The 65,368-nt window shown below is 53.2% G+C and overlaps 9 protein-coding genes and 1 long non-coding RNA gene across 13 annotated transcripts in view; 4 read left to right on the top strand and 6 right to left on the bottom strand.

Annotated features, from left to right (window-relative positions):
• The window catches only part of LOC134054245 (uncharacterized), a 2,170-nt gene extending 1,117 nt beyond the window's left edge, over positions 1-1,053 (top strand). Inside the window, exon 2 of the long non-coding RNA XR_009934020.1 lies at positions 385-1,053. This is a non-coding gene — a long non-coding RNA (uncharacterized LOC134054245). The remainder of the gene's footprint in view (positions 1-384) is intronic.
• The window catches only part of LOC134054244 (excitatory amino acid transporter 5-like), a 17,520-nt gene extending 5,717 nt beyond the window's left edge, over positions 1-11,803 (bottom strand). The window contains exons 1-7 of the mRNA XM_062509848.1: positions 11,627-11,803; positions 9,379-9,458; positions 6,558-6,770; positions 5,836-5,878; positions 4,879-5,101; positions 1,881-1,980; positions 1,453-1,686 (exon numbers count right to left, since the gene is read on the bottom strand). Of these exons, the coding sequence (XP_062365832.1) occupies positions 1,453-1,686; positions 1,881-1,980; positions 4,879-5,101; positions 5,836-5,878; positions 6,558-6,770; positions 9,379-9,458; positions 11,627-11,803 (1,070 nt within the window). The remainder of the gene's footprint in view (positions 1-1,452; positions 1,687-1,880; positions 1,981-4,878; positions 5,102-5,835; positions 5,879-6,557; positions 6,771-9,378; positions 9,459-11,626) is intronic.
• A 292-nt stretch (positions 11,804-12,095) lies between these two features.
• Positions 12,096-20,506, bottom strand: PRAM1 (PML-RARA regulated adaptor molecule 1). Of its 4 annotated transcripts, none has more exons than XM_062510002.1 (10): positions 20,395-20,506; positions 18,099-18,783; positions 16,596-16,668; positions 16,063-16,175; positions 15,702-15,756; positions 15,331-15,433; positions 14,885-15,047; positions 14,323-14,356; positions 13,717-13,751; positions 12,096-13,261 (listed from the first exon to the last, which is right to left on the bottom strand). In XM_062510002.1, exons 1-10 carry the CDS (start codon positions 20,395-20,397, stop codon positions 13,257-13,259), a joined length of 1,269 nt encoding a protein of 422 aa, XP_062365986.1. In that variant the 5' UTR covers positions 20,398-20,506; the 3' UTR covers positions 12,096-13,256. The 4 variants fall into 4 exon arrangements, with proteins under 4 accessions (XP_062365986.1, XP_062365988.1, XP_062365987.1 ...); XM_062510004.1 differs by having other exon boundaries at positions 15,702-15,814; positions 18,555-18,783; XM_062510003.1 differs by having other exon boundaries at positions 18,555-18,783.
• Positions 20,507-21,731: 1,225 nt separating this feature from the next.
• On the top strand, positions 21,732-23,870 carry POLE4 (DNA polymerase epsilon 4, accessory subunit). The gene is made up of 4 exons (XM_062510427.1): positions 21,732-22,103; positions 22,939-23,023; positions 23,315-23,356; positions 23,681-23,870. The coding sequence occupies exons 1-4, from the start codon at positions 21,732-21,734 to the stop codon at positions 23,692-23,694; spliced, it is 513 nt and encodes a 170-aa protein (XP_062366411.1). The 3' UTR covers positions 23,695-23,870.
• A 15,223-nt stretch (positions 23,871-39,093) lies between these two features.
• Positions 39,094-41,439, top strand: LOC134054427 (bone morphogenetic protein 2-like). Its single transcript, XM_062510187.1, has 5 exons — positions 39,094-39,355; positions 39,467-39,603; positions 39,926-40,048; positions 40,473-40,671; positions 41,033-41,439. Exons 1-5 carry the CDS (start codon positions 39,094-39,096, stop codon positions 41,437-41,439), a joined length of 1,128 nt encoding a protein of 375 aa, XP_062366171.1.
• A 2,690-nt stretch (positions 41,440-44,129) lies between these two features.
• On the bottom strand, positions 44,130-47,026 carry LOC134054429 (potassium voltage-gated channel subfamily V member 2-like). Its single transcript, XM_062510189.1, has 2 exons — positions 45,776-47,026; positions 44,130-44,396 (listed from the first exon to the last, which is right to left on the bottom strand). The coding sequence occupies exons 1-2, from the start codon at positions 47,024-47,026 to the stop codon at positions 44,130-44,132; spliced, it is 1,518 nt and encodes a 505-aa protein (XP_062366173.1).
• A 4,467-nt stretch (positions 47,027-51,493) lies between these two features.
• CD320 (CD320 molecule) lies at positions 51,494-53,450 on the bottom strand. Its single transcript, XM_062510240.1, has 4 exons — positions 53,360-53,450; positions 52,967-53,176; positions 51,987-52,064; positions 51,494-51,639 (listed from the first exon to the last, which is right to left on the bottom strand). The coding sequence occupies exons 1-4, from the start codon at positions 53,448-53,450 to the stop codon at positions 51,494-51,496; spliced, it is 525 nt and encodes a 174-aa protein (XP_062366224.1).
• Positions 53,451-54,109: 659 nt separating this feature from the next.
• On the bottom strand, positions 54,110-55,604 carry NDUFA7 (NADH:ubiquinone oxidoreductase subunit A7). The gene is made up of 4 exons (XM_062509952.1): positions 55,523-55,604; positions 55,352-55,401; positions 55,116-55,268; positions 54,110-54,355 (listed from the first exon to the last, which is right to left on the bottom strand). Exons 1-4 carry the CDS (start codon positions 55,571-55,573, stop codon positions 54,259-54,261), a joined length of 351 nt encoding a protein of 116 aa, XP_062365936.1. The 5' UTR covers positions 55,574-55,604; the 3' UTR covers positions 54,110-54,258.
• Positions 55,605-55,628: 24 nt separating this feature from the next.
• RPS28 (ribosomal protein S28) lies at positions 55,629-56,197 on the top strand. The gene is made up of 3 exons (XM_062509953.1): positions 55,629-55,743; positions 55,820-55,867; positions 55,942-56,197. The coding sequence occupies exons 1-3, from the start codon at positions 55,705-55,707 to the stop codon at positions 56,062-56,064; spliced, it is 210 nt and encodes a 69-aa protein (XP_062365937.1). The 5' UTR covers positions 55,629-55,704; the 3' UTR covers positions 56,065-56,197.
• Positions 56,198-57,792: 1,595 nt separating this feature from the next.
• Positions 57,793-64,491, bottom strand: LOC134054299 (KN motif and ankyrin repeat domain-containing protein 1-like). The gene is made up of 9 exons (XM_062509950.1): positions 64,455-64,491; positions 62,443-64,176; positions 61,819-61,918; positions 61,479-61,679; positions 60,928-61,015; positions 60,386-60,605; positions 59,907-60,049; positions 59,455-59,655; positions 57,793-59,370 (listed from the first exon to the last, which is right to left on the bottom strand). The coding sequence occupies exons 1-9, from the start codon at positions 64,489-64,491 to the stop codon at positions 59,140-59,142; spliced, it is 2,955 nt and encodes a 984-aa protein (XP_062365934.1). The 3' UTR covers positions 57,793-59,139.
• Between the last annotated feature and the right edge of the window lie 877 nt (positions 64,492-65,368).

The raw sequence follows: 65,368 nt of genomic DNA, 5'->3' as shown, positions 1-65,368 counted from the left end.
TGGGACAGAAATACCAGCCCTCCTGAGGGTGGATGCCGCAGTGTTGCACAAATTGCCGTCACAATCAAAGTCTCTTCAGATCTTACCACCTGGGGTATAGACATCAGCAGCAAAGTGAGCTGCAGGCTGAGAGAGCATGTGAGAATGCCATTTCAGTGGCTGAAGACACCACTTTAACCACCTCTGTGCTATGGCTGCAGCTCTGTTGAACATCCCTGGTGCCCACGATATCCCTGCAGCACCTCCTGGAGTGTGAGACAGCATTTGCCAGCACTGGCTGTGTTGGGGTCCAGCCAGATCCCCATTGTCCTCACCTGTCTACTCCATGAGGGATGCCTGCCTCAGCTTCTGTACCCCTCACCTGTCTCTCTTGCTTCTGTCTAGCATGAAGACAACAACTGTCCCACAGGAACTGGGATGAGGAATGGAGGAAGAAGAACAGATTGAAGAAAGGAAACCACAGAAGTCAATTGGATTGTGACAGACTCTGGGAGATGGGGACTGCGTTTGGGAAAGGCTCTGGATGCAGAGTGGTGGCCCCAGCCCTGGGTACAGACCATGGGGCTGGGACAAGGAGCAGGGTATTCTTTCTGTGACAGTTCTCCCTCCCTTAGCTGACTGCAGAGCAGAGGGAAGAGAAGCCTGATGGAGACAGAGCTGGAAATCCAGATTCAGGAGGAGACCAGGTCATTAAGAATTGCAGAAGCAGTGGTTGCAGCGGTGGACACTGGGGAAGGGAGGCACAGATGGCAGGTGGAAGGCAGGTGGTTTTAGTTGGATTATGTGGAGAAGCAACAGAGAGGCCAGGAAAACCCTTTGCCTGGTCAAATATGCTCCAGGAAAATACATGAATCTGTGTGTCTTCAGAAAAGGATGGTGGTTTATAGTGTGAACTTTTTTTCATTGTTATAAGGAATGTATTTCAATGAAAATAGAATAGATAAATATAATCTAAAATGATTAAAATCTTTTCAAGGTAGGTAAGATTTTTCTGTGGATGAACTTGGGATACACTGTAGTTGATTTTAGATTGTCAATAAAGTGTTCAGAAGAGCTTTTGATGTTCTCAATTAAACTCCAGGAGCATGACCCCATGCAGTTTATAAAGCACCTGCAACAGTCCTAGTTTGAATTCATGGAAAGAAGACTGCAGCAATGGAATGAAGTGTGCACACATACACAAAAACATTGCTGGTTTGCTCTGGGAAAACCCTGAGAGAGGGTGAGTGGAAGAGCACCACAAGCTGCTCAGGTCTGCCGACCAGGGCAGGGCCAAGTGTCTGCTTCCTCCTAAAATCAGGAGCATTCTAATTTCAAGTAGTGCTGGAGCATAGTTTTCCTTTGAGTGACACCCGTCGTCCCAGAGTTCACCTGGCGGGATACAGCCACATCTCCTTGCTAAACCAGATCCCTGATCTGCAGTATCTGCAGGTTCCAGCCATGTTTTCCTACCTGGAGGATGTAGCTAAGGCGATCAGCAAGGCTTGCAGTATCCCCTGAATGAAAGCAAAGGGGTTTTTCTTGGTGATGAGCACAAAAAGCAGAGGTAAAAGGACGATTCCATGCAAGGCAAGTCCTGACACTACTGTAATGACATACAGTCCCAGTTTCTGTCCTATAACTGATGGATCTTCCATCTCCAAGATCTTTCCAGCTATGAGAAATACAATGCCAAAGGGGAAGTACCTGCAAAGAATAAGAATAAAAAATTATGAGGATGCAGCAATCACTTTAGCAGTGCAGGATAGACGTGGCGGTGTTTGGTACTGTGTAGTATACTCATATGAAAACAAATTCAGTGCTCACAACAGACTTGCAGTGTGAGCAGCATCGCCATTAGACAGCAGGAAAGCAAATCAATCAATCAAAAGCAGATTTACCAAACAGCCATTGAGACAATTTTCATAACTGCTTCGTTCAGGCACTGGCACACGTTAACCAGCGGAGCTCCTCGCTCACCCATTTTTCCCAGGAGAAGTCCTGCAACCAAGCACAGCAGGTTATGTTACTTGGGAGCACCACAGGAGCAGCACCTGACAGGCCAAGTGTCTTGAGGGTCTGGTGGCCACAGAATGGGGTCACCAGGCAAAACCTGATTTAATGCTGGTTGCCATGTGCTCCTCCGAATCACGGCCACTCTCTGTTCCAAGCAAATACAATCATCTGGCCTTTTCTCACAAAGCCCCACCAGCCCCAAATCCAGGATTTGGACTCTTCCTTGCACAAAAAACAGATAAACTTCACTGCTGTTCAATGCTGGAAGAGTAATTTCCTGGGGTGGATAAACTGTGGATTAAGTGGATATCTGGATTGCTCTTTGGTAATACATGAATAATGAACTCTTGAAATAAAAATTGATGTTTTTAAGGCTAAGGTGTGGTAGGGCTCTCTGTAGCTGAGGATGTGAGGCTGTGCTGCATCCCTGCCCTGCTGTGGAATGAAAGGGGCCCTGGCTGCCACAGTGACTGAGCAATGCTCAGGACCCCAGTCCCTCACCCGGTTCCCCTGTGAGCTGGGCTGTTCAGTGTTGGCTCATGGGCTGTGCTGTGGTGGTGACAACACACGTGGCTGTACAGTGATATGTCAGGAAGGATGTGAGTGAGTTGCTTAGATACAGGCAATAAGCCTTCTCTCCTAAATCTGTTTTTTTTTTTTTTTCCTTTGATTTTGCATTAACCTAATCCAGCCTAATTTTCTGTTGAAAGAATGCTAGAGCAGAAATACAAGTTACGGCTTGAATGGTTGGGAGGTTTTCCAGAAACCCATCAAGGAAAGGGAAAAGGAACCTTTGAGTATTTGCCCATCTTGTTTCCAGCTTGTTGCAAGTCCTTCTTCCTGTGTTGGCTAAAATTAATTTTGAAGCACTGTGCAAGTGTCTGTTTTATCTTGGAAAAGAAGAATATAGACAGGATCTTGTCCTGCTGATCCCTCTTCAGTCTTCAGGGTTGAGGACTTCAAGAGGCCCTTGGTTTATGATTGGATCTCTTGCCATGCCCAAAAGAGAGGTGAGGTGGGTTCACACTTGCCAGAAATTTCTCTTTCAGAAATGAGACAAGGCTTGGCATGTTTAAATCTCAGCTCTCTGGATATTCATCCAGTGTTTGGTGGCCACAACAGCTGCTTTGGAAGAAAGTAACTTCTTTTCAGGTCCTGCAGAGCTGATTTGGGAGACATGGCCCAAGTAAACAGATTCCTGCAAGGATCTCTGCCCTCTCGTGGGTTTCAAAAGCAACAGCAAGGCCCTCAGTGCCAGTGAAGAACTGTCAGAGCTGGGGTAGCTGTGTGGGGTCAGCCCTCCTAGCAAAGTCACTCTGGGTTACCCAGTGGGTGCTGCATGGACACCTTGGTCTCAGCTCCAAAACCCGCTGAGTTTTGGTGTTTGAACACAAATACACTTTGCTGAGAGCTCAACCACCTTCTACCTGCCCCACCCCCCCACCTGGCTGCACAGAGGAGGTGATCCCTATTTCCCAAGGCATGGGGTTGCGGTGCCCTGCCTGTCCCTCTCCTGTTTTCTGCCAAGCAAACCCAAATCAGCCTCTCCTCATAAGGCAAGCATCCTGTGGGTGTATGAATGCCCTTTATCAAGTTGCCCGTGGTGCAGATGATGCTCTGTCAGTCTGTGGCTTTGTGGAGCTGGGCAAAAAACATGGGAAGTGCAGGTGGTGGCTGGGGCTGGCTCAGGTGAGCTCCCACTGCCTCATGACTTAGGCTGATCCCACTCCCACGCTGGCAGGGTTGTGAAGTGTCATCTTAGAAGAGAAAAGCAGGTTTGGCAGGGCCGGGGGTGGGAGGAGGGGGGGGGGGGGGGGGGGCCACATGTCCTGTGGGCAGGAGCTCAGCACCTTTCCTCGGTGTCCAAGGTGTGCAGAGGGTGTTGGCTGCTGGGACAGGAGATTACCAGAGACATCTTCTGGCTGTAGGGATCTGTCAGTGAGTCTGGCTCTGCCCAGTCTGACTGTGGCCAACTTCTCTGAGGTCTCACATTTAGATCTGGGTGCTCTCCATGGCTCTGACTGCAGCCCAGCACACTCCAGTGCTGTGCTGGCTGCACTGCCTCCACACCTCAAATCCTCTAATTGGCTTTTTGGTTGCTTATACACAAAGTTCAAGCTCCTTGCCCTCACCTCTTAATCTACACATAATCCTGCCACCATGCTCATCTCACTGCCTCCTACTCTTTTTCCTTCCTGATCTCTCCCTCCTCCCTTTCCCCCTCAACCTCGCACCCGTGTCCTCTTACACTTTGAGGCAGCTTCAAGTTCCTCTTTTCAATGACTTTCTCCCCTTTAAACCTCCTGTCTTACATGTGTCTCTCCACAACCTCTGCTCCTTCTTCCTTCCCAGAATTGCTTTCAAGCACCTTTTCTACACAGGACTGCAAGCCATTCAATGCAGGATGCTGCCCTACTTCCTTCAGAGAGTCCTGTTGGGAATCCTCATATATCTGTAACAGCACCAAGTCTGACCCTGCTGTCGCATCCTGCCTGCTCAGGGGCTGAACACTCAGCATGAAGGGTTTGGGTTATAGTGGTGAGCTGTGTCTCAGGCAGCCTCTGCAAAATTACACCTCACTTCAAACTTCATTAAAAGGACTCCCCAGCTTATGTAATGGCTTGGAAACCCTCGGGACCCACATGTGAGCTGTGAAGGAAGTACAGGTTAAAACAGCCTTCCCCGTGCCTACAGCTTTAGTGAGCTCTACCATGGGTGGTGCTGACAGGAGCCTTGGCATGAGCTCTCTGCTGGGCCCAGTTCCCAGGGACTGGGACAATTAAAGCTAAAAGAACCTCGTCCCACATCTTTTGCTCTGTAAAGCGTGGTGACCACAGTAGTGGCTACCGTGGGCTGCCCCTGGGCCTGTGGAGGAGCACATACCTATGGTTGCTGAGAAGATGACAATCCCCAGGACATTCATCTCATTGCTGGTCCCAGCCAGGGTCCTGTAGGTCATTTCAGGTGATGGGGTCAGCTCAAGGAACACAGGCCGATGGATTTCAGGGTTTTTGTCGTCAGGTGCAAAGTAAATAAAATTGACAGGTTTTCCTGGGATTTTTGGGAAACCAGGAGACTTTACCACTGGGACAAGAACAGTTCGATACTGGAACAGAAGAAAAGGAGGAAGGTTAGTGAGCTGCTGGCATGAGTTCCATCCTGCTCTCAACACAGAGGCCAAACCAGCCCTAGGCTGGGCGCTCCTGGAGGTTAGAGGTTTGGTTTCCAGGCAGTAAAAGGCTGGTGGAAACAAGGAATGAGTCAGGCAAGGCGAGCTGTGGCTGTTGGCTGCAGACTGTCCTCAGCCAAGGCTGCAGAGCAGACTCGTGGTGTCAGTGACCCAGGTCCCTGCAGGATGCCAGCACAGCACTGGGGCCCCTCTGCTCCCTCCATCCCTCCTGGGAGCTTCACCACTGCTTTCCCAATGCCATGAGTTTGCTTGTTTTCCCTGTCCCTCCACCCTTCCTCACCACTCAGTCTGTCCTCTTTGTACACTCTTACCTTCCCTTCCCTCAAGCATCCCTTCTTTGTGTCCCTTTCCCTGCCTGCTGCCTGCCCTCCCCAGGGATTGAAAAGCTGCCGCACAGGAGCTGGACCTGAGGGCAGGGGTGTGTGCTGCTTCCAAACAGGAGCCTGAAGGCAGAGGGCAGGCACGGGAGTCTCTGTGAGCCTGTGTCCCCCCAGCACCCTCCTGCCTTCAGGTGCCCACCCTGGGTGAGTCTGGGGGGATGCAGAGGAAGGGGAAGGGGTTCCTGTCCTGGCTGTGGGTGGGCAAAGAGGCAGCCTCGTGTGGAGCTGAGCTCCATCCTGGCTGCATGCAGAGGGGTCAGGTGAACTCACCTGCTGGAACGAAGCTTCAACCAGGTTAGAAGGAAACATGTTTCTGTAAGAGACCAATGACACAGAGTTAAAGTGTGTTGTGAGAGCGTACGGAGCATCCTGGGAAGCACCTCTGGTGGGCACAATGTCCGGAAGAGGACATGAAAGCCAACAACAACTTACGACAGCTGTGCAAGCTGAGAGCAAAGGAAGGTTGGAAGTGAACGCAAAGCAGGACCAAGAACCATGTGTAAATGGGATTGGTGGAAAGCCTGAGCCTGGGATGGACATCTGCCATCTGCAGCCCCTGCTCAGAGCCTGACCCAGTCAATCCAGTACCCCCAGAAATGGATATTCTCCCCCAGCACCTGGGTTTGTGCTGCAACACCTCCCAGGTAATCCCACCCACTGCCTTAACCCAACCCTGGGTCAGGTCTGGGTTTGGCATGTCCCAGCTGGGGCTGCAGAGGAGAATCCGAGCCTTGCAAGGAACACGACTGTCTGATCTCTGCTGCAGTGCATTTCTGTGCTGACAGCTTTGGGAGAGCAGTGGCAGTGACAGAGTGGCCAGAGGGGCATGGATGGGGGAAAATGAACCCCATGTTACTGGGCTTGGAGGTACCAGCACCTGGCCAGTGATTCTCCTGTTTCCCTTGAGATCTCAGGGTCTTCTGGGAATTCAGAACCTTCTGGGAAGATTTCATTACCACAACCTTGGCTCCTGCTGAATTCCTGTGACACACCTGATTAAATCCAGTAACGCGTCGGCGGAGCTGAGCACCACTTTCCCCACAGAGTAGTTGTTCTTCTGGGCAGCTGCACCAGGGTGGATGCTGACCACGAGGATGATCCCCACGGTCACTGCCATGAAGGTTGTCCAAAGGTAGTAGGTGATGGTGATCACCCCCATCTTCCCGCAGGCCCTGGAGTCCATGGTAGCCAACCCAGACATGAGGCTGCGGCACAGAACAGAGTAGTGGTCACTGTCTGCTCCCCAAACTGCACAAGATGCACCTGATGGGCAAAATCTCCAAGGTGGGAGGGGTTTCCATAAGTTTTTAAACCAAAGCCTAAGGGCATCGTTGAGCTCATGCACATTCCTTTGCTAGCACCTACAGGATCTCACGACCAGGGTGAGCTTGTCACGGCCCAAGCTGAGTTGTCAAGAGCAGGAGGCACCTCCAAGCCCCTTCTCAAGGTCTGGCCGTATTTTCTGTTTTCTACAAGGGTTTAAGTTTATACTCCTAGTGTATTTTTATGTTGACTAACTGATGCTGCTCCTTTTTTGTGAGATACTGTTCTCTTGTATCTCCATTGCCTCATGCCACTGCTGTGTGTCACTGTGAGGAGCAAAGGAAGGTACCAGCAAGGTTCATAAAATCCTGGGGATGGACCCCATGCACCCAGGAGAGACCTGCAGATTCACATTTCATGCACACATAAGCTTTCCTAGGAAGTAACCCATAAGCTACTTCTCAGCAAAACTGGGATAAAAATAGAGAGGGCATTACAGGCTGCCCCAGCAGGGACAGCAGTGCTGGTGGTGAGGACAAGTTGGGTGCAGGACTGGGTTTGCTGAGGACACTCATTTGGGAGGAATTGGTGACATTCTCAAGGACAGAGAGGCCCCACAGAGAGACCCTGACAAATGTGAGGACTGAGAAATCCCCAACTGTGTAATGTTTAACAGGGCAAATGTTGGATCCTGCCCTGGGATGGGGCAGCCCTGGATGCAGGGACAGGCTGGGAATGAGAGGCTGGAGAGCAGCACCGTGGGAAAGGACCTGGGGGTCCTGGTCAGTGGCAAGTTGGATCTGAGTCACCGCTGGCAGCCCTAAGGGCCACCGTGTTCTGGGGGGCACCAGGGCCAGGGAGGGATTGTCCCACTCTGCTCTGCACTGGGGCAGCCTCACCTCCAGTGCTGGGGGCACCTTGGGCACCACAAGATCAGAAGGAGCCAAAGCTGCTGGAGAGTGTCCAAAGGAGGAACACGGAGCTGGGGAAGGGTCTGAGGAGCAGCTGAGGGCACTTGGCTCGTTCAGCTGGAGCAGAGGAGACTGAGGGGAGACTCCTCGGGGGCTGCAGCTCCTCCCGAGGGGAGGCAGAGGGGCTGGGGCTGAGCTCTGCTCTGGGACAGGGACAGGAGCCCAGCAAGGGCTGGAGCTGTGTCAGGGCTTGGGCTGGAGCTCAGGGAAAGGTTCTTCTTTCCCCCGAGGGTGCTGGGCACTGCCCAGGCTCCCCAGGGAATGGTCCCGGCCCCAAGGCTGCCAGAGCTCCAGGAGCGTTTGGACACCGCTCTCAGGGATGCTCAGGGTGGGATTGTTGGGGTGTCTGGGCAGGGACAGGGGCTGCACTGATGATCCCTGTGGATCCCTTCCAACTGAGGATATTCTGGAATTCTATGAAATGTGAGTGTTTTGGGGCGGTTGTGTGCCCCACATGCATACAGACCCACACTAAACCCCTGCAGAACCCAGCCAAGCCCTGACCCTGAGGCAGGACATAACAGAAGGGCTACAAGGGTCAGTGCCAACCCTGGGGACACACAGGGTAGCTGAGGTGGTGGTCAGCCCATGGATCCCATTCAGCAGCCACACATGCAGGAGGAGAAGGGCCTTGGAAACTCAAGAGATCCACCCAGTCCCCTCTCAGATGGTGCATAGAGGGAGGACAGAAATTCACCATCATTTAGTAATTATAGAAAAATCCCTGGTTCAATCCAACATGAAAGAAAACCCCCAGGAGGCCTCTGCAGACCTTGCACCCACAGACAGGAGAGTGACCAGAGGAGACCACTCAGCAAATGAGATGCAGGGAGGGCTGAGAGTGAGGGGAACCCCTCAGGCACCTCAGGGATGGATGTGACGTACAGACCTCTCTACAAGGGCTGGTATTGAACACGTCAAGTGTGACCAGGATAGAGACTTCTCTCAAAAATGAACTAGAGGCAAATGGGACAACAAGCCAACTCTGACAAACAATAGAGAAATTACACATCCTTGAGGGAACGAGGACTTGACCATTTATGTGTGTGTAATGAGTACATGCCAACATATTGTCTGCAATATGTTAATCTATATAAGGTTTTCAAGACCTTGCTTAGACCCCTGGGCCCTGCTGGCCCTGTTCCTTATTTCTAGGGCCAATAAAATGGGTTTTTTCAAGACAGACACAGCACTGGGGAACGCTTATGTTTTTTACCTGTACTTTCTCAAATACCTCTAAGGGAATCTGCTTTGAGGTTAAACAGCCCATCACAACTGCCCACGGATGGTCCTGACATCACCAGCTGCCCAAAAGAAGGGAAAAACCCCAGCCAGTGCAGGTGTCTGACCTGGGTGAAAGTGCCTACCAAGTCCAGGTGAGGATTTGCCTGACTGTTGCTGGGAAATTGTGGGGTTTGATGGACACCAACCAGGGGATGCTGCTTGACTGCTAACTGCTTGGAGCCAGGGTTATTCTCACCCCATGCAATTTTGGGGTTATCTCCTCAACAGGGGTCACAGGGTGATCTTTTCAACGTGATGGAAAGATGGTGCTTTAGAGCAGAAGATGATATCTTACCTGGAGGTGATTAAGGGCAGGATCAGCATCTTCAGCATCCTCATGAGGAGCTCTCCAGGAAAGGAAAAATATTGCTTCTCCTGCATATAGAGCAGACCATGTGTCAGGTAAATGATTATGGGTTAAGGACTCAAAGTTGATCAATCTGCCTTTTTCACAGCCAGACCCAGCTCTGAGCTTGCAGCTGCTCCTTGAGGGACTCCGTGATGCCATTACTCTGCTGTCCCTTACTGGGGGTTGGCTCAGGGATGGGGAATACTGGCCACATGGCAAACCTGGCTGTAAACAAGGGAGGGGCACGTGGGGTTGGTCCCCTCCCAGAAACATCCTTGGTTCTGTAGCCTTCTAGATAATGGTGCACATGGCCTCACCACTGGCTTCTCCCAAAAGTCATTGCACTCATTATCAGGGAGCAGAGGCTTGGCTGCATCTTCTTTGGGGCAAAAGTACCCCAAAGCTGTTGGCAGGTGGGAATGTCACTTGGCTGCAGATGAAAAAGACAAGCTCAGGGAGAGCCCAGGTGTCTGGCCATCCATGAGATAATCTTGGTGCCATGGCATCTCTCCACCCCCTTCCCCTCACATGGACATGGGGAAGGGCTGAAGAGACAACCTTCAAAGTCTGGATCCCACAGCCATGACTAGCAGCCTGTGGGACCAGCATCCCTCCTTCCCTCCATCCTTATCTTTACCCACCATCCATCCCTCCATCCCCCATCCATCATCCATCCATCCATCCATCCATCCATCCATCCATCCATCTTCCCTCCCTCCATCCCTGATCCCCCTATTTCACTGTGCCACTGTAGAGGTGTCAGGTAGGGATCTGAGTTTGCCCCAAAACAAGAAGGTACTTTTGGTTACTCCAAAGTAGCCACCACTCTATGCTGGGGCTTTGAGGGGTGCCAAGGCAGATGTTCAGTCACTCCCCTGTGCTGTCCCTGCATTGTCCCAGTGTCTGGCCTGGACATGGCTAATGTCCCCAGGGAGCTCAGGCAGAGTGGAGCTGCGATGAGCCCAGCTGGTGCAAGGGGTAATGCCAGATCTGAACAGCATCTCTTTGCCAGTGGGTCTCTCAGTTTTGTGACACTTTCCCATTGCAGGGAGGAAAGCAGGGATCAGCATCTCTCCAGCTCTCCTCTAGATTTTGTGACAAAAGTCTCTAGTGGGGACAGTCTCTAGTAGCTGCCAGGCCCACAGCAGAGCTGTGGCAACAGGGCAGGAGGGGCCTGGAGCAGAGGATGGATAAACTTGATGCATTGCAGGAGGAGGGGCTGGAGCCCCAAGATTCTGCCAGCCTTATGCCCAGCATGGGTGCCTGCTGGGCTTTCACGGGTGTGTGCACTGGGATTCAGGGAGATTACACCCAGCTTCAATTAAGTAACGAGATTATCCCTGCTGTGTTGATGCTGAAGGGCCTAATTGAAATGACAAGACTTTGCTAAATCCTAGTGGGCAACACAGGGGTGTTCCAGCATCAGCTGAGCTCTCCTGGAGCATCATTCCCCCTCCTGGGCTCAGCAGCCTGGCGAAGGATCAGGGCTGAGCCGTGGCCCAGCTGCCCCAAGTCAGAGGATCTCAGCTTGGTGCCGTTTTGCAGCGTGATGCTCCTGGAGAGTGCTGAGCCAACCTGCCTTTTTCGTGCCTTTTCTCCAATGCATTTGTCTCCAAGGCTCCTCAAAGGAAGGTGACTCCTCAAAGCCCTCCAGGTTCCCCACCAGCCCTCTGTTTATTTGCTGGGTCCTCTCCAGAGCATGGAAATGTGCTTTGATTGCACAGAACTGGGGAAAGTAATGGGAGGACCCCTCCTCTCAAAGCCCATCCCTCAAACCCCATCTCCTAGATCCCATCTCTCCGGTCCCAACACTGCTGGTAGTGTTGGGGGGAGCCTGTTTACTGAGCATCTAGCCCCTGAGTAAACATTCCCCCCTTTCCCATTCTCATCCTACCTCAAGGCTCCTGCAGCCCCATGGGATCAAACTCAGAGCTCCCCACTCTCCCTGGAGGGAGGCAGGATTTGTCCTATAGCTTGGGCATTTGTTGGCACCTTCTTGGTGAAAAGAAAAAAGAAAAAGAAAAAGAAAGAAAAAGAGAAAAGCCATGGGCAGAAACCTGCCTTGAGGTGGTTCTCTTGGGCTGGATCCTTTGCTTTTGGGGCTGTGCCCATCTGGGACCCTTACTGGCTCCAGGACTTGCCCCCTGCCCCACTCCATCCCCCTCACTCCCATCACCATCCCAGCCAGGCTTACCAGTTCTGTCAGCTCCAGTGTCCGCAGCAGGAACCCCAGGAGGCATCCAGTGACAACCGACAGCATGGAGAGAGTCAAGAGGCCATTTTTGTACCAGAAAGCCTGCACCCACTTCCAGAGGTGCAGGAGGGCTGTGCACAGCGAGTGCAACACAGCTCTTCTGACCCACTCCCACATGGTCGTCCTCAGACACCCAGATGATGCCCCTGGGAGCAGCTCCCAGCCCCACTCATGGCCACGGGCCCCTCAGAACCAATGGACCCCTGCTCTCTGCCAGGAGCCGAGTGTGCTTGTGGCTAATCCCCAGAACCAAAAGCTTCAGGGATATTTGGGAGCCTTTCCCATAATGGAAAGTGACGTCTTCAGCTGGTTAATCTGGGCTTGGCATCCTGCTGTGAGGTGCTGAACCCTCCCAGTTTAACCCTCCAGCCCCTGGGATGGGGGCCAGTGTGCAGACTGAGAGGAGGGACTCAGCCCCAGAACTTCTTGCTGTTCCTTATCCAAAAGGATTTGGGTTCTGCCACCGCATATGGGTCCTGCACTATATCTGTGCTCCCCAGTAGATGTGAGTGCACCCCAATTCTGCCCCATGTGTGAGGGTTTCATGAAGGCAGGCTCTGTAAAAGGAAACTTTCCCAGTGAATGAGAGAATTTCCCATATCATCTACAGACATTATCCCAAGGCACCAACGGATGATGCTGAATATTTCCACACAAATATCTTCCCCAAGAGATCTGACCTTCTGCCAACTCTCCAGGGAAGCTGTCCCAAGGCCATGAGGTGCTGCTGGAGCAGCTGGTCCATAATTCATGATATTTTAAAGTATTTCTCTGTGTAGTTTGCTGTTACATTGAAGCTAGCCTAAAGCTGCGGGCCCAAACTCAACCAGCTTAGAAGTGAACAGGTCCCTAGGTGAGCTTTGATAGGATGGATTTGAATACATACAAAGGATCTCAGCCAATTAATTGAACCCTAAGTGAAGATGTAGCATTGGCCAGGGAAATGGGCAGTCTGAACTCCCAACTGTCATGAGCCAGGGAATCAAACTCCTCTATTTAAGGAGGGTTCAGAACAATAAAAAAAGCTTTTGTCACATGAATCTCAAGAGGGTCATGTCTCTGTCTCCAACCATGACCCCATTTAATGCTATAGTTTGCCTCCGGTTCAGGCCAGGAGTGTTACTGGGGCCAGAGTGTGGTGCAGAATGAAAGGGCAGATGGGTCCCAGGCTGCACATGCTCTAGGAATGGGAAAATAGTGAAACCTTTATGGGTTTGATCTTACCCCTCTCTCCCCACCAAAAAAAAAAAAAAAAAAAAAAAAAAAAAAAAAAAAAGGCCATGAAACCCTTTTTGAACCATTGCATATTTTCCACAGTCAAAACAGAGCTACAGTGAATGTGTGACTTGAGGATCTGGGGCCCCCTGCCCTGTGGGACAGGATCTGTGCAGCCCCATGTGCTGAGCAGCCATGCCACTGTTCTGGCAGGGACAAGGTGGGTTTGCAGTCTGTCTCAGAGGAAGCAGAGCTCCTTCATAAAATGAGCCTGGTGTCAGGTGCTGTTCATGTTCCAGCTCTTGGGGAGGTCTCTGTGGTGTTGTCTTGTGCCTTTGGCCTTAGCGTGGTTGGCTCAGCCTGCCAGAATTAGATAAAGTGTATGCTTGTATGCAGAGCTGAAATACAGTTGTCTCTATTCACTCCATCTTCAGAGACAACTGCGAGCCAGGGATGGAGTTAGCATGTCAGGACAGAGAAACTGCTTGGGAAAGGAAAGTCTGAGTTGCCTGGGGACACCTGGGATCACCTAAAAGGACATTGAAGGGGCCCTGGGGCTGGCAGCAAGTGGAGCGAGCAAGCTGAGAACAGGGTGCAGAGAAGTCCAAATAATTGGAAACAGAGGAACATGAAGACTTTTAGGGAACTGTGAGTCAGTAAAGGATACCTCAGGGAGAGGAAGAGGAATCACACAGAGGGAAGGGAGAGAGGGAAGGCAGCAAAACAGCGAAGGGTCAGGAGGAGGGGAATCCTGGTGCTGGTGTGGTGGTCACTGTGGCTAATGAAGGGGAATGGCAGCAGTTCCGTGCACCTACCATTAATCTCAACGTCGTCATAGATGTCAGTGTCTCTGCAAGGACAAAAATGGGGTGCTGTGGGCAGTGTGGTCTCCCATGTCCCACCACCTCCCAGCCCCAAAGCAAGGGCCAGCTCCTCCTGCTTCCGTTATCTGTCTCATCTCCTCTTGACCTGTCTGTGGACTCTGGTGTCCCCCTGCCTCCCTGATTTCCCTTCCCAGTGTCCTGTGTTCTCCCATCTGGGACCATCTGGAGTGGGGTTAAGATGACTCTGGCCCCTCTCAGGATGGTGGTCTCGTCCCAGGCTGCCAGGGGCTGCAGAACCAGCCATGCAGAGGGGCTGCACCCTCATCCAGAGGCACCAGCAGCCTCTGAGCAGTGTCTGGGCAGGTCCCACACAAAGGACCACAGCGTGGGGAGTGTTTCCAGTGCCCCAGTAACAGAATCTCTCCTTACACCAGAAACAGCAGATTCCACCCCAGGGGAACCAGCTGGTGTTAGGCTTATGGTCACAGCCTGAGTTGGGTAGTTTTGTCAGCCAGGACTGGTTTGGTACTGGCCACTCATGAAGCAGTTGTTGCAGCGCATGGAGTGGAAACGAAGGGGCTGGGAAAGGATACTCACAGAGGCAGCATCACAGCCCTGGGCACATAGCCATCTGCAACAGAGTAAAGATGTCAGGTTGTACTGGGAACCAAGGCACGAGCAGGAATCACCCCAACACCTGCCCCTGCCCAGGGTTTAGTGACACCTCATGCTCCCAGAAAGAGCTGGAACAAGGCTTCAGAGGAGCCTACTCTGGGCAGTATCAGGAAGGAGCCTGATCTGCCAAACTGAATGGCAGCTGTCAAAGAAGAGCCTGATCCCCTCCTCTCTGCCTGAGGGATCTGCAGCCCATTCCACCTGGAGGCTTTGAAGACTATAAAAGCTTTTAGCAGAAGGAAAGGATAAGCCCAGCTCACAGCAGAAATGCTGCTGCTGCTGAGTGGAAGGAAGAGCAGAACATTTGTGCAGAGAAAAGTAGGAACCTCCTTAGGGTAGCAGGGTACCTGTCAGTTCTGTCTAACAGGTGGAGGAGATTAGTCAGGAGGTGTCATGGGGTGTTTGCATGACGAAGCTTCTTCCCAAAGAAGAACTGTGCTCTGCTCCATGCTGTGGGTGAACCCCATCCCCCCTCCAGACTTACACCTCCTCTGGCTGTTCCGGCAGAGGATTTGCTCCTGGTTTGTAAACTGAATAACATCAAGGATTTCTCCCCGTCTCAGTGACAAGTTCTTCGCTCCGCCCCTCTTCTCTGTTGCTGCAGGATCAACCATCATCTGAGTGAGGATGTTGATGCTGCCTTCAAACTGAAACACAAACAACAGCACTCATGGGGAGTTGAGTCAGGCAGGTCTGACTGCTTTCCCTCCTTGAAAAAAAAAAAACCAGATTCCTCTCTGGCCAAATGGTCTGTGGGACTGGTCTGACCTGGGGGGAATGAGGCAGATGTGACCTCGGGGAGTAAGGTAGGGTGTGATCTAGGTATCACTGGTCCCTGTGGAGCACAGCTCCTTTCTGCCATTGCACTGCACCCTTCCCAGGAGGGGAGAAGGAGTTCAGAGGGAAAAGTGATCACTCAATGCTGCTCACCTTGAATTTCTTCTGAAACTTCCTGTCCATCTTCTCTTCCTTCTTGCATGCCTTGAGTGTCATGGTGTTCATCTTCTGGGAGACCTGGGAATCTCTGCAGTCACTGAAAGCCATGGGAAGGTTCAGTTGACCCCATGCTCTACTCCCTCCTGCCCCCTTCCCCCTGCTGGCTGCTCCCCATTGCATTTCCCTGCACCAGCTCTGGGGCTGTGGGTGATCTTGGGCCAGATGCACAGCCTGCAGCTTGTGCTCTTCACCACAGACCTTCCTATTGCAAGCCCAGCAGAGACCACGAAAGCAGCAGTTTTGTCAGAGCAGCAGGAAGCCCTGGCCATTTTGGGACCCTTAGAAAGAGCAAAAACCCCCATTACCTCTGTGTAGCTGCCAGTAAGGTAACCCTGTTAGAGGCTTGGCCAGCATTTCCACCTGTAAAACCAAACACCAGGAGAGGTGCTGCCATGAGGCTGCCATGAGTTGTAAACACCTGCCAAAACAGAATACAAAGAGCCGCAAGAGCTTTCTCCTCCTGGGAACAAATCCTGAGTTTGCCCCCACATGTAGGGGGATCAGGGTTTCCTGTGCCCATTTACAAGAGGAGCTCAGTGCCCTCCTGTGTGGGGGAGCAGCAGGCTTAGCACAGGCTCTGCTGCTGCCCATGGCTCACTGGGGTCTCACAGCTCTCAGAGCTGCAGGTCTCACCCCAAACAGCATCCAAGCCCTCCCTGTACTCACCTCCTCTGGGGCAGGGATACACTGGCAGCTGGGACACAGAAGGCAGCAGAAGGCCTGGGCTTCTCCTGGCCAGCCCAACAGCCTCAACATCATCATATATCTCATCTTCATCCCTGCAGCAAGGCAGACCACGGTTAGGAAGCGCTGCTGCAATGACGGCATTGGGGGCTGAGGGCAGAATCGGGGCTGATGAGGGCAGGATGGGCCAGGATGAGGGTAGGGAACAAGCAGGTGGACTGGCCATGGACTGGCCCTGTCTCTGGGGCAGAGCTGGATAGCAGCTCTGTGCCCTGTGCCAGCAGCTCCTCACACAGCTGGATGTGGATGGGTAGCAGGGTGCAATGGCCACAGTGAGATAACACAGCCCCAGGGGATGGCCGTGCTTCACACTGTGGGAGCTGCTTGCACACCCTGGGCTCCAGCAGCAGGCAGGAAAACCCAAATATCCTCTTGCTGTCATCACTTGTGCCCTTCCCACTGGCTTGGCACAGCCTGGAAGCCACGTGGAAGAGCAGTGCTGCCTCAGTCCTTACCCCTTGCCACTTGGAGCATCCTGCAGTGGGAACCGTGTGGGCACTGATGCAGCACAGCCTGGTTGAAGGTGATCTGTGACAAACATCAGAAACAGGAAAGATGTTTTCTCCTCAGCTCTATCTGCCACCCTGAGGTAAGAGCTACTCTGGGCTGGATTTAATGCAGGGGGAGGTGGGGAGATAAAACTGAGTACACATCTTGATAGAGCAAGGAGATAGAGCAATCCATAGCCCATCTTGGGATTTTCTTCCAGCACACTGGTGCACAGTGCATCAGGTTCCTCACTGAGAACCATGAATATGTATTTTCCCTTTTATATATTTTTGATGTTACTTTATCCTGGACAAATTATGGAAGAAGAGGGGAAGAGGCCAAAACAAGCATAATGAATGTGGAAAATCCCTAAATTTCAGATACATACCAGAGTCAGGGCAAGTCCTGGCTATCTCCACATGCTCAGGAGCATCAGCAGACAGAACATACTGCTGCTCCCTTCACCATTGCCAGCATGACCACGCCCCTGCTAACATGCCATTATTCCTACCACAAACCTTGTCTCCAGCCTGGTCAACCAGACCAACCAAAAATGGGCACAGAGACATGAGTACAACATCAAACCTCTGCTGGTTTATGGTACCAAGTAATATACAATCAAATACTTGGTCCTAAAAATCATAAGATTGCCCTAAAAATTAACAAAATTATCAAATCAAGGCAAGGTGTAATTCTAGATGTTGCAGCTTGCCTCAGGACCCATGAGACAAATAAATACTTGTAGCCACTCATGTGAGAATCTCCCAGCACAACAGCATGGCCAGCCCTGATAACACCTTTTAATTATAACATAGACCAGCTCAATTTTTCAGTTCTCTTAAGGAAAGGAAGGAAAGTCTACACTCATGGTTACAGAAATTGAGCAAGAAATTATATTTGAAACAGCTTTCATCACCTGGAGTGTGGATTAGCAGAACAGCAGCTGTGAGAAACCACCACAGTGGCCTACCTCTGAGAAGGCAATGTCTGCCTCCCCTACTGCTTATGCCCATCACCCCCAGGCCTGCCCCCGGCACCTCTGTGAAGAGTCTGGCCCCATTTTCTCCCTATTAGGTAGCTGTGGACAGTGAGATCTCCCCTTCCCTCTCCTGCCAGATGAACAAGCCTGGGGTCCCATGTGCTCCAGTCCCCAACCATCTTGGTCTCACTCCAGTTTAGCAATATCTCTTGTTACTTACTCCAACCTTACTTCCTACAAATGCTCCAGAGATGGAAACTTGTGCCCAGCCAGGGACAGGGCACTTTGTTTCTTCACCTGCCCTCCTCTCTCTCATTCTCATCCTCATGCTATTGCCTGTAAAAGCCCCTTTGGTCATACAAGTCCCCACCTCTCCATTAGCCCTCCCAGTATTTCCATCTCCCAAGAGCTGCAGGTTCTAACTGGGAAGATTGTCCTTCCTGAATGAGCAGCACCCTTCCCTGAGGGACTTTCATGTGCCTGGCCATACCCAGCTGAGCACGCCTTGGTGGTTCAGTGGCCCGACAGATGGATGTCCCAGGATGTGCAGCTGCTCTGAACTTTGCCAAATCCACATCAGGAGGGCGCCGGGGCTTGCCTGGCTTCACTCCCAGTGCCCTGACATGTGGCAAAGGCTTCCTCCAGGGCAGAGCTGGGTGCTCTGTCCTTTGGGGGCTTCCCACAGTGAGCATGGGGTCTGCAACAGCTGCGCCTTTGGCAACAACCGCTGGAGCCCCCTTGTCTTTGGCAGGTGGCCGTGCCTGCTGGGCTGGCTTCCTGTAGGAAGGATCACAGCTGGCTTCCACCTTCTTGTTCAACACATCTCCTCCTGGCTTTGCAGGCACCGGGTGGAAGCTGGCATCTTGAACTGTCCCCTTCTTCCAACATGCCATTTGTGCCAGGGTCTCACAAGCAGAATGAGGTGAATGCTGTCCCAAACTCTGACCTGTACTGTGAGATGGAGACACCCTGCTACAGTCCACCCTCCTGCTCCAGGGGGGCTCCTGAGGAAGATCACCCTTGGAAGCCATGGCAGGGGTCGGTCCTGGCTCTGGTCCATGAGAGGCTGCAGGGTGACCTTCTGGCCAGCCACCCACTTCGGGAGGTTCTTTCCTGTTCTGTTGGAACTTTGCCCGAAGGTGTCTCACTACAGCATCTCTCCCCTCCAGATGCATCTGCAACCATTAAGAAAAACAGTTCCAGTTAAAACACCATGGAGCAAAATGAGTCAAAACAACCCCCAGAGAAGGTACTCCTTCAGCATGGTCTCACACTAAGTCATCTCCACAAAATGAGGTCTTTGCTCTCTTTGCTCCTGAAACATACCTAAGAGTACAACATAGGGCTGCACCAAACTGGGACCAGATTACCCCACCATGAGGGCATCCAGGAGACCTTTCATGGAGTGTTTTGGTCTGATCCACCTTCTGTCCACTACCAGGGACCATCAAATCAGAGGGTGGTAGTAGCAAAGCTCCTGAGGGCAGAATCTGAGATCCAGAGATTTCCCAGTGCTCAGATGGGAGCAACCTGCCTTGCCCTGGTCCTGTTTCCCATGGTGGGTTGGTGGGGGAGAACACACAGGGCCGTTGGAACCCTCCCTGGAGGAAACATTTGGATGGCACTGCTGAGACTCAACCCACCAAAGCCTGAGTGCAGGAAAAAAAAGGCCAAGAGGCAGCAGATTGCCCTACTTTTCAGACTTGTGTCTTTCCTGTGTGGTTTACATTGTGCACACATGAACCACCACAGAGCTGCCTTTAGCTTCCTCAGTGACCATAATTCACCTTTTTCTAGAACCTCTAGAGAAAACTGCTAGGAGAAGGCTGTGAATGGCTCTTGGACTAACACTGCCAGGTTGGAGGTATGGCACAAACCTACATTTTTTCCTAAGCTTCTCAGATGGACCTTGTGAAAGGGGAGAGATCACCTTACCCTCCCCTTCTTTCTCCCACACCCTTGTCCCCAGACCACAGTGTCTCTTTGCACCAGAGCAGGCTGTTTCACTGGAGCTGTACACTTTGATTTCGGAGTTCTTCTTCTTGGACTTTAGTTTGGGTTTTTGATTGCCTAGTTTTTATTTTCACAAGGGAAGGGCTGATACGGAGAGAAGCTGATGCAATATTTTTAGACATAACCAATCAAATATATACATACAGACTTAAAAAGGTGCAAGATCCCCAGGCAAACACCCCAGTTTTCCTGGTAAACCCTCAAATGCAGCACTTGGCATAGCAGTGCTGAAGCAGCATGAATGTGTCATTTCCTGTATACCAGCAGTGAAGCTTTCACTCAAATTAGTGAAAAAGCAGCATTTTCCAGATTTCCAAACATGCCATTGGGATTTTTGACACCTGAGTGATTTGGTGGTTTATAATGATCAGTTTTGGTCCTGTTCCATGAGCTGGGATTTGCTCAGAGCCCCTGGATGTACAGCACTACCACCACTGTGATCAGTTCCAGATTTTGCAATTAATTTTGTGATGGTGGAGGCTCTCCTGGACTTGGTAGGAATGTGGCCTCCTCCTTTCACAGTTGCTTATATTCAGTCTAAGTTTACCCAGCAATACTTTCTCTGAGCCCAGAAACTGGTCAGAGACCTTTGAAGCTCCAATCCAGCTCAAACGTACAGGAGGACTTTGCCTTTCAGGAGGAGCGAGGGTGTTGGCCAGATCCAGCCCATCACAAGGACATCCCCAAAACCCTTCCAACCAGGACTTATGGCTCTTAGTGTCCCAGTGTCCCGTCCCCACGTCCACTACAGCCCAGGTCTGGTTCTTACTCACCATCTTCCTTCAGTGGATGCTTTCCTGTCTGCTCACCTCCTTGCTAAAGACCACCTGAAGCATTCTGGACAAGCCTCTCTGAACCCCCTCCCTTGAGACCAGCAGCTCTTTCCTAACGGCTGATGAGGAGCTGTGTGCAACGCCAGGAAGTTGCTTTTGCCTGATAGTGAGACCGCACAAGAAGGAGGAGAAAGAGGAGGAGGAGGAGCAGCTCTTGGTACACCACTAGTTTGGCTCTGCTGCTGTTTGACACTTGCAGCCCACCAAGTCCTGCTGGCCATAAAAGTCATATCCAGAGGAGAGCCCCAGTTTTGGTAACTGACTGTGGGATGCTAAGGGATGGGACCAGGTGGGTGGGCGATGTCCTTGTCCAACAGATTCCTCTGCAGGTCAGGTCTCAAAGCTGCACAGGACTTGCAGAGCAGGGAGGTGCAGAGGGTGCACAGCTGAGCTCTGTGGGAGCATGGAAAATCTGGGTGAGGGCTATGGCTTCCTGGAGTACCCAAAACATGGGACACGAGCTCTGCTGAAGAACCAAATTCCTCTTGGAAGCAAGGGAAAGCTCTGGGAAGCAAGGGGAAGCTCTGGGAAGCAAGGGGAAGCTGTGCACAGCAGGATGCTGTGTCAGGCCATCGCAGTGTCCAGCTGTCCTGGTGTCACTGTTGATTGCCTCTGAGGCAGGAATGGTCTGAGAGGTCCAGTCAAGCCCTGGCAGGGCTGCTCTGGCCTGCTGGTTGGTGCTGGTGTCCCTGCTCCAGGACTGGCATGTTCCTGCAGTCCTTTGGGAAGGTGTCCCACCAGCAACACCCAAGGTAGCTCCTGCCTGCAGATGGTTTAAGGGTAAGGCAGAGTTTGAGGACATGGGGAAACCTGGGGTGGGCACTTGTAGACCAAGGGAGGTGGGGCTGGGGGTCCTATGGAGCGTGGTGGGTGCCCAAGAGGGGCACTGGAGGGGTTGATCCCACCAGCTGGGGATAGGATGGGATGGGATGGGATGGGATGGGATGGGATGGGATGGGATGGGATGGGATGGGATGGGATGGGATGGGATGTCCCACACGAGACCCCCAGAGAGCTGACTCTGGGGCACAGGACAGGCAGAGAGCAGTGACAGCCACCTTCCACCTGCCCCACTGCTCCTGCAGCTGCCGCGGGGAGGGCACGTCCCTGTCTGTGGAGAGAGGGAGGCCCGAGAGCCGTGCTGGGGCACGGGCGGTGGCAGGGAGGCACTGAGGGCCCCCTTCAAGGAGAACAACGACGGGGTGTAGGGGGTGTGTTAGGGGACAGGGTGAAGGGAAGCATCAGGGACCGTGCTTGGGGATGGAACGACGGGCAAGATGAGCCGCCGTGTTGCCGATGGCCGGAAGGGCAGGAGGAAGGGCCGTGCCCGAGGATGCAGCAGCGCCCCGCCGAGCTCGGCCCGGCCCCGGCCCCGGCCCCGGCCCCGGCCCGCGCAGGCGCAGCGCTCGGGCGGGATGGCTGCGGCAGCGGCGGCCGTGCCGGGGCCGGGGCCCGGGCCCGCGGAGGCGGCGGCGCCCGGGGAGGAGGTGGCGGCGCCCGGGGAGGAGGTGGCGGGCGCGGGGCCGCAGGGCTCGGGTCCGGCCCGGCTGGCCCGGCTGCCGCTAGCTCGGGTGAAGGCGCTGGTGAAGGCGGACCCGGACGTCACCCTGGCCAGCCAGGAGGCCGTGTTCGTGCTGGCACGGGCCGCGGTGAGGGGCGGCCCGGGAGTACTGGGGGCCGGCACGCTGCGGCATGGGGGGGATGCTGCTCGGTCTTGCCCGGGAGGTTTTTTCCTTCTGTCCCGGGCGGGGCAGCTGCGGCCGGGCCGAGCTCGGGAAGGGGCTGGAGCGCCAGGAGGAGCTGAGGGAGCTGGGGGGGCTGAGCCTGGAGAAAAGGAGGCTTGGGGGGATCTTGTTGCTCTGCACAACTCGCTGACAGGAGGGGACAGCCGGAGGGGGGGGCGTAGGTGGGGCAGTCGCTTCTTCCAAGCAACAAGACACATGACAAGAAGAAAGAGCCGCGGGCTACACCAGGGGAGGTTTAGGATATTGGGAAAATTCCTTCATGGAGAGAGTTGTCAAGCTCTGGCACAGGCTGCCCGGGGCAGTCACTATCTGGAACTGCTCAAAGAAATGTTTGGGAACATGGGATGGTGGTGAACTTGGAGAGGTGCTGGGTTGATGGTTGGACACAATGATCTTAGAGTTATTTCTCCATCTCTGGAGAATCTTACATAATTCATCTCCTTAGCACAGGACACCTTACCCCTTCAGAAGGTGCCTGGCTCCCTGCTCTGGAGCGGGTCTCCTAGCAGGTCTCTCCAATGTGGGTTTCAAGGAACCCACATTCCCAGCTTTCTCCCCCATTGCTTGTCATGTGCATTACTATCCAGCCATTTCCTTTGGTATTTTCAGACCTGTTTACTGGGAAGGGGTAATGTTAGGATGAAGACTAAGATTTAATCCTGAAGCCTTGTAGGACCTTTCTTTTTCCTCAGGATATTTTCTCATGTCCTATGTGAACCTGTCCTGTTTTGCCTTGCAGGAGCTGTTTGTTGAAACCATAGCCAAAGATGCTTATGTGTACGCCCAGCAAGGAAAAAGAAAAACCCTGCAAAGAAAAGACCTGGGTATGGGAGCATGTTCTTTGCTGGCCTTAGCAAAGGGTTGCTGCGATGGGGGATTTTTCCACCTGTCTGGAGGTGCTGAAGTAATTACAGATTTATTCTTTCTTTTCCTGAAGATGGGAGAGAAAAACTTCTGCCAAAGACTACACTAATAATTTCACACACCATCCCCAAAACAAGTAAATCTCTTTGAAACTGGTCACTGTGCTGTGATGTAATTTCAAATGCTGCAGTTTGAAACAGATGCAAATATGGAGTTGGTTTATCTATTCTAATTCTCAATTTGCTTTTCAGATAATGCCATTGAAGCTATTGATGAATTTGCTTTTTTGGAAGGTGAGTTACTACTTGATTTCAGTATTTTATGTAATCACCTACTTAAAAGAGAAAGAACTGAATCATTTGCAAAGTTCTCTGCTTCCACATCCTCAGTAATTCCTAGTGTGGCTTGCAATGCCCCTCTGAGCCCTGGAATGGCTCAGCTGGACCCTGCGGCACGTGCAGTAGTTTTTTTTTGGCTAGATTTGGTTTTACTAATGTGTGATTTGCTTAAACTTTGAAGTTACTGCACTTCCTTTTGTCTGCTGGTAAACAAAATTTATTTGTTCACAGAACTGCACATCTGATTCCTGAGACTATAATGTGTTTTTTCATTTTCAGGTACTTTGGACTGAGCTGGACAGAGACAGAACTCTCTGGAGAAAAAGACTGCAGAGGTGGTGTGAAATGGAAAACATGATGTTGAGAGTTCAAAAATAATTCCTAGAACTTAGACACTGAAATTGAGACATGGCAACCATGATATTTTGTATAAAGTTGAAGTTGTTGTAAATTCTTTATTTAAAATGCATATTTTTTAATAACTGTTTTGTATGTCCCCTCCCATGTGGCTGCAGGGCAGCTCTCTGCTCTGGCCGCGTTACACAGCAGTTACTTCCAGTAGTAGTCCCAGCCTCTCTGGATACTCTGCAGCACCATGGAGCTGTGAACAGAGAGTGGTTTGGCTCAGGTGCCCAGGCACAAGGAATTTTTTTATGGAAGTGTGGATGTGCTGGTTTTACCTTGAAAGCACCTGAAGAGAGGGCACACTAGAAAGTTTTTCTCCATAAGAACTTCCTCTGTGGATTGATGGGACCAATTAGAGGCTGGTTTAGTTGTTGACAGCCTGAGAAACCAATTGGAAAAGTCTGTTCGCTCCGTGAATCACATTTGAGGCAAGTAAACCTCAGGAAAAGTCTCTTGCATTTCCAGCCTTTCACAAGGTAACACTGGCCTGGCCTGGGCCCATTTCCAGTGCAGCCCGGGCAGGGCTGGGCTCGGGAGGCTGCTGGGCCCCGTTTCCAGCCAGGAGCTCTAATGGCCAAAAAGAAGCAAACCCTATTGCTAAGATCTTCGCCTTTCCCTGGTGTAGCCGTGGCTCGGCGGGGCCCTGCCCTGCCCCGCCGCCCTCACAGCCTGGGGGGAGGCAGCCGGGCCCGGTTTGGGGAGCCCCCCAGGGCTTTGTGTGCAGGGCAGGGCACGGGGAGAACCCCCGGGCTGCGGCTGGAGCTGGGTGTGGGCAGCACCGAAAGGCAGCTGTGGAACTAAAGGCTCGTCACTGATTTCTCCTCTGACTAAACTTCGCAGTTTTTGTCCGGCCCCTCCAGCGTGGCCTGGGCGGCCTGAGATCCTGACATAGCTCCAGCATGGCCTGGCCCAGCCCCTGCAACTTCTGTGTGAGATTTTATTTTTTTTTTTCCCCAATGCTCAGGTAAGACAGACTTTCATCTTTCCTTGGGTGAGAGGGAGAAGAACAGAAAGGATACACCAAAGTCAGTGAAGCAAAAGCTAAGTTTCTACATGGAAGGAGAATGAGGAGACACCATGAATGTTGGCTGAAATACCTTTTTGTAAATTACAGGGGTGGACTGTCCTACACGAAAAAATTCCTTTAAACCATGAAAAAAAAGACATTGAGGGGGTGAAGTGTAAAATGTTTGGAAAAATCCTTTGCCCCGAGGGAAAAATGGGGATCTCTGGTCCTGGGAATGAAGTATAAACAGAAAATCGAGCTGAAGAGAACTTTTGCCTTTAAGTAGCTCATCCTTAAAAGTAATACCCCATAACTTTTTACCATGGCCCACAGGCACAGTTTTGGGAAGATTGTGAAAGTGGGAGGAGTTTCACGATGGCAGATCCCCCCACAGCTGTTATTCATGGAAAAAGTAAAGTCAGAACTGGTTGTTTCCCTCTTGAAAAAAAAAATCCTTATCACTAAACAAGAAGAAACTCACTAAAGTAAACTGAAAAAGATCATTTTATTAAGGAATTTACTAAAGTGTTTCTATATGTTGTGAAACTGTGACAAAAGGGAAAGAAGGACTGGTCTGAAGATCTGTTCTGAATTTATTATTCTTTGTGTTGTGAATAAAGTTTTTCTTTATTCCCTTTTAATTTTTAGGCCTACTTTACTTTTATTCCTAATTCTATTTCACAACAAAAGGTAAATATATTACAGTTAGCAAACCCAAACTATAACATTTTTAGTGCATTGGCCGAAAAACAAACAAACTAAACCAAAACAGTGGGTTTTGTTAGATATGTTGGTCTCTTAACACAATTAAATTGTTGTTGTTAAGCAGCTGTGCTGATTTCTGCTCTGAGCTGGGGTTCCTGTAGCCTGTTGGTAAATGGTGTGGTTTTGATAGGATGCCTTCTCTAGCATTTTGGTTTTGCTAATTGTTTTCTCAAGGCATCTATTCCAGAGAAACCCAGTTGTAATAATTAATAAAAGATTTGTATCAATCATAAAAGTATTGGGGTTTGTATAAACCAGAATACTCAGGTCTGAAATGAAGCATGGACATTATGTAGAGAAAAATATATATGATTAAATAGTTTTGTTTAAACCCCCCCCCCATTATGAATATTATATTTTTAGTAAATTGTATTTGATACCAGTTTGTAAAACGGGGGTTTTCCTACGGCCTGAAAGATTTCGCAAAATCAGATTTCCTGCCTTTGTATAATCAATTGCAGCCTGAAAGATTTTGCAATACCAGATTTCCTGCCTTGGTGTAATCAATCCCAACCTATCTGTTAAGACCAGACCCCCCAGGTCTACTGTTCCTTATCTACCAAGACCACATGGCTGCTTGACAAACTGTCCAGAGACTACAAGGAAAACCATCCTATAAAAAGGAGCTGCAAACCAAGGTTCGATGGAGCATGGAGTGGGCGGTGACCCCTCAGGTTCCCCAGCGCTGCTTGCTCCATCTACATCAAATAAAGCAATCTAAATTTTCGTAAATATTGAGACTTTGTTTCTCATTTATAACACAGTTGTCCTCCTAGAGCTGGGCATGGGCTCTGCGGAACTCGGCTTGTTCTGAAGGCTGTGCTGCCTCTCTCTGTGTCTGTGATTGTTGCACTTGTAAGATTGTAGGGGAAAAAAACCCAGCGCCCTGAACCTCATTTTGAATGCCAGAGGAGTGTCCCTGCTGCTATCACTACTCTCTTGTGTGCTGTCACTCTGAATCTGGCAAAAAGGTTTTCCCTGGGAGCTGGATCAGTTCCCTGGTCTGTGCCCCCCCTGCACGAGTTGGTGCAGAGAGCCCGAGTTCTGTGCTCAGGAACACCGCTGCCGTCGGCCGTGTCTGAGAGCCCCTGACAACACACGGGGATCAGTGCTGCCTCTGCTGCTGCCAGGACTCTGCTGACTAGTGCTTTCCTCTGGGAGTTAACAGCAGAACTGTGTGGCTGTGAGGGACATGCTGCCATCACTGCTGTGACATGTCCAGCTGTGTATCCAGCGTTGTCCAAGTGCCAGCTCTGACTCCATTTGGTGTGGGGAGGCACAGGACAGGGTTGTCCCCAGATAAAATCATTGACTGTGGTGAAGGAGGGTGAAGGATGCATGTTCTTTCAAATGAGGGTATTTGAGAGTGGCTCCCAGTCATCACAAATTAGTTTGGAAGTGGTGATAAGAACAAAGACACCCCCCCCCCCCCCCCCCCCAAGGGAACTTCCTTGGGCTGTCAGCAAATCCAGTGGCTCACAAGAAACACTTTTAAGTTTGCTGGGAGCCTGATCATGCTGGGAGCACAGTCCTGATCATGTGGGAGAGATGCTCATTTCCCAGGCTGCCGAGGTGTTTGTTCAGATCACAATCGGGGCCATTTGCTGGGATAAGCAAACCTGTTTTGCTCAGAGCTGTTCACCTTCTCACCTGCCACAGAGGGCAGATATAAGTGTCAGAAGTACTGGAGGCTTTCCTGTGCTTCCCAAGGTGCAGCATGCAGGACCCAGAAGCTGTGGTCTTCCTCACGGGGCTCTTGCACACTCACATCTTTGCCAGTAAGTTCCTTTTTCCTTGTCCTGGGCACGACTTGGCATGTGAGAGCAGCAGGGATATGGTGTGGGGCTGTGGTGGGCTTTACTCACATGTGATGCTGCTGTGGCTGGTGTGTGCTTTCCACAGTGAACAGCATTTGGAAAGCAGTGTGGGGCTTGTGTCAGGGGAAGCTGCTGTGCAGGAATCTGGGGGGGGGGGGGGGGGGGGGGGTTGGTTAGTGCCCATGAGCTCCTTTGTGCTGTGGGAGGACTCCTTTTACACAGCTCTGCAGTAAGGTAGAAGAGAGCAAATAGACAGTGCCAGAGTATTTTCCCGGAGTAACTAAACAGGGTGTTCAGCCCACATGGCCAGGATCAGATGTGTCATGTCCATCTGTAACAAAATCTCTTCTTTGTGCTGGAGCCATTTAGTTCAGGATAGGGAGTGGCTGCAGCTGTGCTGGGCACTCAGTGCCTTGTTCCAGCTCAGGCAGAAAAGGTGAGAATTGTAACCAGGGTAATGCTGGGCTGGTGGTTTGTGACTGCAGGTGCAGGAGCCATCAGCAGAGTGGAGGAGCTAGGGATTGTTTTTCTGTTTGCAGAAGGAGCTCCTTCAGGAGGCAGAGCCATTTCCTACATGTTGGGCATGGTGGGTTCATAGAATCATGGAGTTTGGATCGGAAGGGACCTTAAAGCTCATCTTGTTCCACTGGACACCTTCCACTAGACCAGGTTGCTCCAAGCCCTGTCTAGTTTGGCCTTAAACACTTCCAAGGATGGGACAGTCACAGGTCCTCTGAGTTCCCCTTCACCCTCTAGAAACCAAGATACTTGATGCTTCCACACTCATATCCCGCCCATCCCTTAGCTGTTGTTTTTATGTTGATGTTTTCAAGTGACTTTTCCCTTGGGGGATTAAGGACAGAAATTTGCTGGGGATTTGTTGCCCAGATAATCCAACACTTCAACATCTTTTGTAGCACAGGAACTGATGAGTAGCCTAACCCCTGAGTCTGTTCCTTTGCACAAAGGAGCTCAGTTCCCTGGACCTGAGCTGCACCATAGTTGATTCTGTGTTTGAATTCCCTATTTATTGCTGCATAATTTTAGGATTACTTCAGACTTTGCTTCCAGGATTGATGTTGCAAGTGCTATCAGCAGGACAACAAACTGCCCTGTAAAAGTAGAGAAAGCAGAGGAAAGTAGCTCCATTTGTTCATCAGAAAAAGTCTGTGGCCTTCAGGGCAGCCTGTGGGCCTAGTTCCCCTTTGCAGTGGCTTTTAGGACACAACAGCTTCACATTCTGAGGTTTCTTAGGATTTTTCAGTGCATGAGAGCAGCAGTCGTACAATTTTAACCTTTAGTGTTTCCCAGACATCAGTTTCTTGTGTTAGGAATGATAGAATTATCATATCCAAATTAAAAGCTGTTAAAAAGCAGTGATACCTGTCCGCTTCAGGGACAACAACTTTAGAAGAATAAATAATGGTGAAAATACAACCACAGAATAATGCTGAGTTGGAAGGGACCCACAAAGATATTGAGTCCAACTCCCTGCCCTGCACAGAGCCATCCTGAAGTCACATCATGTGCCCCAGAGCATTGTCCAAATGCTCCTTGAGCTCTGGCAGGTTGATGCTATGACCATTACCTGGGGAGCCTGTTGCAGTTCCTGACCACCATCTGGGAAAGAACCTTTTTTTAATACTCAGCCTTCAACCTCCCTCACATGACTTCAGCCCATTCCCTCAGGTCCTGTCACTGTCACCACAGAAGAGAGATCAGTGTCTGCCCCTTGTCTTCCTTCTCACAAGGAAGGTGTAACTGCAATGAGGTCTCTCTTCTGTCTCCTGCAGGTTGAACAGACCCAGTGCCCTCAGCTGCTCCTCGAATGGCTTCCCCTCAAGCCTGACACTCTTTGTTGCTCTCCTTTGGACATTCTCCAGCAGCTTTGGCTCCTTCTGATCTTGTGGTGCCCAAGGTGCCCCCAGCACTGGAGGTGAGGCTGCCCCAGTGCAGAGCAGAGTGGGACAATCCCTCCCTGGCCCTGGTGCCCCCCAGAACACGGTGGCCCTTAGGGCTGCCAGCGGTGACTCAGATCCAACTTGCCACTGACCAGGACCCCCAGGTCCTTTCCCACGGTGCTGCTCTCCAGCCTCTCATTCCCAGCCTGTCCCTGCATCCAGGGCTGCAGGGTCCAGAACTTGGCTTTGTTGAACTTCATGATGATCCAGCCCTCTGATTTACTGAGGTCTCTCTGCAGTGCTTCCCTGCCTTTGAGGGAGTCAGCAGCTCCTCCCAGTTTTGTATCATCTATATCATCATCAGTGTCCCTTCCAGGCCTGCCTCCAAGATATTTATCTTGAAAAGCACAAGGCCAAGGATGGAGCCCTGCAGAGCCACACTGGTGACTAGTGCCAGCCTGATGTCACCCTAGTCACTGTCACCCTAGACACAGTTTGTGCCTGTTGCTCACCCATCCCATGATGTGTTTATCCAGCTGTGGGATGGACAGTTTGTCCATAAGGATCCTGGGAGAGACAGTATTGAAACCTCTACTGAAATTAAAAAATATTACATCAACCAGCTTTCCTGGGTCAACCAGGTGGGTCACCTTGTCATAAAAGGTATAACAAGCAAGACATTCCTCTCAGGAAACCATGCTGGCTGTGACCAGTGACTCTGTTGTCTTCCAGGTGTTTTTCAGCACCTCCCAGAATAATCTCCATAACTTTACCAAGAACTGAAATGACACTGACCGGCCTGTAATTTTTGGGATCCTCCTTCTTCTTGAAAATCAGGAAAACATTGACCAGCTTTCTGTCAGCTGCAGCCTCTTTGTGATCCTAAGAATACTCAAAAATCATCAAGAGATATATATAAAATATTTGCCTAAAAATAAAAATCACAACTTGTATGGCAGCAGAGCTGGGAGAACAGCAGTTAACAGTGTCTTCAGCTGGCACGGTATCCTTTGCAAGTGCCAGCTGTCTGTACTCTGCTGTGGGTGAGGACCATCCACAGGGATAACCACTGGAATGGCTGGTAATCTAGAATTGCTGCCTTACTTCCTACTCACTCCTTCCCTGAGCCAAGGAATCCTCAGGCAGCCAGCAGCAACTGTACCCCAAGTGTGAGTTTCAAGTGTCCATTCCTGTTTCCTGATCTCCTGCAGCCAGCACTGAAAATTTGGTACACTGAAAATCCATTTTTAAGTCAATGTGAAATTTACATTTTTTCAGCACACACTGGGCTTGTGACTTCAGCAGGTCAAAGCAAATGATTTTGCACCCAAGAGTAGTGTAGGATGATGCTGTGGGCACTTCTTGTGCAAGTTTTCTTCCCTATTATCTCGTGAAATAAGGATTTACATCAATAAATCCTGGAGTTGGGACATTGCTATTAAGGAAAAGTAACTTGTTTCAAGAGAATTTCCAAAAGAAACAGCCTTTAACCAATAAACACATACAGCAGAGCAAACCAATCCAAACCTGGATGCCACGTTCCTGCACCTCCCCTGCTCCCACACCTGACCCCACCTTCCTATCCTCTGATACGGAGCTGATGTGCCAATGCAGGAGGCGTGGAGAGCCGTGAAATTGGGGCTTGGCCCGGGGAGGGGGCAGGTTTGTTTCCAGCTCGAGCAGCTTCACTGAGCTCCAGGAGAGATGGAGCCTTCTTCCCTGGACTCACTGGGCTGAGGCTCACTCAGTATGTGCAAGATGTGTGGTTCAGCCATGGCTGAGCATTCCCTTTTCCCTTTGCTAATCAGGGCACTTACCTGTTCTCACCCCATCCCTCATGTGCTCACTAAAGAAAAAGCCTGTGATTTCCTAGTGAGATTTTAATTCTTTTCAGTCTATGTGCACTGACCAGTCTAATACAAAGCGTTTTACTCCTGCTCTGCAAACACCAGTTTGAGGTGACTGCTGCTGCCAGACTGTCCTTTAGGAATTTCCCCTCAGACTGAAGGAATCTCTCTCCCAGGCAGATTTCCCAGGGGTGGGCCATGTCTTTGTTGTCAGTGTTTGTGTGATACTCCGCCCTGGTTTCCGCTCAGTAACACACAATATGAGTGGTGACCCTTGGTGGATCCACAGCTTTGCAGACGTCTCTGGCAGTCCCGTTAGTGTGATGTTAGTCCAGCTGCTCCAGCTGCCCATCTCAGCGGATCAGCTCCCTCCACCTCAGCTCCCAGGGCTCTCCAGTCATCCATGCCTGATTTCCTAAGGAGCAGGAAGGTGAGTGCTTGGGGCAGGGTAAGGTACTGGAGCTATGGTTTTATACATGTTTTAAAAGACCTGCTTTTGGCTTCTGAGAGAATCCCTCACCTTATCCTCCCCTGGCCCGAGCAATGGCTTGTGCAGGTGAGACAGATGGAAACTTTCCAGCAGTGCTGGATACTTCAGGGCACAGGAAGGGCCATAGGTCAGCCAGAGAAGGGCTGTGGTAGTGCCCACCTGGCTGCCCCAGCACCATCTGAGCCTGGTTCTGGCTGCTCACAGCCCAGAAGCTCTTTCAGCCACCTCTGCTGTACCTGAGATCTGCTCTCCCATGTGCTGAGAGGTTGGAGGCCTGCTTCTGCCTCTTTGAACAAGATTGGAAGGATGTCATTCCCATACGATGTGCCATGTGTCACTCCTAGGAGGGACTCGGCAGAGCCTGTGCATTTGGAGACACGGCTGTAGGGCTCTCCTGACTCCAGGAGAGCTGAAGTCCCTTCTCCACTGGAATAAAAGACCCTGGAGAAGGGTGGAAACTCTGGGTGCTGCATATGTGTCCTGTGAGGGATCACCTGTAGCTAAGACAAATCTTGTTATAATTTGTCCCATTATTATCAGCACAGTGGCACTGCTGGTGCAGCATCCTCCAGGCAGGCAGGGCGAGAGAGAGCAGTAAAAGCTGAACCAGTTCCAGGTCAGGGGAGGTTTGTGCCAGGAGCTGATGCTAGAGGTTGTTCCTGTGCTGTGGTTTTTATTCAGGCGTGTCCCCTGGCCCTGTTCTGTGCTGCTGCAGGTGAGAGCCCCATGTTCCTGCCCCAGGGGTCCCTGCCCCAGGGGGTTTCTGCCCCAGGGGAGCTGGCCTGGCTGCACCTGGAGCTGCTCCTGCTCCTCGAAGGCCTTAGGGAGGTGGAAGTGGTCAAGGGCTGCCACTGCAGCACCTGTCCCGAGAAATGTCTTTGGCTCTTGGCCCTGTAAACTTTCTTTCCAGACTCTCCCTGGGACGCCATGATGGATGTGAGGAGATGCTCTGACCCAACCTACAGTGTACTTATGAATAAGGGAGAGCTCCTCTTCCTCCCCACTCCCTCCTCTGGGAATACAGGAACGAGCCCTCTTGTGTGACCAGCACCAATGTCCAAGCTCAAGGCACCATCTGCTGAGCAGAGCCTCTGCCTTTGGGAGTATTGGGATTGTGTTTAGGGGTTGAGTTTCCTGTTGCTGGCCCTTTACCACACAGTTCTGTAAGCACAATGATAATTGTGTGCTGTGTGTGTGGGCAAGGATGGGGATATAACCAGCTCGTGTACAGGGAAATGTCCCCTAGCCAGAGAGCAGGGAATCAGAATAAGCCAGGCTGGGAGGGACTTCAGGGGTCTCTGCTCCAACCCTACCAACCAAAGCAAGGAAACCAACCTGATGATAAAACCTCTGATGGAAACAGAGGCCTGGAAAATGCAGTTTCTTTACTGACAGTCTGAAATGCCCTTTTAGTACCAGTGATCTACAGTGATGGTTCAAAAATCACTTGGACGTGGAAACTCCAAACTGAATCATTCCAGATAGGTCAAAATCTCCCACTGGGGCAAGGCTGAACTATTTCATTGTGAACTGGTGAGCTGTTTTGTGAGTTCACTCATAAAATAACCCAAGACACGTCAGTGGGTATGAACTCATCAGAATTGAAAGTGGTGTTGAAATTATTTACCACAACTGTTTGACAAATTCTATTGTTCTGGAATTTGCTGGAGTAATTTTTTTGGCGTTTCTAAAACTCAATCCGTTCAAACCTGCCGGCAGCTGCTGTGGAAGGGCTGTGGCACCGCCACTAGAGAGGGACAGAGACCGCGGGAGCTCAGCCCGGAGAGCAGGGCAGGGGAAGGGATTCATCCCGGCGCTGTGAGCTGCAGGGCCGGGGGCGGGCGGCGGAGCCCCCCGAGGGCTCGGCCTGAGGCCGGGTCCCCTCCTGGGCCAGCAGCAGCTGCTTATCCAGCTGCAAGTGGAAAAGGCAATTAGGCAGCGTGAAGTGCTTTCTTCCAGATCTGGCAGAATCAGCATTTACTTCCCAGACGTATTAGTGGAAGGTGCTGGACGACTCTGTTGCCCCGGGGAGGGGAATTCATGGACCGGGGAGGGAGAATCTCAGTCATGGTAATAGCCCAGGGCTGGCAAATGTGGACTTGCCGCCAGCTTCGCATTTGCCCTCAGGCAAGTCTCTGTACTTTCCTTCTCGATCTTCCCCCATAAAGTCGGGCTGATACTTTCAGTGTCATGGTAAAGACTTGGAAACATCAGAGGAATAGGGCGTTGGGGGCGGTTAAGGGGGACGGGGCTGGAGAAGGATATTAAAATCTCACCCAGAAATACTGACTTCCAGAAATCCGTTGTCATTTTGTGTCCTACTCTTAAGGCACTTTTCCTTCCTCTGGAAACAGCTCCATCCTGAACAAAGAAATCTCCTGAGGTATCTGCTGAAGTAATTGGAAGGGGGCAGGAAACTCTCAAAACCCGTTAAAAGCCAGAAGCCAACCACAGACCCCGAAGGATCCACACCTAAGGGCTGAGGCAGGGCAGGACCAGGTCCTAGACAGAGCCCAAACCCACTTGACCATCAGCTCAGCCATCCTTCTCCCCCTCCTCTAGCTCATGCAGTGGAGATTTTTAACCCTAATTTACTTGATGAGGGGAGAAAAGCCGGGAGATTTAGCACAGAAACAACATCGTTTCTTTCCGCGCGCAGAACATCATCTCAGACTGAGCCACGCAGGGCAGTCCGTGCCCCTGCCCTTCCAAGTAGATGTATTTGCAGCTAGAGGACCCTTGTCCCTTCTCTCCAGTTGCTGAGCCCCTGCCTGTGCCGTCAGGACCTGCCACGGTGGCATCTCCTGGTGTGGTGGTGACGAAACAGCAGGGATGTGGCTGTTGGTGTGCCCACCCAGAGCTCTCTCCCCTCCCCCCCACCTCTGCAACCAAACCGGGAATGTCAAACCCAGAACTGCTTTGTGCCCTGGGAATTTTTAATTGAGTTAAAGCTGGTATAGGAAAAGAAAAGGCAAAGCAGGATTTTGTTCTGCATCCCCAGAGCTGGGGCTATTGTCCACCTCCCCTTTTCCACCCCTTTGGTACCAGCCTTCCTTCATCCCAGAACTGTGGTTTCCCTTCCCTTCCCTTCCCTTCCCTTCCCTTCCCTTCCCTTCCCTTCCCTTCCCTTCCCTTCCCTTCCCTTCCCTTCCCTTCCCTTCCCTTCCCTTCCCTTCCCTTCCCTTCCCTTCCCTTCCCTTCCCTTCCCTTCCCTTCCCTTCCCTTCCCTTCCCTTCCCTTCCCTTCCCTTCCCTTCCCTTCCCTTCCCTTCCCTTCCCTTCCCTTCCCTTCCCTTCCCTTCTTCCTCCACCCCACGGTGGCAGATACCACACCTGGTGCTCCTGCGGGGAGCTCAGTGCAGAGCAAACTCTTTGGAGGTGTTTGGGGAATGTATCTCCAGGAGAGACCCTAACACTGGCTCCAGCATCTGAGAAGCCCATTCAGGGCACAGTCCCTGGCAAATCCAGAGGGAAATGCTGAATGAATAAATACTAAATCACATTCTCCCATCCCTGGTGTGAGAGTGTGGCTCTGGGAAAAGTGCTGCCATCAATATTTTGTGTTCAAATACAGTTTTTCTCAGAGATAACATGCAGTGGTTTGTGCTCACTGCCCAGAACTGGGTCAGGGGCAGCAGTCACAACTTGGACCCACGATAACCTCCCTTTCCTCATGGTCTGAAACTGGGATGGAGGAACCAAACCTACCACTAAGGCTCTGAGCTGGTGAAGGAATGAGCCCCGAACTCCCAGCTGGGACCCTGCCAAAGAGAACAGCCTTTTCCAGTGGGTGCTGGATGCCAAAAGCTGGATAGTCTGTGCTGCTGCTGCAAGAACCTCGGGTGCAATTCCAGGTTAATTTTCCTTATTGTTTCCTTGCAGATGGACTTTTCTGTGTGCCCACAAAGTTCAGCACTGCTCTGGACAAAAACCTTGTGGGGAGGTGATTCAGACACTGGAGTACTGCAAAATGAAGGAAAAATGATATAGTGTCTCCCAGGTGGGATATTATTATGAAATTGTCCAGAGCTCTGCAGGACACAGGGAGGAATGGCTCAAGTAAGTTTCCACGGGGTTTGGCTCCTCTCTGGTGGGCTCAGCTGGGCCCTCATGTGGGGTTTGAGCTGCTGGATGGGTGCTTTAACATCGGCAGCTTCACACTAGCATCAAACCAGAGTGGTAAAAACCTCACTTTTCTATTTTCTCGTGCTATAAAATGTATTTTGCTGCCAATAATTCGTGCATACATCAGGGCCATAAAGGAACAAAGGGCTTTTTCTTTGGAGTGAGGATTTCTTTTTAAAAGTAATTGACTGATGATATTTAGTTTTAAAAATACTTAGTTGTTAGGTATGTCTTCAGTTCAACAGACACCCTACTGTCTAGTTGAGTAGACCTTTGTGCACAGGGAGCTTTGACTCAAAAACCAACTGCAATGCTCCCAAAATACTTCTTACCAGCTGTGCCTTGCTGCTGCCCTTCTTTGGGGATGGATACTGAACCTGAGGCTGGAGGGAGGGTGGAGGGTCCTGGGGTGTCCCTGCTGAGGTGCTGCAGGGGGTTTTTGTGCCTTTGTTTTGCAAATCTTTGCAGGAAATCGATGTGGGAAGGTGCTTGGGCAGCTGCTCCTCGGGGGATCCCTGCTTGCTTAGGTAAGCACAGCTGCCAAACTCCATCCGCTCTCCCTCCCGCACATCCGCGCCCCGGGCCAGGTGGGAGCTGCCCCTGGTCCTCTCACCCAATGCATCTGTGGCTCCTGGGATGGGGGGACTCAGAGCACCCCCAGCTCACCCTCCATGCTGTGCTGTGCCGGGGGGAGAGCCAGACCTGACATGATGGGGCTGAATTTGGCAGGTGGTTACAGAGTCTGTGGTGTCCCCAGACAGCTGACACAAATCCTGACAGTGGCTTCTGCAGCTTGGAATGTGCCACTCCTGCCCCTCACCTGCTGGCAAAGCTGTGGGGCAGGAAGAGTAGGGGGTTGCTGGGGCAGGGTGTGTCCAGGCAGTTGTTTCAGGCTGAAGGGGCAGGACTATGTGTTGATTATAGACATAAAAATATGGGTCCCCAGCACAGGACGGACATGTACAAGTTGAAGCAAGTCCAGAGGAGACCATGGAGATGCTCCAAGGGCTGGAGCCCCTCTGCTCTGGAGCCAGGCTGGGAGAGCTGGGGGTGCTCACCTGGAGAAGGCTCCAGGGAGACCTGAGAGCTCCTTGCAGGGCCTAAAGGGGCTCCAGGAGAGCTGGAGAGGGACTGGGGACAAGGGATGGAGGGACAGGACACAGGGAATGGCTTCCACTGCCAGAGGGCAGGGCTGGATGGGATATTGGAAGGGAATCCTTGGCTGAGAGGGTGGGGAGGCCCTGGCACAGCTGTGGCTGCTCCTGGATCTCTGGAAGTATCTAAGGCCAGGTTGGACACTGGGGCTTGGAGCAACCTGGGATAATAGAATGTGTCCCTGCCTATAGCAGGAGGTGGGATGAGATGAGCTTTAAGGCCCCTTCCAACCCAAACCATTCTGGATTCTTTGCATGCAGAGAGAAGCTAATCAAACCATGCAGGAAGAAAGACCTGCTCTGTCAAGGCAGAGATGATAGCTCACAAGCTACTCCAGCAGTAAGAAATAGATGCTGGAGGAAAAAAGCTGCCTCTCTTCTCCCCTCTCCTACTCTACACTTTTCCTGAGCATGAACAGACGGCCCAGGATGTGGGGGGGCTGGTGGTGTATTGGGGATATACTGGTTTTCCTATGACTGCACTGGGAGCCTACTGGGTGTGTACTGTTTTTTCTCTAACTGCAGGGAGTCAGAGATTGAGAGGAGTGCCTGGTTTGGGCACAAGCTGTCCCGAGATGCTGTGCCACTCACGGCTGTGACATGCACAGGTTCCGCGGCCACCAGAAACAAGTCCGCACCGTCGCTGCCATCCGGGAGTGCAAGTGCCGGGGATAGCGGGGCTGGAAGCTGCGGCTGGGGCTCCTGGAGCCCTCGCCAGACTGTCTGTAGGGTATGTAAATGAGATAAGGCTATTTTTTGAATAAACGCTACTTTAACCATGGGGTATAAATGAACCCTCTACAAAATGTTTTGCAGTTTGCAAAACAAACATCATGAGCAATTTGCAGGTCCTTGGGGCTCCGCTGTGCAGCTCCATGACCCCTCTGCATCCATCATCCCAGGAGGATGCAGCCGTCTGGCACGGGCTGGGGGGTGCATGGGTTGGCTGCTCCCAGTTACAAAGTATGGAGCCGGAGACAGGAGCTGAAGCCCGGAGCTGAGCATGTTGGGGCAAGTGCTGTCTCCTCTGCAGGCATCCCCAGATGCTGCTGGTGAGCTGGGAAGAGAAGGGAAAGGGTCCCGGGGATACAGCTCACTTCCTCTCTCCATTAACTCCAGCCTGTCGGTGCCGCCGTGCCTGTTCTGCATAATTAACAGCCCTTTGGCTTGGAATAAACTGTGGGCACCGCTGGACATTAGCCTTCACCTTGTCTCCCATTAGGTGGTCCTAGCAGGGCTTCAGCCGGCTGACGAATTAGTTAATTAATGCTAATTTTTTTCCCCGTTCATTCCCATAGCAGCTGTACAGTGTAGCATGTCCACCTGTACCAGCTTGGTTTCTCTGTGTTTGAGGAAACAGACGTAAAGAATTGGCTTTCATCCCACTAGCCAGGTATTTAATTAAGTTGAAGCATTCAGGAATTAGCAGTAAATGCCTTTTAATTCCTAGGAAGCCAATAGCCTTTTTTTTTTTTTCCTTAAAAAAAAACAGAAAGAAAGCCGGATTAGGGTGCTGGTGCTGCTGTGGTGTGACCCCACAGCCCGGGGCCGCAGCACCCCGGGTCCTCTGCTGGAACCTGCTCTGCCCGATGGCCTCGGCTTCCTGGCAGGACACAGAGCCTGGGCTGCCCTCCCCCGAGAGAGGGGACCCCGGACACTCCACCCTGCACACCTGACAGGGCATGGTATGGGGACATCAGTGTGACACTGAGGCGCCGCCACGATCCTCGCTCTCAGCAGCGGCTGCGGGAGGTGGAGCACAAGCTGCTGCGGCAGGATCGAGATGGGAAGGGGATGCTCATCTTGATGGGCTGCATTCCTCCCCACAAAGGTCCTCCGATTTGTCCCATTAGTGCCATCACTAAAATCCAGTTAGTCTCCTACGGAGAGCAAATGCAGCCCAACCAAGACCCTGGCAAGGGACTGGTGGCTCCAGACCCCCGTTTCCCCTGCCAGCCCTGGGAGTGCCTGGTGAGCCGTCCTCCCTCCCGCTTGTGTACTGGGGCTAATTGATGCAGGGGGCCCAGGAGCCGGGCTTCTCACCTTGTTAGCACGGCAATTAGCTCTCTTTACTCTCCTGATTGCTCCTGTGCATATTTCACTCCAGTCCAGCTTTCCAGTGAGTTATAAATGCAGCACCGGGGAGGCCGGGGAAGTTGTGCAGGGACAGGGAGCTCAGAGCCATGCTGGGGACTGTCCTGCTGCTGCTGGCCCTGGCCAAGACGGCATGCCCGAGCCCAGCCAGCGTGGGGAGCCGGCGGGCTGAGGCGCTGAAGAAACTCCTGGAAGTCTTTGGCATGGAAGACCCTCCGGCCCCTCCAACTCACTTCAAGCAGCCGCCCCAGTACATGGTGGATCTATTCAACACTGTCGCCAATGCAGATGGTGTCACCAAGAACCCTGACATCCTGGAGGGCAACACCGTCCGCAGCTTCCTGGATAAAAGTAAGGGGGGGCTCGCTGTGGTGCTGGGATTCGGCTGTGGGGAGGGGCTGAACGTGGCCGGTGGCGGTGCCGCCCCTGGTTTTGCTCTTCTCAACGCATCCTTCTCTGCAGCTCACAGTGAGGAGATGAGGTTCCTGTTTGTCCTCTCCAGCGTGGCCAAGAACGAGAAGATCCTGACGGCAGAGCTGCACCTCTTCCGGCTCTGGCCGAGGGTCACAGATGGGCCCAAAAGGCACCACTTCTGCCAGGTGAGGAGAGGGATGGGCTTGGGGTTGGGACTGACCCCCAGCCTTGGCCCATGGATGCCACTGGCACACTGTGGTCATTTGCCTGCAATGGGAACACAGCCTGGCTCTAGGATCACATGTACAAATGTTTCACAGATAATCACAATGATATAATTGTGGCTGGTTCTTAAATATCCTTCTGGCTTGTGCAAACATCAGCAAAGGCACACCAAGATTGTTACATATCTATGCTGACAGTTCCCCATCTCCCCCCCCATACCTCTGTCCAGGGTCAGTCCCTCAGGCAGGATGCTCCTGGGTGATCACCTTTTGCCTTCCCCAGGTCAGTGTGTATCAGGTGATGGAGAAAGACAAGCCAGACACCCCTGGAGGGAAGAAGCTGCTGGCAGCTCGGCTTGTCTCACTGCAGACCTCAGGCTGGGAGGTCTTTGCCATCACACCGGCTGTGAGTTACTTTTCCTCTGTTTTGGGTAGCACAGAGGGAATCCTGGGGTTCACATGCAGGAAGTTTTTTAACCCATTTCACCCCCAGCAGCCTTTCAGGTGCCAGTGTAGTTTCTTGGATGCATACCAGTGACATGGGGGGATACATCCTCTGGGAAGGGGAGGAAAAAGTCCTGCCAAGAGCCCTGGGGGCTGCTTCATCCTTCCCCACACCTGTCTCACTGCTCTGCAGGGAGTGCTGATGCTGGCTCCTGCCACAGCGTCCCCTGTGCTGCAGCCCTGGAGCAGGCTCTTCCCATGGCACACAGAGTGTGCCCTCAAGGAGTCCTGGTTCATGATGTCCTGCTGCTGGCCTGGGACTTGCCTGTGGGCATACCAGTGCAGTGCCTGTCCCGGTCCTTGGTGACACTGGTTTGGTTCCCCAGGTTCGCGACTGGACCGAAGATGAAAGCAGCAACCAGGGTTTGCTGGTGACAGTCCAGGGCCCAGGGGGGGGCCCGCTCGACTCCCCACCACTGCAGTTTGCATCTGGCCGTGGCCACCATGAGAGCAAGAAGCCCATGTTGGTCCTTTTCACGGATGATGGGCGCCGCGGAGCGTCGCTGCCCACAGCTGGCTTCCCAGGTGGGTCCCATATGCCTGGCATGACTCCCTTGGTGCCAACATCCCTTTCCCAGAGGGTGCTCCCGCCATGTGGGTTTCACAAATCCAAACCCCCTTCCCTGGCTGGAGGGAGAGGCTCTCTCCTTTCTGGTGCAGCCTGCTCAGGGGTGTTGTCTGCTTGCAGATGTGAAGCTGGATTTAAGTTTGGCTGTGAGACTGAGGCTGTCACCTCCTAGTGGCTCTGTCTGGGCTGGTGACAGGCTGTGACCAGAGGGTCACGGACAAAACCTGTGGGGAGGGGTGGCTGGGGGGGCTGGAGTATTTTCTCCCTCCACCCAGGTTCATGCAGTGGCCAATGGCGTTGAATGCTCCTTTCTGACAGATTTAAAGCCTCAGGCTCCCAATCTCCCTGCCAAGATGCCGGTGCCCAAGCTGGGCAGGTCACGCAGTACACGCTCGCTGGACCGGCTCCAGCCCTGCCAGAGGCATCCCTTGTCCGTGGACTTTGAGGAGATTGGCTGGTCTGGCTGGATCATTTCACCACGGGGTTACAACGCCTTCCACTGCAAAGGCTCCTGCCCTTTCCCCCTGGGTGAGAACATGCGGCCGACGAACCATGCCACGGTGCAGTCCATCATCAACGCCCTGAAGCTGAGCAATGGTGTCAGTACCCCTTGCTGTGTGCCTGACAAGCTCTTCTCCATAAACCTCCTATACTTCGATGATGATGAGAACGTGGTCCTCAAGCAGTATGATGACATGGTGGCCGCGAGCTGTGGCTGCCACTGAGGCAGGAGGAGCAGGGGGCTGGGAACACCACTTCAGTGAGGCCGCATCCACTCCCTCCAGAGCATCAGTGGGGTCTCTGTCCCACAAACCCTCTAAAAGAGACTGGGATGAGCAAAGCAAGGTGGTGCTAGGTCTGCCCTGGATGGTGTCACCCCCTGACAGGGCCAGCCGGGAAGGCTCAGGGCCAAGCTCTGATTAAATCAACTTGAATGAACCCATGTGAACCAGCAGCCCCAGGGCAGCAGCTCCATTTTGGGGTGCCCTGTGTGGGAGCATGGGTGTCCCGGCCCATGTAGAGGCTCCTGCAAGCTGTACTATATGTATATAGCAAGAGCACTAATATATGACAGAAGCCACCTGTAAAGTGTCCTGTAAATGTCTGTACATTCCTGCATTGCTGTGACTTGTAAAATTAATTCAGAGCAACTATGTAAAGGTGCCATTCTCCAAAGGCTGCTGTGGACTTTGAGCTGCTGCTAGGAACAAGGCAAGCAGACATCTCGCAGGCACAGGGAAGGGGGTGCACATGGAGGTCCTGGAGGGACGCACATGGAGGAATGAAGATCCAGCCACAGTGCAGTCTCCAGGGGCAAGGGGACAAAGTTGGTGTGCCCAATGAGTGATCTCAGGATCCATCAGCCTGCAGCTGGGGGTACAGGGAGATGAGCAGGCTATGGGGGTGTTTGGGGAATGTGGTGGCAGGGTCTGGGGTGGGATGGGGGTGTGTATAGAGGTGCCTGGAGCTGATGCTGCTGGGGTGGGTGGGTGGTGGCTGTCATGATTTAACCCCACAGGGCAACTAAACACAACAAAGCCACTGGCTTCCCCCTACACCCTGGTGGGATGGGGAGGAGAATCAGAAGAAAAGGTAAAACCTGTGAGTTGAGATAAGAAAATTTCCATAATGGAAATAAAAGATGGTAATATTTTATAATATTTGTAATTTCATTTGTAATTAAAAGGGAGACACCAAAAGGAGGGAGTCATAAACCCCAAGACAGGCAAGTGATGCCCAATACCCAGTTGCTCAGCACCCACTGATCTGTGCCCAGCCTGTCTCCTAGCAGCAATCAGCTGCTGAGAGATCAGTGCGTGATCAAGATTATTCTCACCCTGAATCTAAAATACTGCACTGTAGAAGGGAAGAAAAAGAGAAGAAAATTAACTCTATTGTAGCTGACACCCAGGCAGATCTCTGAGGGAAGATGGTCAGAGGAAACTACTGTAGCCAGAGAGAATGTTCCTCATGGAAGAGAAATGGGGTGGGAACCAGAGCTGCCCAAGGCTGTGGGGTCAGGTCAGTGCTGGGAGGTGTACAGAGGGCAGGTGTCAATGTGGGTTACTGGGGAGTGGGTGTAGGTGTTGGTGGTCAGGGCAGGGGTCCTCTCTCACCTGCTGGCACAGCCCTCTTGTCCCTTGCAGTCCAGCTCTCAGTGGCAGTGTGGCTGTTCCTGCCAGAGCACTAGGATCCTCCAAGTCTCTTTCCAAGTTTCCAACATGAGCAGCTTAGCCACAGTCCCTGGCTGATACCAGGAGTCCCCTGACGCCTCTGCATCCAAGCCCAGCTCACAAGTGAGTGACTTGCACCCTGGCCTAGCTGGCACCAGTTTCTTCCCCCTGCTCACCTGGAAGCAGCACCAGCAGCTGTTGGCCCTGCCCCACGCTAACCCTTCCTGCAGCCCGGGGTCACTCCATCTCACCCAAGGGGAGGGTGCATCCCTTGAGGAGGCTCATTGACTGGACGTGGTCCCATACTAGAGGGCAAACCCTTCCCCTGTGCCCCCCAGACATGTCCCCCACTGCCTCCCATGATGTGAACACAGGGTGGATCCTGATCATTTGCATGTGCCAGCTGCAGTTCCAATGCACCCAGGCCAAAGCACTGCATTCCAAAACTAATGCATAGACAGACTCATCTGCATCCCTGAGAGCCCTGTCCTTGCACTGATGGACTTGTGAGCCTGGGAGATGTCCTCTCCTCGCCCCAAATGAGGAGCAGTTTACTGAATCACACACAGTGACTGGTCAAGAATCCATGACAATGACGGTTTGGGCCTGGTTTATTAAATACTTGTTCCTGGGGGTGCTCTGGCTACAAGCTCTGTATGCCTATAGTGCCTGTGTGTCCCATCACAGCAGCCTCCCGAGTTAGGAATGTGCCTCAAACTCCAGGGCAGTGGGAAGAAGAGCAGATTTGGCTGGAAGGATGCATGGCTGTAGCCTTTCCTCTGGGCCTTCACCCGAATCCCTACACTGGACTAGGCCTGGGCTGCTTGGCTGGGAGTGAGTCACAGGGCCCTGGGCAGGGAAACCTGTGTGTGGCCTACTCAGTGGGGAACAGAGCAGCACCTGCACATGTGTCACACTGGGCTACCTGCCTCAGACAGGTGGCAGTTCAGTCCCATCCCTCACTCCCCATGATGTCAGGGTGCCCCTTGCCTCAGCCCATGGCAGACAAACATCCTGCCCTGGCCATACAGTTCCAAAGCCTCCTCTGAATGACTGCTCTGTGAGACAGCAGTGTCCGGAACACAGCAGTCAGGGAGGTCCCAGCTGGCAGCAGTCCCAGTGCAACAGTAGAGCCCCGGCACTGTTGTGACTCTGCCCATAGCTCAGAGCCTCCCTGGGGGACAGGACCTATTGGGAGGATGGCCAGGACAGGGGATGTCTGAGGGCTGGGGAGCCCGTGATCAGTGGTAATAGCGGGGGTCAGCTCTCCAGCACTGTGAGAACTTTCGCAGCACTCGCTCCTTCAAGCGGATCCTTCTGGAAAGCTGAAGTGACTGGCTCATCTCATGGGCCTTCAGCTTGGCATAGTAGTCAGAAAATTTGTTGTAGAGGATGGAGATGGGCATTCCATTGAGGATGATGCCAAAGGAGATGCAGACAAATGCCACCATCCTGCCGAGTATTGTGTCAGGCACAGTGTCTCCGTAGCCCACAGTGGAGAGGCTGACCTGTGCAGGGACAGAAAAGGATAAAATCCCACGGGAACAAGTCCAGCAGACCCTGCCGGCTGGTGCTGGAACTCTCCCTCCCATCCCTCTGTGGAGCCACCCTTCTTCTGTGACCAGTGCCAGACCCTGACCCTGAGGGCAGCCAGGTGAGCTGTCCCCTCTCCAGAGCCTGCACGACCAGGGCTCCACTGTCCAGGCTGTGCCCAGCAGACCTGGAGAGCTGAAGGAAAGAGCTGGCTGGCTGAACCCCTGAAACACAGATCAGAGGCCAGATCCTACTCCCTCACTGCTTTGTCTGTGTCTCTTCAAAGGCAGCTGGACACCCATGAGCCCAGCCTTCCCCAGCAGTCGGTGTCTGCAGGAGCTTCCTTCCCCCTCAGAGCTGTGGCTCCAGAGCTTCCTGGCTGTGAGTTGCTCGGTCCCAGACAAAGCTTCCTGGAGCCTCCCTCCAGGGGAAACAGAAGTATTGCCTGGGAATGAACCATATTTAGTAAATGAGGAGCAGGGCTATGGGTATAGAGTGAGAGCTGAGGCCCGAGATGTTTGGGGTTGGCAGGGAGCTATGCTCCAAGAGCCAGGCTCAGCCTGGGATGTTGAAACGCTTGAACCTGGTGATGTTGCTGAGTGATTTTGTCCTTCCTCGAGGAGGCATGAATTTGAAACAGATAGCTTTTCTTGGCCAAAGGGGATTATAAGAGCAGAAGTGATCCGTGAGATCATTTAATCTGTAAATCAAAATGTTCTTATAACCTGTGGCTCTCAAGTGCTTTAGCTGCTCCCCATCTCTGACATAATCCCAGGTTTATTATACTGCTCAGCTCTGCAGAGCTGCTGGCTCCTGGCACAAGCAGGGCAGCGAATGGGCAGCACACCCCAGCCTATGTCCACTCTCATGACACAAGCTGAGGCACAGTGTGACTATGGGTCTCACATGCAGCCCTGGGCTCCCTATCTCAGACCCACAAGCTCTTGTGTCTCTCAAGCACAGCAGGGCTTCAATGCTGCCCAGGCCTCATGCAATCCAGCGTGGCTGTCCCCATGCCCACAGGCTGCATCCACTCAAAACTTGGGTCCCATGACAGATAAAACTGAGTCACATCCCCCTTGTTCAACTCAGACCTGGAGACTCCCAAGCCACCACCTCTGTCTCATCGTCCCACCTCAGCATCAGCTTTTGAGCCTCTGACATAGTCTAAACCTCTGATTTCTTTTCTCAAAGCATGCAGGGCTCTGGGTTTCCCACCATTACTGATCTGGTGGGAAGGCTGGGCCCTTCCTGCCTCCTGGCCAGCAGCAGTGGCAAATCCCCTGAGTACCGGGGCAGCCCCTCCCCACGGAGCATCCCCCAGCCCCTCTGGAAGAAGCTGCTCACACCTTACCGCTGCCCACCACCACGCACAGGGGATACTGGTGAAGTCGGTGCCGGGGACATCATGTTCCACCGAGTGTATGAGAGCAGAGAAGGTGAAGACACCCATGGCAATGAAGAGAAGGAGGCAGCAAACCTGCTGGTAGCACTGGCGCATGGTGAAGCTGAAGGCCCGGAGGCCAGTGGAGTGACGTGCCAGTTTGAGGATACGGAAGATCCTCATGAGCTTGATGAGCTTGAGGACTTTGCCCAGCTTGCTCACATTCTCCACCTTATGAAGCTCCTCATGGTACTGCATGTCTCCATCATCCATATTTTCAAAGAGGATCTGGATGTAGAAGGGCAGGATGGCCACCAGGTCTATAGCATTAAATGCTGCCCGCAGGAAGTTCTTGAAGCTGGAGGAGGATATGAGCCGCATGACATACTCAGAGGTGAAGAAGATGGCACAGACCATCTCCATCTGCTCCATCCACATTTTCCCTGTCTTGTTTTTCATCTCCTCTACTGTGCTAAGTGTCATGCCCACAATGGAGATAAGCACAAAGAAACTTGACATGACAGCGATGATCTTGGCTGGGACAGAAGAGTACGGGTTCTCAATGAGGTTCCAGACCATCTTCCGAAACCGACCCAGAAATTTGCCATCAAACTGCGTCCCTGACTCCAGGGGCTCCAGTTCTGCCTCCAGCTCCTTCTCTATTTTCAGGTACTCACTGAGCTCATCTTGCTTTTCCTCGAACAGGATCCGGCAGCAGCGTTGGGAGTATTTCAGATGGATTCCCCAGTATTCGATTTCCTCCACAAAGTTACTTGGGCACATCTCATCCATCACCCACAGGACCCCACTGCGGTAGAAGTGGAAGATGTAGTGAAAAATTGAAGGATCTCTATCAAAGAAGTACTCATTCTTCTGCACCAAGTAGTCATCACAGAGCTGCAGCTTCTTCACAGGGTCTGTATAGAGGGCCAGCTTTCCAAGCCGGGTGATGGGATACTGGGCCAGTACCTTGTAAGCTATCTGGAACAATTTGCCGCCCACGTTAATGTTGAGCAGGTACTTGTTCCTTTGGATGGGAGTCTGGCTTTTCTCCTGGTTACCATCTGCCACATTTTGCATGGAGTTCCATTGCCTTACCAGGCTGTCCTGCGCAAATGGGATGTAGGATTCTTCTTCCTCTGGGGTCCGGCAGCGGACCTGGTGATCCCCTATCTTGAGGCTGGCTGAGAGACTTGCACGCCTGGTCCACTTTTGCCTCATGGTGCCCAGCCTTCCAAAGCGGTGACTCCTGTTACGGGCCACAGGACAGCAGCTCTGGCTTCATGGGAATGCTCCCACTGGGTACATGCTGACTGGGATGAGTGCTGTGAGCTCAGGGCAGTGGAGTGGCTGCCCGAGGGGCACAGCTGTGTCCTGGTGCCACGTGGCACCTGCCGGGGTCCCAAAGCCGATTGCTGATCAGATTGGGCTTTGCATCCTAGAGTCAGAGGCAGCCAACTGCCCGTTCCTTAAGACACTAATGAGATTGAGACACTAGTCCTTTATGTAAAGAACTATTTCTAGCTCTGCACTTCTCTTTTCCCTTATTCTGTTCTTATTAGCTGTTTGCAGCTGCTGTGTGCTCTCTCCTGGAAGGACATCCATGACAGCAAACTGGAAACAGCACAAACTTGCCTCAATTTACCCTCAGCTGATGGGACAGGAAAGTGCAGACATGCAGGATTTGTATTGGCTTTGTACCCCCCCACCAGATGCTGCTCTTGGCAGCAGCCCTTCGTTAGAGGCTAATGCAGCTGTCCTGGCTGTCAGCTGTCACAGCCAGGGAAGGGAGATGGTCATGACCTCTCAGCTCATCCCTCAAGTCCCACAGTGCAGATTTAGAGGGGATGAGGTGAATGAACCACCTCCAGCTCCACACAGTGTCCGAGAAGATCCCTTTAGGGACAGGCTGCCCCTGTGCCCCTGCCCTGTGCCATCATATTAACCTTCAGCCCATGACTCACCCAAACAGGGGCAGCAACAGGGAACAGGACACTGGAAATACATGTAGGCAGTAAAAGTTGTTCCTCTGAATGACTGGAACTGAGAAGGAGGAAATAATCCTCTGGATTTGTGAGGAAAAGTGGAACCAAAATTAAACAGGCTGATCTTTACAGGTCTTATCCTGGAATATGATCCTACTTCAACATGTAAAACACCACATTCATCTCCATGAACTGGTCTAATTAAGTACAGCGATGTGGAGCTCAAAGATGCTACTGGCCTGAAAAGCAGCTCAGGCTCTGCTACAACTGAAGTCTCTGACCCTGGGGATTAGAACAACAAAAAATCTTCTAGCACTGCACAGAAGAAGGGAAATTGCTGTCAGGAACACAGCCCCAAGTTTTGGCACGAGATCCATAAAATGTGTTTCTTTCAACCTTGAAACACTGTCATGATCTGCCAATACAGGCGGGGATTGTGATGGTTCGTTTTGATCTCGAGTTACAAAAGACACAGCAGAGGACAACAGTATACTTCAGAATACTCACAGCAGAGCACTTTTCTTTTGTGCTAACAACACAGTTATGCAACAGAGGGGAGAGTTTAAGGAAACGAAGCAAAGGGATAGAGGAAAAAAGGGGAAAAGAGGAGAAGGGAAATAGTTACCAAGGGATGGGACAGCGTCCTCGTGGTTGTCGGCCATTAGACAAAAGTCTTCCTTCCATGGGGAGATCTCAAGGGGCTTCTTCAAAGAGTCACTTTTAAATAGTCTTTTCTCAAAGCAAATGACATCTTGCCACGAGGTAGGGAGATTTAGGGACCATTGTGTGCCCAGAGAAGCAGGTGTTGATAAGACTGGGCTGGCACTATGATGGCACAGCACGGCACGGCACAGTGCACCTGCAGTCACCTGGCAAGCACCTACCTTGGCCAGGCCAGAACTCCTGTTCAAAGCTGACCAGGTCAGAAGCGAGTGGGGTACACCGGGGTCTTCTTGCGAGGGTTGTGAGGCAAATGAGAGAAACTTTGGACCACCTCTTACAAGCACTCAGCTCAGGGAGCAGAAAGCAAAACCTGCACTGTCTTGTGAGCTTGCCCCAGGGCCTCAGTCCCCATTGCATGGAGCAAATGCTCTGCCCTGTACCACAGAAAAGCCAGGCTCGGCTTGGCAGCTGCAGCTCAGAGTATGATCTTGGACCAGCTGGTGCCAGCTGACCTTGGCCACTTTCCCCTGCCAGCACCAGCACTTCAACTGGCCCAAACTCAGCCCTGTCCTGCCAGGACTCCTGGAGCCCGTCCTGCCCTGTACTTTGTGCTCTGCTGTGGCAAAGAAGGGACAGGTTCAGGCATTCTTTTCACCTTGCTTTTGGCTGAGCTCCTCACTTGTCCCCAGTTCAGCAGTAGCACCTCTGGCGCTACTACGGCATCTGTTCCTCCTGTCCCCACACTGTCTGTTGCCTTTGCTCCTGTATTTAATTTTCTCTGCTACAGCTGGTGTGTGCTGGAGTCACATCTGCCCCACGCAGGCACAGCAGCACTGGCTTCCCCGCAGCACCCCACACTAGCCCACCCAACCCAAGTCCTCTATCCCAGGATGTGAGAATCCAAAGGTGATGCAGCCCCTGTATTTGTATTCTGTATTCCCTGTATATGTAGTCCTAAATACACAATCCAAACAAATGCACATATCCAGGAAAAATAAAAACTCCAGAACTTGTTAATTTCACATTCTTTATTCTCCTGTGCCAGTCACCACAGCATTTCTCCACCTATCCCTATGGAAACAGAAGGTTGTGTGTGCCCTTGCAAATGACTCCTTGGTACTAAAAAGAGCAGCCCTGGAATAACTCAGGACTCCACACTACACATAGAAGTTTCTCCCATGGGGTATGGGAGCACTCACATGCTATCCAGGAGCGGAAGACTCCTACTCCAAGGCTGATTGATGACTGGTGTCTACTTGGCAAGCCAAGTTCCCACCTTCAAGGCACAGAGGTCAGCAGCCAAGGCAGCAAGCTTGGCACACTTAGTGAACGCTTGTGCAAGGCGCGTGCGGTCAACCTGAGGTGCTGAACCAGAGGCACTGGGGACTAATCTACCCCTTCACAGACAGTTCTGAGAGGTGCACAGCACTGAGTCCTCTGGCTGGGGCTCCACGTGCCACATAGTGTCTGACCCAAGACATGACTTCTTTCCAGGGACATCTCCACTAGACCAAGATGCTTAGAGCCCTGTACAGCTTGGTCCCAGGGATGGGGCAGTCACAGCTGCTATGGGCAACCTGTGCCAGGGCCTCACCATAAAACCCTCCTTCATGTCCTACCTAAGCCCACCCTCTATCATTTTGTAGCCCCTTGTCCTTACAGGCCTTGGTGAAAAGCCTCTCTCCATCTTTCTTACAATCCCCCTTTAGACGTGGACAAGACACAACATCTCCCCAGAGCTGTCTCTTCTCCAGGGTTTGCCCTAACAAATGTGCAGGACCTGGCACTTGACCTTATCAAACTTCATGAGGCTCCTGTGGGCTTGAAGGTCCTTCTGGATGACATCCCCCTCCCCAGCTGCACTTCTCAGCCTGGTCTCATCCTCAGACTGGCTGGGGATCCACCTGATCCCACTCTACACACCACTGATGAAAACAGGCAATAGCACTAGTCCCAGTATGGACCCTCAAGGGACACCATTCATGTCAGAACAGTTTTAAGGAAGACACCATTAAGAGTGTTAACAGGAGCCCCACGCAGCATTCAGCACTGGTGGGTGCAGAACAGGTCTGCCAAGGGTGGAGATGTTTGTGGATGGGAGTGTGAGAGGAACTGCCAGCCCAGAGCCAAGGAGATCCTTGCCCCACGTGGGCACAGCAAAGCCAGAGCAACTGCTGTCACCCCCATGGCGGCACTGTCAGTAAAAGCCTCCCATGCATGGGACTGAGCAGCATCAAACAGTAGTGCAAGCATGGAGTATTTGTCTGATCTGTGCAGCTAGTGAGTGCTTATGGAAATAGGTGAGAAAGCTCCTATTCCCTGACAAAATCCAGGGGGAAGAATGGGGCAGATGTAAAAAGGTTCTTGGCTGGAAGTGGAAGGAGACAGTTGAACAGCACCTGGCACTTCAAGGAGAAAAGCATCTTTGGGTCTAAGGCCACACTGGTGGGCATCAGCAGTAATGACTGTCATGCAGAACAATGAAGACATTTCTGCCACCTTTGGGAGTGCTGATGTCACAGTGCCAGGGAAGGTCCTGTGCTATTTCTGGAGCCAAGGTAGTCCCACAATCTAAGACCCAGTTATAAAGGGAGCATTCGCTTCGTATTCCAGTGTTACAACGCAGATTGAGAGCTGATGTCCAGTTCAGGCAGGCTCTGTGGTGAGCAGGAGACAGACAAGGCTAGTCCCACCTTATCACCTTGGGATAAGGATCCCTGTTACAAAGCCAGAAAAACACCTGGTTATTGACAGTCATTTGGGAAGAAACCTAGTTTCAATTTACACAAAGTGGAGGAAAAAGCTCCACACCAGAAGATCAGTATCTCGGCAGGACTTCTCCATGTCCTTGGCAGCAGGGAGGAAAGGGAAGAGTTCTGCTGCAGGGCAGACTGAAACCCCATGCACCTGGTTGGCAAGCATCAGGGAAGCTAGGAAAACCTACCCCCAAAGGGGAAAACCCTGGAAGCCAGAAACATAGGGCATGAAAGGATTTCTCCCTCAGGCACATGGAGCACACGGGATGCAAAACACTTACCCTTCAGGGCAAGGAGCCTTTCTGGCTCTCATCAGGTATCAGCTGCTCCCTGGATGCTTTTTCAAGGCTGAAGGTGTCAGATCTGCATTTTGCTTTGGACAGACCCCACACAGCAACAGAACCTGCAGCTACCAGGATGGTCAGTAGCTCTGGAGAGTGCACAAGCAGAAACCCACTCACTGTCCTGGTCTTGGGACAGGGCTCTGCTGGTCAACACCATGAGCCAACAACCAGAGATGAGCAGTGTCCCTCGAGGACAAGAGACAGACAGAGAAGAAGTGAGCTAGTGACAGATTGCATGGAATGGCCTTTCCAAGGACACAATACACCCAGGGCAGAGCAATAATTAAACTGCTATGTCAGGCCTCCCTTAGCCCTCCCAGCCCAGCAAAAGCAGCTACTGATACAAGTCTAGAATTGACCCCATCAGGATACTCAATTTATAGACCAAGGTAGGTAGGTCCAAGACCATGTACAGTGCTTGAGTCTCACATACCTGCAACAATCAAGATCCATGTGTAACCTTGACTCCTCGATAGCACAGAGACCTCAGGCTCAGGTGTAGCTGAAGACTCTGTGAGGAAAGAGAAACAAGTCCATGAGGCTTTCAACTCACTTTATGGTCAGCACTCAAAGCAGTCTTCAATCCACTCCTGGCTGAGTTCCCAGCTCACCTCAAGAGCACCTTTTTCAATTTACACAAAACTTTATCTGCTACTACTGTGATTAAGCCACACAGGAGAAAAAAGTCCTACTGGAAATGTATAATAGGGAAAGGTGGGAAACTTCCCAGCTGGAGCTAGAACTGCAGCATCCCAGCCTGTCCTCGTGGCACTGAGATGCCAAAGGTACAATCAAAATGCAGCTCTTCACCTCACCTGCCAACTGAACAGGTTCAGGAATCAAACCCAGTCTCTCTCACCTGCAGTAATCCCCCCTCCTCACCACACCCTCGGAAACCCCAGGGTGAGGGAAGCCAGAAGCACCCTCCCAAACACTCCAGACAGCCAATGGATCTGACAAAGGATGCTCCAGAGCCAAGCAGCTCTGGTACTGACAGTACTGGGGTGCAGACACAGCTGGGCACAAGCCCAGACACTGTGTGTGCAGCTCCTGACCAGCCCTGATGGCCCAGAACTTCCTCATCATCCTCCTCCCTTCAGCCTCCCCATTCCCCTGAGATCAGAGGAGCTCAGGAGGTGGAGAGATTTCAGTGTCTTCCCGAAGTAGCTGCTGGGAATTGCATGTTCTAGAAGAATGAATAAAGTACTTCAAAAGCCCTTCCTGAGGGAGCCCGGGGGAGCGTCATTGCCGTTCCCACCAGAGGAATGGCACCAAAGGTGCGGGTCCCCAGCAGCGCTTCCTCTACCCACAGTGACCCGCGGTGACCGCAGCTGCCCCGATCGGCCACAGACAGCGGCGAACAATGGCTTCGGTCCGGCCTGCGGCCCCCATCCGCACCCCATGGCCCCGTACCTACGCTGCCGGCGAGCGGCACCGCCGAGCTCCTCGGCGCGGTCACCGCAGGGCCGCCGGGATTCGGCTCCGCAGTGGTCACGGTCCCGCAGCCCCACTCGTCCTCGTCGTCCTCACAGTCGGGATGCCCGTCGCAGCGCCAGTCCTGAGGGAAGCAGGGGGCGCCGGGCACGCACTGGAACTGGTCCGGGCGGCAGGAGGACGGGGCGGCTGAGGGGAACGGGCGCGTGAGGGAAGGCCGGAGGGGGTCCAGCGCGAGAGAGGCCCCCTCCCCCGAGCCCCACAACGCGGGGACCCCGCGCGCGAGGCGCACGAGAGCTCCAGCCAATGAGAGCGAAGGGTGTGCGCGGGGAACCAATGAACGCCGCCCGCCCGGCCTCTCCCCCAGCTCACCGTGGCCTGGAGGGGCCGGCAGCACCGGCGGCCGCAGCAGCAGCAGCAGCAGCACCGGGAGCCCTAGCGGCAGCAGTCGCGGTCCAGCCATGCCGCGGGCCCGTACCGGAGGGAGTCGCCGGAGCCGCCGCGCTGCTACAAACGCAGAGCACGCCGGAAAAGAGCGTCTGGTCAAGCCCGACTTCCACCAATGGGTTGCTCGCGAGGGCGGGGCGCGCGCCCTTGAGGAGGCCCCACCCACCTCCCTGCGGCGCGGCGCTCCGGGGCAGTGTCACGTGACCGGGGAGGGGCCCACTCAGCCCGAGCAGCGCTCCCGGCAGCACCGGAGCCGGCACCGGAGTCGGCACCGCAGCCGTGCCTGTTCCAGCCTGCCTTGAAGCCAGCGCACCGAGCTGCCGGCGGAGCCCCCTGGAAGGATCCCTGGAAATCCATGAGAACTGCGGTTGACAGTGACCTGCTGTCCCCGGGGAGGTGCTGGACAGCGCTCTGCTGGACCGAGCACAGTGCGGTCACAGCACGACAGTGGCACTGATGGTGGATGGAAGGAGTGCCTCAGGCTGCTGAACTTTTCTCGCAGAACCTGGGTGCAGGGGGGGAGCCCTGTGAGTGAGGCTGTGCTTTACTCAGCTCTGCTCTTCATTGATTGACTATAGCTTGCAAATGGTCCTGTACTGTGTCACTATTCAAACGAACCAAACACACTGGTATTAAACAGCAGTAACTCAGATAAATCAAATAAAATAGACAAAATGGGGAGTAGTAATCATAGCTTTATATACAGTTATTAATCAGACAGCACAGCCTCCAGCAGTCTGGAGCCACATCCAGCACAGCAGCTCTGCATCAGAGCTGCTATGGAACCACCTGTGCCCATCACACAGCCTCAGCTCACTGCCTCCTCATAAGTAGGGCTCATCCTTGGAAATTTCCCACTTCCTAAGTGGTGATCCTGGTGTCACTGGCTTCTTCCCTGTTGTTGTCACCGCAGTGCCTGAACTGCAAGTAGAGAAAGGGAGAGAAAAGGCTTTAGCAACACTCTGGAAATCACATTTGAATTTAACCAGAAGTCTAGCTGCAAAGTAGTACTGGAGGTGTTTGTTAATCAGAGTCCCAGAATGGTTTGGATTGAGTGGGACTTTAAAAGCCCACCTCATTCTAGCCCCTGAAATGGGCAGGGACACCTTCTACCATCACAGGTGGCTCCAAGCCCTCTCCAGCCTCGAACACTTCCAGCTATAGGGCAGCTTCTCTGGGAAACCTGTGCCAGAGCCTCACTACCCTGACAACCAAGAATTTCCTCCCAATATTCCATCTAACCTTGCCCTCTGGCAGTGGGAGCCATTCCCCCTTGTCCTGTCCCAAGTCCCTCTCCTGGCGCCCCTTCAGGCTTTGGAAGGGGCTCTCAGGTCTCCCTGGATCCTTTTCCAGGTGAACATCCCCAGCTCTCTCAGCCTGACTCCAGAGCAGAGGGGGTCCATCCCTGGGAGCATCTCTGTGGCTTCCTTTCGACTTATTTCTTGAAGGCCCCAGAGTTGGACACAGATGCTCTAGAGGAGGTCTCATCAAAGCAAAGTAACTTCCTCCTACCCCACTTATTTTCAAGGAAATACAGACCCAAATAATCATTTCCACATTCTGCCGATCTGAGTGACTCCCCGCTGCCGCTGGGCGCGTTTTGTGTTCCTATACAAATCAGGAACAGGGCTGACCCCGTTCCGCGGCGGCAGCGGCACAGCACCACCCGCGTCAGACCTACCTGCCGGCCTGTGAACCCGCGGGCAGGGTTCTCTGCGCCGCCGCCATCACCACCACGGGCGGCAGGGACTCCCGGCGCCCGTCCCGGCTGTAGTAATAGTTATCGGCGAGTTTGTGGCTAGGGCCCACCGGAAGCCGCGGCGCCGGCTGGGTCCTAGGCACAGAACAACCCGAGCGTCAGTGGTGTAGCCAGGGTGGCTCAGCGCCCCGCCCGCCGCCCGGCCCCGTCCCCGGCACCTCTTAGCGATCTCCTCGTAGCGCAGCTGCAGCTTCGCCTGGAGATCCCGCTACAAGGCAAGGCCAGAGCAGCTCAGGCAGGACTGCCGCCCTGCGCCGGAGGCTTTGCGGAGCCGGGGGCGCAGTTCAGCTTCCCACGGGGCAGAACAGCCCCGAGCCCGTCATTCTTACCCCTGCCAGGAAGTTGCGGAGCCGCTGGATCAGAGGAGTTGCCGTCGCCATCTTGGCCGCGGTGAAGGACGGGGCGCGAGGGGCGCCGGGACCACGCGCGCGGAACGCTGGATCTCGCGAGACTTGGAGCGATATAAGATGACGCCGGGGCCCGGGCTGTCTTTCTGCGCCTTGGAGCCGCCATGGACACGAGTCGCGTGCAGCCCATCAAGCTGGCCAGGGTGGGTACGGGGGCTGGGCCCTGTTGTGCTGCGCCGGGCCGCGGCTCCGCGCTTACTCTACGCTCTGTCCCCACAGGTTACCAAGGTGCTGGGCCGGACCGGCTCTCAGGGGCAGTGTACTCAGGTGAGCGGGCCGGGGCGGGCGGGCACGATGCTGCGGGCCGGAGCCGGCCAGGCTGACGCGGTCCCGCCCCGCAGGTGCGCGTGGAGTTCATGGACGACACGAGCCGATCCATTATTCGCAACGTGAAGGGGCCGGTGCGCGAGGGCGACGTTCTCACCCTGCTGGAGTCGGAGCGCGAGGCCCGGCGGCTGCGCTGAGCGGAGCCTGGGGCCGCCCCTGCTGCCGAATCGTCTGTCGGGGAATGGAGCCTGGCGCAGCTCGTTCGGCCGTGGGGCGCGGATGGGGAGGAGCGTGACGGCCGTGTCACTGTAATAAAGAGTTTTTCCAGTACCCCCTGGCTCGAGTTTCACTCCTTGACCGCCGCCTGACACCTCTGGTTTGTCTGACACCTGAGTACCTGCCGCTTTCCTCGGGTTCAGTAGCAACATATCCTGCTTGTTGTAGGGTAGAGTGCCTTCATTATATCACTGTGTTACTGCATTTTTACTGACCCGTCACAACAAAAATAATTATTCTTTGGTTACGTAGCCTTGCTCCTGATCTTCCTGGTAAGCGATTTTCTGTATGTGATGGTGAAGTGGTACTGGAAACTTACTGGACCTCAGTGGAATTAAATTACAAGTTGAAAGTCAAGCTTGGTCCTGACTCTAACAGCCTGCTGCTTCTATCTATATGTCCTTAGCAAACTGCTCAGTGAATGCTGCCATCAATATACCTACTTGCTGTAGGTATATTGCTCCAGCTCACTTTCTTTGGCTTTCTCTTCCCCCACAAAACTAGTTAGCAAGATGTATTGTTTTAGGATGTTATGTAATTAAAAGTAGGGCTGAAAAGTTTAGAATGAACCTTAAAACTGTGCTGGTTCAAGGGTAGGTTTTTAAGGATTGGTGTTTATCTGCTTATAGAGTGGTCCATGTTTGTGTTGTGTTTGGGCAGTCAGATCTGCAGCTTCCCTTGTCTGGTCTTTGATGGGAGTGGTTTTTGTCTACAGTGTCCTGAGCTTGACTGAGGCAGTTCAGTGACAGGTGTGACTGAGGATTTGGATGTCCTAAAGCTAAGCAGAGGACTGCTGGGGCAGTTGTGCAGAATGTTGCAACTGGAGCAGGCACTGTTGGAGGGCTGATGTTAGAGTGTTTGTGGGATTTGTCCTTTCTGCCAGTTCTAGTGGTGCCCTGGATGGGCAACATGAGGTGAGGAATTTGTGCCATGGAGAAAGCCCTTATGTTCATGCGGTTGCTTGATGTAATTTGTGATTCTTTGGGGGTTTCTGTTTCAGAGAATTAGCACAAGGCTGTGCTCCCTGGCTCATGTGATGCAGCAGAGCTCAGAGTTCTGTTCTGTGGCTGCTGCTCATTCTTTCACAGCTTCATCAGTAACCCAGGAGTATTGCTCTGACCCCTGCCAGCCCTGAGTGCTAGGTGACTGGGACAGAGTGGTTTAGAGAGCTGTCTATTCCTTTCTGGAATATATCTGGTGTCAGCCTGGTCCCTGTCCACCTAAGGAGGGAGGCAATTTGCCTCCTCACACTTAGTTTGGTGATTGCCCTTTAATGATGCAGTGCAATATCAGCACCACAGAGAACCAAGGGCAGTGCAGGGCTGCACCTGGTCCTGTGTCCATCTTGGTCCTGCAGAATGAATGACACTGCTGCAGCTGCCTGGGACACTTCAGCAGGAAGAAGACCAGACTGAGGTATGCAGCCAGTGCATAAACTTGCAGTGAGTGACTTGGAATGTGGAGTCACCTGCTCAGGTTAGGAACTGTGCCAGGCTGTGCCTCTGCTGCAGATCTTGCAGGGTTTGTTATAAGCCAGACAAGAAGGCAGGAGACTGCAGATGTCATTGTAATATTTCAAAATAACTTTAAATTTTATTTATATCTTAAAAACAAACATCAGTATTAAAATACCAGTAAACAGAGTAGTGTATTAGGGAGTGGCAGTGAGCGCTATATATTAACTCCAGTGCAAAGCTGAGAACAAGTTTCTTAGGAAGGTTGTGGGGTTCCCCAGGTCAGGCAGGGGCAGAAGTGGCAAGGCTGGGCCAAGGAGTAGGAATGGGGGATACAAGACATAACCTTTGTGAAGGGTTCAGAGCAGAGCTGCCTTCCCATGCAAAACTCTTTAGCCTCCTGGTCCTTGTCCTTACCCTGTTCCCACCCCACATGGTGCTCACACACTTGCAGACACATTCTCTGACATACATGTTCCCTTTTGCAGGCTCTACCTGTGTGCTCTGAGCTCTTCTGGCCCATAGGCTTTTCCTGGTGGTGTCTTCAGCTGCTTTCCTTGCTTTTGTGATGGGAGGTGGGCAGAGAGGGACTTGGCTGTGGGCTCTGGCTGTCTGCAGAGTCTGTAGGACTGGTTAATTGGGGAAATGTTTAGGAGGTAATTCTCTCTTCTTGGGAGAAGGACCTGCTTCCCCTTGTGGGTTATCAGGCAGGCTTAGTCCCCAAATGCATCTTTGGCCCTCATCCCCTTTTTTTCACTTAGCTGCAACCCCAACTGCTCAGAGGTTTTGCTCCAATGGAGCAAATCAAATCCCAAATGATTTCATATTGAACTTCATCCTTTGGCCAAGCAATATAATTTTTTTTGCTTTGTATATATGTGCTAGAAAAGAGAAAAAAAAATCAGATTTTAGCCAGGAAAGGAAATGCCAGCAAAGAAGGGCAAGTATTTGAATCTGGAAATGTTCCCAGCCCTTGTCCAAGGCAGCATTCCCTCTCCCATTGCTGTACAGGATGTGCCTGTGGAGCACCATGTCCCTGCTGGGGTCAGGACCTCTCACTTGCCCTCCTGGCTCCGTGTCACTGGCACTGCTGCCTTCTCAGAGCTGCCAGAGAACACAAACCAGGTGCTCTTTCTGCTGGGTTGGTTCTCTGCTGTTCCTCTGTGCTGAGGGCTCAGAGGTGGCACAGCTCTGGTGGTTGTGGCAGGAAGCAGAGGATATGGGGTCCCACCACAAGGTCACTTGGCTCTGGTCACTTGGTGGTGAGGTGGCCACTTGTGGGCTGCATCCAGTGGAGGAGATGGGCAAGGGAGGCCCAGGGATGGTGCTTGTGATGGGACTAAAGCTGCGGAGAGTGGTTTGGCAGAGGGGTGGCAGGTGAGGGGGATGTGAAGCACAGCCCAGTGCTGATGGTGGCCCCTGGCTGGATCCCAAGGTCATTCTCATTTTGTTTCTTTGGACTCCTGGGGCTCATTGTGGCTGTTGGTGAAGTCCCCTGCTGCAAAGCGAGCTGTCACCAGAGACCCCTCCAGTGACTCCCGGTCAAGGCCAGCTGGGCTGTTCTGAGCACGTGGCACCTGAAATGCTCTGCTTTTGGTCCTGCAGCCTCTTCCTGGAGACACTCGTCTGTGTCACAGCCCCTTCCCCTCCTGTGGGAAGCAGTGTGGTACTCACGGGTGTCTGTGCCTTCGTGCCATTGAGGTGAGCGTAGAGGAGCGCAGCGATGTCACTGTGACCGGCCTCCAGCGCAATGGCAACAGCATTGTTGCCATCCTAGAAAGTAAGGGAGAGCATGCAGAAAGGAGTTTGGGAACAGGACATAGTGTGGGCTGCCCAGGCCCAGTGGTAGAACCTTACACTGTCCACAATAGAGATGTCACAGGTGGGCTGAGCCAGCAGCAGCTTCACAGTCTCCACGCGGCCGTGCTCGCAGGCGCACATCAGCGCGGTGGAGCCCTCCTCATCCTGCAGGTTCACATCAGCCCCGCAGACGAGCAGAGCTTCAACCATCTCCTGCCGGCCATGGCTGACAGCCAGCATCAGCGCTGTCTGGCCAGCCTGCAAGGAAGGGACACTGCCAGGCCACTCCTGCCCCCACTCTGCTACCTGCTTGTTCCCACACCACAGGACCACTGCTGACACAGCCCTGCTGCCAGGCAGGAGGAGCTCTTAAGGTGATGCCCTCTCCATGCTCTGATGCCTCTAGCTGTGGAGCCACTGTCCTGCCCATGGAAGAGCTGAGTGTAGCTCTGGCATCTGTCTGGGGGTGGGAAGGGTTGAGATGTGGTGGCCCCTCAGCCTGCACCAACCTGGCTGGCCTTGGCGTTGACGTTGCCCATGCTGAAGAGCCTCCTGACTACATTCATGTCATCCTCCTGCTCAACGGCTGCCAGTGCTGCCAGCATGAGGGCCGTGTACCCAGCTTTGTTCTGGTGGTCCACGTTACAGATCCCTGTGGGGGTGGGCAGAGGGGGCTCAGGATGCTGCAGGTTTGGTGGGAGACATGGACCAAGCCATATGGCTGGCTCTCCCTCACAGTCCTGCCCAGGGTGCTATGAGCCATCCCATAGGCACAGAATTGCTGATGGAGCTTCCCAATGAAATCTGGGCTCCCAAATGGGCTGGGGTGACTACCGACCCCCACACCGATGAACTGACACAGCCCAGGGCAGCTCTCCTTGCCCCTCTGCTGCCACTGCCTTCTCCCTGTGCTGATATGGCTAGGACATGACCTGAGGTACAGTGGGATGATGGCCAGGGGATGTTTCTGGGGCTGGGGGGCACTGACCTGTATCCAGCAGTAGCCATACAATGTGGAAGTTGGAGTGGGAGACACTGTAGTGCAGGGCTGTGTTGCCATTCCCGTCCGCCAGGTTCACCACGTGGGCCAGGAAAGCTGGTGAGATTTCGGCAAAGGCCAGGAGGTGGTTTGCAACTGTGTCAGGGATGGATGACTTTTGGCTGGACAGACGGAACCACTCCTGAAGGACCAGGCTGCTGCTGGTGAGCTGTGGGGAGAGAGGGGCTGAGCTCCCCCTAAGCCTCTACATGGCCTTGCACCCACCCCCTGCTGCCAGCCCAGGTGGCAGGGAGCAGAATCCAGACGGGATGGATGAAGGCAGGACCCTGAACTGCCCAAACCCATGCTGGGCATGGCCTGAGCTGAGTCCACATGGGTTTTGGGGTTTCTGGGACAAACCCTGGAGCAAAGGGCTGGATTTTGGGGGAAGGTGTTTAGCCAGACTTTGCTGGTCCCTCTCTGAGTAGGGCCACCTCTGGGGGATGTCGGCAGGGGCTGGGCAAACTATCCCACCCCAACACTCCACTCACCACCTCTTTGCTCTTGGCAGCACCAGGGTGGCCCAGGTGGGTCTTGACAATTAGGCAGGCCTCCCTCATCCTGGGGCTCAGCTCAAACCTGTGGAGAGCATGAGGACATCCGTGGTGTTTGAGCTTCCCCAGTGCCTGTAACTCCACAAGGTCCCCAGAGTGCAACCTCCAGCCCAGTGGGTGTACCCTGCTTCAGCCTCTGCAAAATGCCATAGAAGAGAGGCCTATATGGATGTGCTTGGGCACTCATCGCCTATTCTTAGACCGTATTTCTTCCTTTTGTTGAAAAATGCTATTGAAGGCTGTTGGTTTTTTTTGTCCCACTCTATCTTCTGCTGCAAAGAGGCACCTGGGGCCTCTCATCCTTTCCTTAGCAGACCCAAGAAACCGGAAGGCTTGTTTCCTGATGAATGGTCTCTGCAGGAGCTGAATGGGTTTTTCCCACTGGCAGCACTGAAACTAGGGCAGATGCCCCGAGCTGGCAGGGCCAGTGCCATGGCTCTCAGCGGCACAGGGCTACGGAACAGTGAGCCTTGTCCACTGGCACTTACTTTTCCTTCACCTCAGGAGGCTCCAGCAGGGTCACGTTAGTCCCCTTGCACTCCAGTCTGGGTTCACATGTGCCTTCCCCGGCCTCCTCCTCTGAGGTTTCAGTGTCTCCCTGCTCTGAACTGTTGGAACTGTCGGCCGAAGCCTTCTCAGAGGAGCTGTTGCCCTCTTCCTCCTCCTCCTCACTGGATGTGCTCTCATACCTGCACAGATGGAGGATGCTCAGTGGCAACACAGCACTAGTCTGGCCCCCTTCAGGCCCTGTCACTGGTGCCAGCCCAGGACAGGGATGCAGGGGACCAGGATTGGCTCACAGGGTGGCATAAGCCCCTCAGCACGTACTCCCCATTCAGCACGCCCACAAACTGCAGGCTCTTCTTGTTGCCCTCTGCCTCACCCCGGGGAGGACCATCCCGCTTCTTCATTATGGACTTCAGGGCTCCTACAGAGAAAGAGATGGATGTCAAGGATCAGTAAGCAAGAATTATAGAATTTTAGAATCACAGAATGGTCTGGGTTAGAGGAGACCTTAAAGATCATCTCATTTCAACTCCATTGCCATGGTCAGGGACACCTTCCACTAGACCAGGTTACTCAGAGCTCCATCCAACCTGGCCTTAAACACTTCCAGGGATGGGGCATACACAGCTTCTCTAGGTAACCTGTGCCTGGGCATCACCACTTCACAGTGAAGAATTTTTCCTAGTATCTGATCTAAACCTACTGTTATTTTGAAACTACTCCCCCTTGTCCTGTCACTACATGCTCTTATAAACAGTCTCTCCCTGGGACTAGCCAAGCACCCCAAACCCACTAGACCCCCAGACAGGCATGGAAGGGACACGGGCAACTGCTGGAGCATGGGTGGCATTGGCCCTACAGGCATTGTCCCCAACAAGGCCATCCTCTCCCTTCCTGCAGGAACATTCCAACCCAGACCCTGGCATCATCCCTGGTGACACTCACCAGCTGCAGGGCTTGGGGCAGCTCCACTGTCCTGTACTTGGGATGGCTCCTGGTTGCTGTGTGTCATCTCCAGCACAGCTGGCCCAGCGCCTTGGTTGCGTGGGCACATTTCCCCTGTTGCTCCTGTGCCTGGCACTGAGGGGCTGCTCAGGCCATCACCCAGGCCAGGCTCCATCACCTTGCCTGCACCAGACTCCTTCTCCTCTTCTGCCAGGACAACGCTGCCCACATCTGTCTGGCTGCCCTTGTCATCACAGCTGGCAGCTGAATCAGGTCCCACTGCCACATCCTGCCCATGGCGGTGACAGCCCACAGCGACACAGGAAGTCAGGGGGTAGCACTCCACACCTGCTTCTGCCATCTTTGGGGGGTCACCAGCTGCCCGGCTCTGTGTCACTACCACAGCCTCCACCTGTGCCTCGGCCACCTGCGGCTTGGCCAACACCTCCTTGTCCACCTGCCCATGGGGCCGGCGGGCGCACACCTCCAGACGTAGTTCCTCCAGCTCCCGCGTGGCTTCCTGCAGGTGCCCCTCCATCACGGTGATCACCTCCTTCTGGTGCCCCACCGTCTGCTGCAGCAGCTCCAGCTCCCTCTCTGCCTCAGTGGCCAGCCCCAGCGAGGACTCCAGCACCCAGACAGCCACATCCCTGCGTCCCTGTGTGCCGTCTGGCGTGTCCTCACTCTCCTGCTGCGACCGGTAGTAGAAGACGGCATCTGTCATGACCCGGTCCTCACCCACTGCTACAGAACGGCACGGCCTCTCAGCCACCCTGGGGCTCTTGCCTGGCCAAGCCCTGATGTTCCGCTCCGGCACAGCCAGCTTCTCTGTCAGCTTCCTCAGCTCTGCAATTTTGCTCGTTCGCCCCTTCGCTGGCTCTGCTTCACTCTCTGGTCCTGTGCAGGGCACCTCCTCACTCCCTGCCCCCGTCTCAGAGCCACAGGGGTGAGACGATGCCTCGCCAGGCTCTGCCGATAGCTTTTCTAGCAACTTTGCCTTCTCCCTCTTCAACTCACAGATCTGCATCTCCAGGAGTGGGATGGTTTTCACCTGCTCCTCCAGATCCCGGAGCTGCCGCAGGGCTGCAGCCATCTGCTCGCGCACGTGCTGCAGGGGGGCTGTGCTGAGCCCTGCAGCCGGAGTGCTGCGCCCCGAGCTGCCAGGGCTCACCCGGCCCCAGCCCACCTGGCCCTCAGTGCCCGTTGGCACCCAGTGGGGTGGCTGGCCCAGGGCACCTGGCAGGGCACTGTGGGAGGGACCGCCAATATCCTGCAAATGGCCCTGCTCCTGCTCCAGCCTCCTGCTCGTCTCCAGCAAGGTCTTTTCCACCCGTGGGTTTGGCACGAGGCACTTGCGGGTGGGAGGTGGGAGCAGCCGTACTGGCAACAGTGAGATGGGGTGGGAGCTGGGCTTGCTCACAGGCTCCAGGGGCGCTCGGCCATGCGGGGACAGCAGCAGTGCAGTCCTGCCTTCCTCGCTGGCTGTGGAGGTCAGGGACTCGGTGGAGGTCCAGGTGCTGGTGTGGCTGCTGGGGCTGCGCAGGGTGCTGGCTGTTGGACGGCACCCTTTCCCTCTGCGAGGCAGTGGCACTTTCTTGAGTGTTTGGCCACTTTCAATATCATCAACATATTTCAGGAAATCAAGGTCCAGCAGGAAGCCATAAGGGGTTTCTACGGAATACGAGCTCTTCTCTCCATCATCCTGGTCCCGGTACAAGAACGGGCCCCCAATATCTGCAAGAGGAGCAGGGACAGTTAGGCCGGAAACAGGATGGTTTTTCCAACTGGTTTATACTGGAATTTACAGCCTGCAGACCCCTCTCCTCCATGATGTGCGATGTGTCTGTCTCCAGCACCCTTGGTGAAATAGGGTATCACAGGGCACCCAGTCCATATCAGGGCTGGTGCTGGAATGAGGAACTCCACTGGGATGGGACACGACACTTCAGCCCTGCCAGTCCCTTTGCACCCCTTCCTCTGGCACTACCTGGTGACAACCCTGGTCACTTTACCTGGGAGGTTCTGGTTCAAGGGTGCTGGCTGAGCCATCTTCTTCCCGGAATGCTGCTGACCAGAGGACCATCAACCTGCAACAACAAGACCATGTCTAGCCAAACCCTGTGACCCCAGGGCTGGTGAACCCCAAGCAGCCACACAGCCCTGAGCCCCACCCGGGGAGAGCCCTGTGGCTGCCCCCTGCCATCTGCCAGGTCCCCTGGCCTTCCCCAGCCCAGGGCTGACATTGGAGCTGGTGCCAGGGAAGCGCGGTGCTGCCTGCTCCGAGGGTCACAAGCTGGAGCTTGGCCATACAGTGGGAACAGGCCAGGAAAAAGAGGCTGTAACCTGTATAGGTACAATACTCAGTGTGAAGTTTGCTTTGGTTAAAGGGAACTGATGCTTTGGCAAAGCCACGTGACTGCACGGAGCTGCCAGCTCCTGTCAGTGCTGGGTGTGATGCCCATTCTCACCACCCAGAGTGCCCCACAAGGCCTCAGGGGTGTCCTGAGGGGCTGATGACCCCCAGGAGGGACCTGACTGCTTTTCCTTGTCCATAATGTGGGATAAGGCAGAGGGGAATGAAATGGGAGCCTGCTTTTCCCAGGAGTCAGGCTGGAGAGCCAACAACTCCAACAACTCTCCTCCAACAACTGGAGGAGAGCCAACAAGATATGGCTGTGGTACAGAACTGAGCTCATGGCTGGGGGTGCCACCTTCTGTGAGCACTGAGCTGGGACCTGCTGCAACATCTGACAGTATCTGGATGCTGGGGTCCAGGTGTGAAGTGCTCCTGGCAGGAGCAGGATGGGACAACAGCAATTGGGAGTACACAGTGCTGCTGTGCATGGCATCAGGGTTCTGATGGCTCTGCCCATGGGGCACAGGTGGCCATCGGGCTGAGCAGCTGTTGGTGGGGAAACCATTTGGC

Source organism: Cinclus cinclus, chromosome 28 (assembly GCF_963662255.1).
Source record: "Cinclus cinclus chromosome 28, bCinCin1.1, whole genome shotgun sequence".
Classification (NCBI taxonomy): Eukaryota; Metazoa; Chordata; class Aves; order Passeriformes; family Cinclidae; genus Cinclus; species Cinclus cinclus.
The sequence above is the reverse complement of the archived record's forward strand: the minus strand, read 5'-3'. Positions and strand labels throughout refer to the sequence as shown.

Coding starts and splice junctions, on each gene's coding strand:
- CD320 (XM_062510240.1), bottom strand. CDS start 53,450: ATGGCTGGACCGCGACTGCTGCCGCTAGGGCTCCCGGTGCTGCTGCTG. Junction 53,177..53,359: donor GCCGGCCCCTCCAGGCCACG/GTGAGCTGGGGG, acceptor CGTTCCCCTCAG/CCGCCCCGTCCTCCTGCCGC. Junction 52,065..52,966: donor GCCGCTCGCCGGCAGCGTAG/GTACGGGGCCAT, acceptor CTTTCCTCACAG/AGTCTTCAGCTACACCTGAG.
- POLE4 (XM_062510427.1), top strand. CDS start 21,732: ATGAGCCGCCGTGTTGCCGATGGCCGGAAGGGCAGGAGGAAGGGCCGT. Junction 22,104..22,938: donor TCGTGCTGGCACGGGCCGCG/GTGAGGGGCGGC, acceptor TTTGCCTTGCAG/GAGCTGTTTGTTGAAACCAT. Junction 23,024..23,314: donor CCTGCAAAGAAAAGACCTGG/GTATGGGAGCAT, acceptor TTTGCTTTTCAG/ATAATGCCATTGAAGCTATT.
- LOC134054427 (XM_062510187.1), top strand. CDS start 39,094: ATGCTGGGGACTGTCCTGCTGCTGCTGGCCCTGGCCAAGACGGCATGC. Junction 39,356..39,466: donor CCGCAGCTTCCTGGATAAAA/GTAAGGGGGGGC, acceptor CCTTCTCTGCAG/CTCACAGTGAGGAGATGAGG. Junction 40,049..40,472: donor TCTTTGCCATCACACCGGCT/GTGAGTTACTTT, acceptor TTGGTTCCCCAG/GTTCGCGACTGGACCGAAGA.
- LOC134054299 (XM_062509950.1), bottom strand. CDS start 64,491: ATGGCTCAGCCAGCACCCTTGAACCAGAACCTCCCAG. Junction 64,177..64,454: donor CTTGAACCAGAACCTCCCAG/GTAAAGTGACCA, acceptor CTCCTCTTGCAG/ATATTGGGGGCCCGTTCTTG. Junction 61,680..61,818: donor GTGGGCGTGCTGAATGGGGA/GTACGTGCTGAG, acceptor CCATCTGTGCAG/GTATGAGAGCACATCCAGTG.
- PRAM1 (XM_062510002.1), bottom strand. Junction 15,757..16,062: donor GTATCCCTGCCCCAGAGGAG/GTGAGTACAGGG, acceptor TTGGTTTTACAG/GTGGAAATGCTGGCCAAGCC. Junction 15,048..15,330: donor AGTTTCAGAAGAAATTCAAG/GTGAGCAGCATT, acceptor TTTGTGTTTCAG/TTTGAAGGCAGCATCAACAT.
- NDUFA7 (XM_062509952.1), bottom strand. CDS start 55,573: ATGGCGACGGCAACTCCTCTGATCCAGCGGCTCCGCAACTTCCTGGCA. Junction 55,402..55,522: donor TCCGCAACTTCCTGGCAGGG/GTAAGAATGACG, acceptor CTTGCCTTGTAG/CGGGATCTCCAGGCGAAGCT. Junction 55,269..55,351: donor TACGAGGAGATCGCTAAGAG/GTGCCGGGGACG, acceptor TTCTGTGCCTAG/GACCCAGCCGGCGCCGCGGC.
- LOC134054429 (XM_062510189.1), bottom strand. CDS start 47,026: ATGAGGCAAAAGTGGACCAGGCGTGCAAGTCTCTCAGCCAGCCTCAAG. Junction 44,397..45,775: donor GTGCGTGGTGGTGGGCAGCG/GTAAGGTGTGAG, acceptor GTCCCTGCACAG/GTCAGCCTCTCCACTGTGGG.
- RPS28 (XM_062509953.1), top strand. CDS start 55,705: ATGGACACGAGTCGCGTGCAGCCCATCAAGCTGGCCAGG. Junction 55,744..55,819: donor AGCCCATCAAGCTGGCCAGG/GTGGGTACGGGG, acceptor CTGTCCCCACAG/GTTACCAAGGTGCTGGGCCG. Junction 55,868..55,941: donor CTCAGGGGCAGTGTACTCAG/GTGAGCGGGCCG, acceptor CCCGCCCCGCAG/GTGCGCGTGGAGTTCATGGA.